Source organism: Plenodomus lingam, assembly GCF_022343315.1.
Source record: "Plenodomus lingam strain CAN1 chromosome Unknown contig_19, whole genome shotgun sequence".
Lineage (NCBI taxonomy): Eukaryota > Fungi > Ascomycota > Dothideomycetes > Pleosporales > Leptosphaeriaceae > Plenodomus > Plenodomus lingam.
In genome coordinates, this window is record NW_027093936.1 from 1 (window position 1) to 68,170 (window position 68,170).

Genomic DNA, 68,170 nt, shown 5'->3' on the forward strand with positions numbered 1-68,170 from the left:
CCCGGGCCTAACCTAACCTAACTTCTTAACTAACTCGCCCTAGCCTAACCCTAACCCTAACCCTAACCCTAACCCTAACCCTAACCCTAACCCTAACCCTAACCCTAACCCTAACCCTAACCCTAACCCTAACCCTTAGCAAATATTAGGATTATTAGTAAGGATAGCTTCTAACTAAGTATAAGTCTTATAGCTGCAATAGCAGGACTTATATAAGCGCCTTAGATATAGTTAGAACTTGCTATAAAGGAAATAAAAATTAAGGGGAACTTACTACTACCCTCCTAATAGTTATACTTACTAAAGAGATAAAGCTAGTTAATATACTAATTATAGGGAAGCAGCTTTACAAAGCTACTATTATATTCCTTATTATCTAAGTTACTAGAAATAATAAAGCTACTAAGCAACTAGGTTTAGGGAGATATGTGCTAAATAAAAAGTTAGTGCAGGAAATATAGGGAGAATATTAGAAGTACGCACCTTATCTTAGTAGGCCTAGCGTGGGGTCTAACTGCCTTATAGTAGATTACTACTACTAGCACTAGTAGCTATAGATAAAGATATAATAGGGACTAGATAGGCAGGATTAATAGAAAAAGATTAGAGAAAAGGCTAATTAGTAGGGAAAATCTATTATATAACAAAGTAAGTTTAGGAAATTTATAGTAGGGTAGGATAGCTATATTAGAACTTTTATAGTAGGGTGCTAAAATAAGCGTATAGACGCTACACGCGTATACTACTTAATATATAGGCCTATTATAAATTAGGAAGGAATATAAAGATATAATAATAAAACTAAAAAATATAGTAATAAAGCCTAATATAGATTATAGAGGATAAAGACATAACCCTAGACCCCTAGAAAGACAATTTCACAATAGTTTATAGGGGAAGGTTAGGGGTATATAAAGGACTTAGGCTTATGCCTAAGCCTAGGTCTAACACAAGATAGACTAAGTCTAATACTACTACTAAGCGAACACACTAGACACCTATAAAAAGGCGTAGAGGGCTTATCTCTCCTTTAAGATACTAAATACTATTATTAACGCTTATTGCATTCTCCCTTAAGGCTAGTCTATAACACTTTATATACTCTACTAATAGGTCTATTATAAACTACTTAATTCACTCTACTAATAGGTCTATAGTAAACCACACTATATTTATACTACAAAAAAGTAAACTACTACTTTAAACCTATTTACAGGTATATATAAGGTTAGTTTACACCTATATAGTAAACCCCTAGCGTACCATTCTATAGTAAACAATTTTTTACCGTATTGCTACCTAAAACAAGTTTCAACCTATTCTTACTTAGGCTAGACCTTGTTTTTAACTAGACATGCCGTGCCACAGCACAATAAGAACTAGAATAAGGACTACACTTGTTATAGAAACGGGTTTTGGGTTCGGAGGAAGTAGGTTTTTACGGGTGTCTAGTTTTGATTTTCCTCGCATGGTCGTTTCCTGCAAGGCGCTTCGATAGTCGTGCACAGTCCTCTTTAGACTTGTTTCCTGCTAGAAAATAACATTCTTATAATATATAGGTAGCTTAATATCCTTACATTTGTGGCGCTTAGTATAGTGTTAGGGCGGCAATTGCGCGAACACAGCCATTACGCGCGCAGCCTTAGTAATGCGTGTGGACTGTTGTCATTGTGCTAGAGAAATGCCCTTCTACCAGCTCGTGGTTCCTATTGCGGAGGTACAGCCAGAAGGGAAGAGAGTGAAGACGAAGACGAAGACGAAGAAGAAGAAGGAGAAGAAGACTAAAGCTGTATTTGTTGCTTGTCTACGAAGAGCGCTATAAAGGCAACATATATTATCTTGTATACACGTGTACGCTAAGTTACGGCACATTTATCATGTGATTATTAAAGCCTAACATTAGCTCTTCCAACATAATTTCCCTCCATCAGAGTTAGTTTGGGGAGCGTCTTTGCAGGTAAAACAGGTGCTAGCTGGTGCACCAGCTTTCGTGCATAGGCTGTGAAAGGTATCTCCATCAATCCCTACCTCTTTATTAGGGAGTTGTAGCTAAGCTTATCTTAGACTATTATAGCTATACTACATTAGAAGACAACACTTACATAGGGGCCGCCGTGTTCAGGGCCTGGCTTATGAGCTATCCAGTATCCTCCATTTGGCTGAGCTATTCAATAGTATTAACGCAAGTTAAGGATACAAAGTGTTAATTAGGGAGGAAGCGCACCTAATTGGAGCTTATTATTGCACTGAAGTGCAAGTCCAACAGTTGCACCAAGGTGGATGCCTCCCGCTCTCTTTTTCTCACAGGCACAATACTGGTGCTTGTCGGCTGCAGTAAGGGGCCTTGCAACTGTAGTTAGCAAAGGCTATAACTACAACAGTTCCCTTAGGCCATAAATACGTACCAGAGGAGGCTAAGAGACGATAGCACGATGGCGGGGAGATACATGGTGATACTCCAGGTGAAAGGTTAGGCAAACAGAGTTGTATCGTAAGTGGTACTTTGGATGAAGCTTAAATTCTCTTAAGATATATATATTTAGGATTAATACCAAGGACGCGCGTGACATATCAAACACATATTAAACACTTAAAAGGCAATTAATATTGTTTCATGCCTTATTTAGCGTTATTTAAAACTCTAGGCATAATAACATGCTAATATAATTATGCAAGGTAATTATATGAATAGGACCGATGCGGGATAGAGACACACATGGTCACATACCTATGACTTCCTACATTAGATCTAAAGACAAGCTAATAGATTAGTATTTTAAGAATTAAGTAGATAGACCCAAAGCATTCGTTAAATAGAACCTATCGTAATATTCTGTCGCATGCAGCAGATAAGGCAAAAGTGGACACACCTACCCTACTAGACCCCTTTGTGGGATATATACAGTTAGGTATTAGTTTAATATTAATATTTTAATAACTATACAGGAACGTAGCGTCATAAATTATGTAGTACGTATTAGGTTTGATTACTATTATAGGAGCATATATATATATAGTATATAAATAATACCTATATATTAAGTCTAATTATAAGCTAAAAAATCTATTATATTATAAGAATTAAATAAATACTTACGCGATGTTAGTCATAAATAGCTTGGTTTCATCTAGTACTAATAGGGAAAGTGCTGATTCTTCTTACTATAATAGAGTAATTATCCTCGCGCTTACTAGTGTAACAAGGTAGGCGCCCTGCCTATGAAATGAATACTACGTCATCTCCCCTGTCTGTACCAATTCGGCCATGGTCTAAAAGGTACGCACAAGAATACTTAAGCTAAGTAATCCTTACATAGTATAATATATATATCTTAGCTAAGCTTAGCCTAAGATAATAGTGCTAGACCCTAGCGCCAACCCATGAACCTTGTTCAAGTCTAGCCTAGGCATCTAGTAAGCGCTAGCTATTTTAGCCTAGCCTTGTTACAACTAGTCTATATTAACTACCTAGCAAATTACTACCTAGCGCTATATGTTTTATGTAAAAATATATATAAGTATAAATATATAATCTAGAATATCTAGAGTAAGATTATAGTAGTGTAAGAGGTAGAGTAGGATTAAGTTTAGTAAAGAGTATAGGTTATTAAATATATAATACATCTATTTATATCTAATATACTTATATATAATATGTAGTATAAAGGGTGTAATAGTTAAATAGATTATAATCTATTATTATAGTTTGTTATACAACTTAATATACTATAAAATAAAGATCTATTAACTAAAATTAGCCTTAGAGGAGAGATCTACCTTATACGCTGTGTAAACTAATATAAAACAAGCAAAGGTAACTTAGGTATTAAGACGCGATTATAGGTATATAAGGCGTTAGCCTAGAAGGCTACAAGAAGATTTGTAACACATATTTTAGGTTCATCTACTCTACTTTCAATCATGCATTCAATATCTATCCTCTTTTTATTCGTTACAATAGCATTTTGCTTACCTGCCTCTAACGAGTTATCATTATTGGGCCCACGAGGTTTACTTGACGCATGTTTTGGAGTTAGCACGTCACGCGTTGTGGACCTTTATATTACCTTTCCACAGGCCACCATCCAACAAATGCAAGATTATGAATTCGCGCCTGAGGCTGGTCAGAATATACCTTCCCAAGTGCTAGTTCCATTTAACGCATTCCGACCTGATAGTCAACATACAATTCAATCGCGCGGCTGGAGAAGTCCAGTAGTAAATGGCCGTTTTTCAGTAACCGTCGAAATTCTGTATCAGGCCGCTGGCGTCAACTTGGCTGTTACTTTAGCAGCCGCAGCTATCAATCCTAACAGAGATGATGATCTTAGAGGGACATATACCACTGGATCTACCATCCCACAGGGAGAAGGATCAGCATTGGTTCGATTAGAAAACCTTCCTGACGGCCAATATGAATACAGTTTAGGAGGAAGTTGGGTTATAGGTAAGGATTGTCTAGAAATAACATATCTTACCCCTAAGCTAACTACTAGTAAGTCCCACTTGGTGGCTAAAATAGTGTAGTGGAGCGTTTGTTACGGTTAAGGTAGAGTGTGCTTAATGCAAGGTATAAAGGAGTGTTTATTTGTATTTCTATAAAGGACTTTTAGAGCCTTCCTATATACTCTTTTGTATACCTAGAGTGTAGTATATTAGGCTATGATAGGGCTATATTAGGCTATTACGTGAAGTTTTAGTAGGGTTATAGTATAAGGATCTTAGTAGCTATAATATAAAGTAGCTAGTGTTAGGATAAAATAGTTAGTTCTTAGGAACACTATAGCTTATAGGTAAGTTACTTATCCTACTATAATAGTACTAAACCTATACCCTATAATAGCTGTCGCATAGACTAAAATAGGGCACAAGTAATTACTAATACCCTACCTTATAACATAATATATATAGTAGGATATTAATTAGATAGTAATATTATACTAATAGCCTATATATTATACTATATTTCTAGTAGAAAATAACCCTAAATAGGATTATAGAGGAAATTAGAAATATTTACACTACTATAGGTTCTGTAGGGGATGCTATAGTTACTATAGAGGGTTCTAAGAATACTATTTCTATTTTAGAACAATCTAGACTAGTATAGTTACTATAGCGGGGTATAAAGTTCTTATAGGGACGTATGCTTTATTATAGGGAGTAGATGCTATAATTATAGATACCTTAGTCACGTGTAATCCTTATATAGGCTTAGCCCCTTACTAGTGCTTGCCTATAGATAGCTCCTATCCTCCTAGATTAGGACAATATAATCACATTACACATCGCATTTAGGCCCTTATCGTTAGACACTGCACGGTATTTGAAATACGGCACAATATACGATTGTCGCACTACGGCAGATGAATTACGATCCGCTTACCTATTACTACAACTTTTCATGTTGAACCTTCAATTATACAAAGTCGACAACGCAACGTCATTAGCGGTACGCCCTGACCGGTACCAGTACCTGCCGCCCCATCCTTGACCTCTGCGTCTAAACAACCGATATGCCACAAATGCCTACACCCAAACAACACCAACTTGCCAGACTCCCCTTGTCCTGACCCGGAAACCCCAAGCTCTGCCTCACTAGGCCTCTTCCCTTTGCCCTTCGTTCCAATTCCACCCTCGCTCTCTTCCTTTACCATCCTCCTTCTCTCCCTCTCGCCCTCGCGTTTCTCCCAGCTTTCCCATATGCCTGTCCCAGCCCCGGGCCCCCAGGCTCTCATCCGACAGCCTTCGCAGACCTGGCCGCGCGGCCTCCAGCCACAAATCCTAAGCTCATTGATCTCAGCAACGTGTTCGAAGGACTCTTTATCTAAGAAGCGATTTGTCAGACTGAGAATCGTCTCCTCAAAGGTGTACGCCGCGAAGATTTCCGTGAGGACCGAACGCAGATGCGATAGCGAGGGCGAGTATGTTTGTGTCGCGCGGGCCAGGAAGCAGCGCAGGATGCGGAGAAAGGAGGGGTTAGACTGGGCATGAATTTGCCTGTGGCGAAGTGCTGGTAGAATAGGTGTGGCGTGCGGATGGGCAGAAGTAGTAGCTTTTTGCTTTGTAGGAGTAGTCGTAGATGCAAGGAGGGCGGAGAACACCTGTTGGACCGAAGTGCGAAGTGTGGAAACTATGCGTGCAGTGTCGATTGTGGGGGAACTGGTCGGTTTGATAGACGTGATTGCATCATTGAATGATCCGACAGCACAAAAAGTTTCGCGGATGAGGCGTACTGCAGTATCGATGAGCTCGAGCCATAATACCTCATCTAGGACGAGATCTGACTCGCAAATCCCGCCGTAGGCAGATCTTCGGTGGTCAATCTGAGACTCCGGATCTCGCTCTATTGCACAGGTCTGTCCTTGACATAGCCAGATGCCAACCTTGACATACTTTTGTATATCATCAATCAAGTCGAGGATTGCCTCCTCAGAGTTGGAAACATCGGGCGTGTCTGTTGCCGCAGTGATTAGCCCGATCAAAGCAGTCTCCAGAGTCAAAACGTGCTTGACGAGGCGGTCCATGGCATTTTGTACTAGGCCATCGCGAGCCATGAGTGTCACTGCCGCATCAATAGCTCCGCTCTTCTCTAGAGCTGGAAGCACTGGCTCGAGTCTTAGATCACCTGACTTCAGTGAACTGACGAAACCTGCGACGTGCGAGCTATTGTAAGTACACATGAGCTGGACATAACGCTCCATGAAATGAGATGGTAGCGTCTCGTCCACAGAAGCAACATCGACATGGCGTGACTGCTCGGGTTCAATCAGTGCTTCCAAGTAGCGGTACTGCACATCTGCGTCGCCCTCGAGAGCCATCAAAACATCATTTAAGAGCTCGGGTGAGGATTGTTTAAGCATAGCTGCGGTTCGCGCGGCATCTATCCCTGCGAATTCAGTCGCGCGGTGAGTGATAATGGCTGTGACCTCGTTAATCTGCTTCTTCGTCAGGGCTTTTTCTGGCCGCAAGAGCTCGGTAACACAATCGAACACAGCGCTCCGGTCCTCAGTGTCATCCAGGTATGTTTCGAGCAGCTTGGCATATTGCTGCGCACCTCGGTAGACTGACTTGAGCACCCGATGAAACCTGGCATGCTCAAATAGTGGAACAAGGCTTTGGGGATTGGGCGGATGATAGATGGAAAGCAAATACTCTACAGAGAGTTGACAGTCTTCCTTAATAGCCTCCGTTGGATAATGGCAGAGCCCCACGAGCACCTTGTGTAACGAGGTCCCTGGAAGCATGATATGTTGTGGGTACTTGGGCAAATTGCGCGCAACAAACATGTAGAAGTAAATGATGTCTTCAGGATCGAAGTTTCCGGGCGTCATGATGCCAAAGAGGATGCTGATGATATACTGGCGCGTTGGTGTGAACGTTGAGCCATACTGGACGCCGTTGCCATCATCACCGCTTGCAAGATCCTGTTCGCCGTTGAGAAAGCCATCTTCGAATGCTTCATTCAACATGCTCATAAAACTCGATGCATCAAAGTCCAGAACAAGTTGTAGGTATGGAAAGGGCGGTTCAGTCTCTCCATAATTTCGTGTCAAGATAACTGTGCCTGAGCCGGGTGGCCATCGAACATTCTTCCCTGAGAATAAGAAGCGGTACATATCCTTCTTAGCACTAAAGGCATGCTCATCTTCCATTAAGACGCCGGCAGGATATATTCGTCCGGTAAAAGTATATGCGAGGTACGCGAATATCTTTCTTGCTGATGACAAATAAATGTTATCACGTTCTTTCACGTCGTGATCCACGAGCTTGATGAGTTCGAGTATGTTGGTCAGGGGCGTAATGTAGTCGCCAATAGCACGAGTCCATACATAAATCAGTGCATCATAAAGAACGTACTGCTGGCATAATGTAGTGACCTGGTGTATATCCATCGTATCCGTACTTAGTTGACAGATCATCTCCTCAAGCTGAATAGCGCGGTTTGCTGATGCATAGAAGGTGATAAGCTCCTTGAGTACGTTTGGTGGTACGGCGATGATCTCTCCTGCCAGGATGTAGGGCTCCAGAGTCTCAAGGAAGGCTTTCTCTGCAGATGCTTCCTGAAAGGCGTCAAAGACATCTTCGAAAAGAAATTCCAGCTCTTGCATGGCGATCAATGCTGCAAAGACTACTTCGGCTAGCTCTTTGAACCGCTGCTCCCGAGCTTCGTGATCACAATCATCATTACGTGCGAAGGTGTACTTCATTGATGCAGTAATCATTTCGATAAGCTTTTCCTGGACAAGGGCATGTCGTGCATTATCGTCCTCAGGTAGTCCGACCGTCAGTTTGTCCGTGTCGCCGATATAGTATGATGTCGCAAGACTAATGGCCGAAATGAAATCACCGTCTTCCATGAATGCTAGTAATCGGTCGGCCCAGTTTGACAAGGTACCAATTGACAGATCGTTGAAGCCTAATAGGAAGAGTCGTCCCTTATAGGCTCGAAAGCTCATGTAGAAGGCATCGGCCACAACGCCATGCAACGAGCCATCGTTCTGGTCGAGTTGTTCTATGGCAGAATTCAGTTGCCGTGAGAAAAGATCTGAGTGATATATGTGCTTTTGCAATAGATCGAATGAATCCGTCACGCGTAGTTTAGTGTCTTCAAGGATTACTAGCCGTTGGCTGATAGTGAGTACTCCTAAGACTGAGCGGCTGAGCCATTGAATGCCCACAATAGCTTCGTCCGCTTTCCATCGATTGCGTGCTTGGAAATGGAGTTCAGGTGGCTTTTCCTTTTCCGAGGCGGGCGCGAGAGTAGCCTCGACATCAAGTATCGTCAGGACGTTGGACCATGAGTACGCGAGTTTTGTCTTTGAAACAGACTTTCTAGTATCATTGAAAGGGGTCTTGAGTTTGACAGCTGGAAACCATGCTAGGCATCCGCTCAGAGTACCATGGGGTGTAACGTCTTTTGGGCGGGGCGCTTTATGTTGAGTTTGAGCGATCGGGGTTGTTGACACGATGACCAGGAGATACGGGGTCAACATGGCTGTGAGACCCATGTCATCTGTCGGCTGCTCTATATTGCCTAAAGGCAATGGGGCAAATGCAAGTACCGAACTCGATTTGCGCGGTTTTTCCATCGACTTTGCCGAAAGCGGGTATCTTCCAAGAATCCGAGAAGTCTTCACGGTTCGCGCAATTGCCCCCAGTCCACGTGTCGCCAGATGGGAGAAGGCCATACCCGCATCGTCTGCTGATACTAGAGCCGTATGCCTAGTTCCCAAGAACCCAATGTGGAGAATTGCAGCACCTGATACATGGCTATCTGACTTCTTGTCGTCAAGCCTCGCTCGGTCTAGGGGCGGTATGTGAATGAAAGGATTCGCTGGTTTCGCCAACTCCCACGTGAAAATATGACCTGTGGCATGTCCGCCAGCAACAGTAGAATGGTCGGCAGAAGTTGAAAGTGCGGTGATAGGGCCGCATTCAACGGCTATGTGAATTTTATCATGTGAGCCGAACGTCTCGTTTCAGCGTGGATGGGAACTCACCCTTGGTGCCCGGCCCAATAATAGACTTGAGTGTTTGCTGATAATCAAAGACCAAGATAAAGCCCTTTGACGTCCCTATCACCAATGAAACCGTGACATTGAGACAGGTGGGTCGGCCAAAGTTGCGCCTGCCCACTTCCGAGAAGAGCTGTGTCGTGATCCTTTTCAGCTTTGTCCATCGCACAACTTCCCAGGGAGCTTGCGTTGTGTCTATGTCCAGTCCGCCTCCATCCGTAAGCTGTCGAAACACGGGGTTGCTAGATACAGAGGACTGGCGTGAGCTTGGGGACAAGAAGGATGGCGATTGGACGCGCGGTGAAGCTCGTGGCGAAGGCGAGAGGCGTGATGAGAAGCGGCGTTCGAATGGCTGGAGAGAATTCGGTCGGTGCGCTCGCAGTGAAGCATGTGATGCGGGTATACTGCTGCCGGGCGACGACAATCTCGAACCCTACAGGAATCAGGCGGTGTCAAGAGAAATTGTAATAATGCTTTCATGACCTACCTGAATGGATGGTGTGTCGTCCGGAATGGAAGCAGATTGTGGACTCTCTGGTCGCTCGACTCTAGGTCTTGATGATGCCTCTGACACCGACTCATGCTCATCTGGTACCGGTAGAGGTATGCTCTTAGTTCTGGCAAAGGTTAAGCCGTCAACGCTGCTGCCTATGACTTGACGCTCGAATTGAGAGTTGTCGTTTCCATTCGGGTTCAGGGTCGCTTCGTCTCGGCCATCATCATCCAGCTGGGTTGATTCGTGGTCTGCGCCATGTCCAATGTCTGTCTCGTCTTCCTGGTCATTGCGAGCGCTGGAGTGGCTCTCCCCTGAATCTGAGCTCATGAGGCTCTTGATCTACCCAGCATCCCTTCATACAATTAGGATCTGAGTATCGTGCGATGGCTATTGATTGTGATGTGCGTCTAGATCATGCCTAGGTCCAACGACAACATGGACCTACGTCGAGATAGGCGGCCGCGGGGGTGCTCGGGTGCGCGTGGCAGGAGATGCTGATGCCAGACGTTCGAGTTGGGTGAGATGGAAGTTTAGATGACAGCGCGCAGATGGACGAGGGCATCGGCTTCAGCTTCAGCTTCAGGGACTATGGCTTATATGCTACCGGTACTTGTCGAGTTGCTCCGCGCCGACGGCAGTTCACAGCTAAGGAAGGTTGACCAGGCGGGAATAGAGTACAGCCAGACGGTCCAAGCTTGGAACGTCATGGATCTGGGCACCACTTAGTGTCTGTCACTACAACGACAACTACACCAGACACTGTCACTGTCCCTCCACACTCCCACAAATGCCAGTCGGACCACGACTTCCTCCTCATCTCACGAAACGAGGTCGCGACGACGATGACGACGTCGAGCGCGCATCCAGTCCGGAATCAGGCGACAAGCGGCGCCGCGTCCAAGGCCCAGTATCGCCACCTTCCGCTCCCCCATCGTGTGGCACTCTAGGCCCTTCACTGCCCCCAAGCCTCGAGTCGCATGCCAGCGATTCCAACAATAGCCATAGCAATGTTGGCCCTGCGCATCCACAGCCCTCGGAACCTGCGCGCATAGTCGGCCCAGCACCACCACCCGCCCCACTCGATCAACGGCCAGCACATGTCGCCGAAAACGACGATTCTGACAGCAGCGAGGATGAATTTGGCCCTGCTCCACCACCTCCAGATGGCGCCTACATTAGCCGTGGCAATCGCAGCTCGCCGGCAGCTCAATCTGCATTCGACACGGACCCTCGATTCAGCGAAGCACCCAAGCGCGCACAACGCGACGAATGGATGACCCTCCCTCCCACGCAAGACGATCTCGCCGCACGCATGGACCCCACAAAGATGCGCGCTCGAAAATTCAATTCGACCAAGGGCGCAGCAGGTAGCGGTGCCATGAGCAGTGCCTGGACCGAGACTCCCGAGCAAAAGCTCAAACGGCTACAAAACGAAGCCTTGGGTATCGCTGCACCTTCCAATGCGCCTGTAGGAAATGTGAAGTCGAAGCACAGTGAAGAGGAGGAGCGGAGGGCGCGCAAGATGAAGGAAAAGATCGATGCGGCGAGAGGCAAGAGTCTGGTTGAACAGCATCAGGAGAAAGGCGAAGGCAAGGAGAAGGAAGATGATCCGAGCAAACGCGCATTCGACTACGAGAAGGATATGGCGGTCAGTGGGACGGTGAGCCACAAACAGCGGAGGGAAATGTTGAATAAAAGCAAAGGTTTTAGCGATCGGTTCAGTAGTGGGAGCTTCTTATGAACAACGCAACTTGGATTCATACTCGATCACACGTTCACGTCTCATGAGCATTTATTGTCAGTTCAGCTACCGAGGTTCGCGCAAGTACAAAGCCTTGACTGGAGAGATTTGGGATTACTACCCATAGTTGAGTATAGTATACTAATACTGGTAACAGCTGCAACGATGCATCTTATCATTCACAATAAATCTCCCGGTTCTTCAATGCTTTCACTGCCTCGAAGTGCGTCATCCTGAAATGGATCACACCGTCCTGGCGATTAGCTACCCACAAGAATGACAAATGCGAGGCTGTGTGGGGAAGGATTCTCCTGGTCCGAATTTGAGGTATAGCAATCTTGAAAAGGGTGTAGCCTTGTGTCATGGGAACCTAGAGATCCCTCAAGCTGAATTTGCTGTCGTTCGAAGCCAAGGTCGTAATGAGGTACTCTGTGCTCTTCTGAGGATCATGAAGGCGTAATTTCGCAGCATACATGGTTGGTTTGTGAGAACTCGAAATTGGTCCACAAGCTGACGTGAGCGATCTGCTGCACCAGGTGTCTACATAGTATGTATGACTCTGCATCGGAGTGTCCTTGGGTGTTTGACCACCTGTACCCAGCTAAGGTTCAAGGTTACTCTGAGTTCCAAGGTTAGGGGCCGGCGGGAAAGACTCCGGTAACGCCAAGCCCCTACCCACCTCAGCACAAGAGCTCATTCGGGGCGGGAATCCTAACCTGTCACAGACACAAACAGGAGAGTTTGACGAAACTAACGAACAGTAAGTAGAAGCCTGTACCTACTTTTTCCATCATGTTTTAGACAACAAGATACTTTTCAAAACTTGTAGCCCTCACATTGCAACCCGCCACCGCGGTCTGTGTATCTACCACTGTCCTTACCTATCACCCTGACCGAAGATTGGCCTTGTGCCAGTAGGGCGTAAAACAACTCCCATGATCAGCAGGCAAATCCAAAGGCAGGGCCGTCTGTGGGCCGGTGTAGAAAGACACGGATACACAATGCGCTTCAATCCGATGAGACGGAATGCTGCATTCATGGCATGTTGTGGCGATGGTCATCCCCCCCTCCCCCAAAAGAAAAATAAGGCCAGTCAATGGATTCGCAGTCTGGAACATCTTATGCAGAAAGGAATGTTGATAAGATTAGTGCCATCCTACAAGATCAAGCAAATCGATCCAGGCGGCTAGGAAGACCAATGATCCCTGGTCAAACGGATATGTGGTCCGTTCCACGACTCCACGAAAGACAGGGTTGGTGAGGTTATCATTCAAGAGTCTAAGCTCGAGGGGAGATCTCCGTGTCGCAATCTGAATGACAGCCGACGGCCTCATCGTTACTGGTCCCTGCAAATACCCGAAATTCACCAAGCTGCACCAAGCAACATTTGGCGCCTAGTTTCTGGAAATCCGTAGATATTGACAAGACTCAGCAGCCTTGGGCACCGCTTGGTCATTTCCACAGGTTCAATTCGCAATCTTGGTGGTACTGTTCGTGGTGCATCCTGCCACTTTGTCAACTACAATATCATGCCTGGCAATTTCTCGTATCGATCTTGCAAATTCTTCTCCTCTGATTGCTTCTACCCCACATGATGCTGGTCAATCCGGCACGGTTGACATCCTGCTCGCGAGCGTCTCTGCTGACATACCTCGGACTCACGGCTGCCCTTTTCTTCTTTTTAAAACAGACCAACTCATCCTTCTTTGTCCATCTCAGATATGACAAGGACGCGGCGGCTTCGAAAGCTTTTACTTCAAAACTTATACCCTTCTGGCAGGATCTCGCCAAGTCTCTGGAAGATGCGAGACCATCATCTCCACCAGTTGGAGAGCCAGCCGTTCCCATGTCCGCGCACGATCGCGAATGGGAGCCCCTAAAGAAGAAAGAAAGACCAGAAAGGCTGAACCTGACGCTGGAAACCAAAACCGAACTCATGCAAGCCCATCGTCGAATGAGACTTGCTGTCAAACAACTGGCTCCAAACCTGCCAGTTGGCCAAGAAACAGGCATCGTTACAACTGGCGGCATTGAGCAATTCCCTGTCCTACTCGTATCTCTCCGCATGCTGCGTCGGACGGGATGCAACCTTCCAGTGCAGGTCTTTGTGGGCGACCAGGAAGAACACAATCAAGTGCGCTCTACTTGTGAGGGAGTCCTTCGGACCCTCAATGCGCGATGCTTCATCGTCTCGGACGTTTATTCCAAGGCTGCTGCAGCCACTCCAAGTCACTACCAGTTCAAGGTCCTTGCCATGCTCTTTTCTTCCTTCAGGCACATGCTTTTTCTCGATGCGGACTCGATGCCTGCGCAAGATCCAACACCGCTTTTCAACGTATGTACTACGATGATCTTTATCATCATCATCATCGTCGTCGTCGTCATGGGCACACCTGCTAATGCAATCTAGTCCTCGCCATACACTACACATGGCCTCGTCACATGGCCTGATTTTCACGCCAATACAGCATCGGCCAGTTTCTATCACATAGCTGGCCTTCCCGTGCCGCCCATCACCCGTGGATCAGAATCAGGCCAAATGCTACTGAACAAGCATGTCCATCGTGAAAGTCTGCTCATGATGGTCTACTACAACTACTACGGACCCGAGTATTACTATACCCTGCAGGCTCAGGGCGGGCCAGGCCAAGGCGACAAAGAGACCTTCGTCGCCGCTGCCCTAGCCGCCAATGCCCCATTCTACGCCGTCAAGACGCCCATTCGCGCCCTGGGCTTCCACCGAGACGGGCAATTCATCTTTGCCGGCGCGGCGCAAGCAGATCCCATCGAGGACGCGCAGTACGACCCGCCAGCACCGAATCCCATGCTACCAAACTACCAGTGGACAAAGACGGACAAATATCGTTCTGGAGAGATTGGAGCAAGAAAGGCCAGGGCCTTCTTCGTCCACACCGTGTCCGACCATTCCAAGATCAACCCCACAAAGGTTCTTCGGATTGGGGGAAAGGCTTGGGAGGCCAATGGCAAGCAGCATCGCATCTGGGGTGAGGAAAAGTCGTTGCTGGATGTTTTTGGGTATGATGTGGAGAAGAGGATGTGGGAATGTGTAGGGATGGAGGCATGTAGAATAGACCAGGAGTTATGCGGGGATGTGAAGAGCTATTACGAAACCGTATTCGGAATGAAAATGCACATGTAGAAAGTCTGAGCATGTACGACACATATTTTCAATCGTAGTTCTTTTTTTCAACATGTCGTCTGCTACCTACTCTCGCAGCGGGCAATGCATGTGCACAATCTGCAAGGCTGCTCGCTAGCCAACACAGTAGCAAGCAAGTAGCATCACGATTCCGATCAGAGCGAACAAGGAGACTCTAGTGTCCACAGAGGTAGATCAAGTTCCTCCATCTCGTTGTCACATTATATAGACTATATAGACAGGCATAGGAGTTACAGTACCAGCTCGGAAACCAGCGATTAGTATGAGATTTCACCGTCCATGAACGGAAATGTATGCATGACACACTTGCACCTCAAACAACCACAGTTCCAGTCGTGCGTATTCCCACGTTTCCGCATCGCATCGCACACGTCATGTCCGCATCGACCAGATTACACCGCCATGAGAACAGGAGGAAGTAATTGGCAAAAGATATACTTACAAGCTGTTCAGCCAAGCAAGTTGGAAACCAGAAATGCGTGAACCGTGCAGCACGACAAGGCAGACACCACGCAGACGATGGGAGGGAAATTCAAGGTCAAGGTCGGAATCATTATCAAAGAGTTCATTATCTACGCTTGGCTAGACCAGAAAACCAGGCCTAGAAGCAGTGTTCACAGTGCTGAAAAGAGAGAAAAAAAAGACAGAGCGCCTGGATGCAACACAAATCGCTGAGGAATGCTTGAATGTGTCCTTTTGAGTCCGTCAAAACGCCCCGTGAGTAACCGTGTCGTTTTGAAGTTGGAGAAAACGAAAAGGGAGGAGGGACGTTATAGACTAGCTTCTGTGCTGCCGTCGTCCAGGTCATCATGGGGTGTCAAATCCTTTGTCCCACCTTCCTCGTCAGAGCTCTCCCCGTCTACACTGCTATCCGTCTCGTCGTCATCTTCCTCTTCGTCATCGTCATCGTCCTCCTCCTTCTCAACAGGCATACCAGGCACAGGTTTCCACTGCACATAATCGCTCTCAACCCACCTCTTACTCTTCGGCAGCACATAGGGGTCAAACGGAAAATACGCATCCATAAGAAAGGTCTGTTCGCCGCGCTTGCCCGTCAGCGCCGTCTCGCGCCCTCCAATACCATCGAGGTAGCCGCTCGCCATACTCCGCGCCAGACGAACGCGCTTGTTTGTTTCGATGAGCGGGTAGATGTACATGAAACGCAGGTGGTGCGCCATGCGCGCAAACTGCGATACAATTGTCGGCGCACAGATCTTGAGCGGGTTGAGGCGGCAAAAAATATTTCGGCGAAGGACTTCTTGCACGGATGAGTGCCATGTGAAGTCGCCCTCGTGGTAGATGATGTCCTCGTCAGTGGGCGGCGTGTCATCTGGGGTGATGATGAGGTCGCGCCAGCGGAAGCAAAATGTGTAGATGAGTGCCTGTGAAATGGCGTAATAGGTACTGTAGCGGCGGAGATCGGGGCCTTTGCATAAGGGTTCGTGGGTTATGCGCAGTGCTTCGAGGTGGTAGCAAAGAAGGTCGAACACGTCTCGTACTACTTCCCGGGAAACGTGGGCGCCGCGCGCGATAAACGACGCAAGGTAGGCCGCTGCGCTCGCGCGCATGAGTTGTGGACGGCCTTGGTCAAAGGCAAGATGCGAACAACAACCTGCAAACCGGTTGATGAGATCTGAGGAAGTTTGAGAGAAATGGAAGAGGACGAATTGTGTATGGCGGGAGCGATAGGTGGGGAGGATGATGTTTGCGAATTGAGAGAGAAGGGATTCGAAGATTTCGTCAATTGCCAAAAGATTGCCCTTTTCGAATATGGAGTCGTAGTATGCAAATTGGACATCCATGATATTGTCCAGTTTGCGCATGAGCTCTTTGATCTGCTTGACGCGCGCTTCTTCTGGATCGAGACTCTCTTCGCTGGAGACGGAGCCATTGTCGCTAAGATCATCATCGTCGTCTTCGGCGTCGTTGATGGCATCGCCTACGAGACGCTCATCGACGTCATCATCCAAGTCTTCCATGTCTACTTGCATCTGAACGTCGATCTTGACCAGCTTCTCCGTGACAAGTGAGAGAATCTCGCCCTTGATCTCTGGCGCATACTCGCTGACTTTGAGTATGTTGCGGATGAACTCGACGTGCGTTTTTGCGTCATCGTCGGAGAATGGGAATGTGTGTGTGATGACGGGGGCGAGGAAGGTGCTGGCCATGGGGCTGTGTCGTAGGATGGACTTGAGCGTCTCGTGCACTCGAGTCTGGAGGCGGACTCGCTGAACAGGAGGGTCGTCTTGCTGCCGGGCATTTACTGGGGGAGGGTTGAGGAACATGCTGACAAGCATCTGGAGAATAGTGGACATGTAACCAGTCTGGACTGACAGCAGCGAGCGGAGGAAGTGGCGGTACGAGCGTACAAAGTGCTCATTGCGTGCAATCCAGCTGCAATCGATGACAGCGTGTACGAGACCCTTGCAGCTGTGGTCGAGAAGGGGCGCATGGTTGCTGAGGGCGATGAGGTACTTTTGCAACAGGCCGGTAAGAGGGGCATCCTTGGAGGTGGGTGCTTCCCTGAACAGGCCCTTGAGCCCATCGTAGGCCGCCTTTTCCCCCGCACCGTGTTTCTCCATCGCCCTCCGTACTTCCTCGCCCACCAGTTCCAGGCTCTTGTCCTTGTCGTCGCTCAGGATGCGCACATCCACATCAGGATCAAACGTCACCCGGCGGCGTTTCAGCTGGCTCGATGGGGCGTTGTTTTCTGCGTCGGACGAGCTGTCGGCGTGTCTACGCTTGAGGCTGCCACCAACGCTCGGGACGACGGTGCCAAGCGCTGCCCTTTCCGTTGAGGCAAGAGAGACCATGTTGAAGTTGAAGTGCAAGAGGTGGTTGGAAGAGTCGGTGGCTACATTTGAGCAGGCGCAACGGTGACGCGGGAATTCGACGTTGGTTGGCGGTGTTTGTGGGCGGGAAGAGAAAAAGTGAAGGCGAGGGCGGGGATGGCCGCACGCGACGGTCTCGTAGGTGGGTGAGACTTTTCAATGGGTCCCAGATTATGTCAGCAAGCTTTTTTATTCTTCACTGCGAACCATGGTGCAAGACTTCAAGTTGGATGATTGCACTCGCCCACATGTCGCAACTAGGTAGATAATAGCTGGGCTTCCTCTTTACTGCTCACATCTCACCACATTGCGCAATTGTGACATCTTGCATCGGCTTGCCCTCGGGGTTTGACACTGTCCTCGTGTTCTCAATCTTGGTGACCACATCCATGCCCTCGATGACTTTGCCAAACACGACATGCTTTCCATTCAGATGGGGTGTTCCATTCTTGGCGGTGATGATGAAGAACTGACAGCCGTTGGTGTTCTGGTCCAAGCATTAGCCATGATACGCGGATGCAACATGCCAGATTGGGACGGGGACAGATGAACGAGACCTGAGACGGAGATTTGACAAACGTACCGGCCCAGAATTTGCCATGGAGAGCAGTCCTGGTTTGTCGTGTGGCAGGGTGAAATTTTCGTCGGCAAACTTCTCTGTGCCCCAGATGGTGCGTGAGCCAGTGCCATTATTGTTGATGAAGTCGCCGCCTTGGATCATGAAGCCTTTGATCTAGGTAGTCGTGTCAGTGATGACATGGCTTGGATGCTGTCTAGGTAGATAGGGAGCTTCGCCTACCACACGATGAAACTTGCTCCCCTTGTAGCCTTGCGGCTGGCCTCGACTGTTTTTCGTCTCGCCAGTGCAGAATTGACGGAAATTCTCTGCGGTCTTGGGCACGACGTTTTGGAAAAGTTCAAACTTGATTCGACCCAATTTCTCGCCTGCGGGAAACCGGTCAGTCTGAGCATATCCCAGAGTCAATCTTGTTGTTGGTTTTGTTGGTTTGTTTGTTTGTTGTACTGGCTGCTGTAGGGTGTGATGCGCAGTCGCAGTCACATGGGGAACTGGGGTGGGGAGAGAATAGGTAATCTCTGTCCAAGGTAGTCTACGCACCTCCTAGAGTGATGTCAAAGAAGACAATTGGATTTTCCTCGGCAGGCTCAGCCATGGTTGGGTTGACGATTGCGGGCAGGGCAGGGCAGGGCAGGGCAGGGCAGATGCAGATGCAGATGCAGATAGGTATGGGCGGATCGTGGAGCCGTTAGCTTGAGTTGATGGGTATGTGCTAGGGCTAGAGTACTGTAGTCAGTACGGATGGGTGTGTAGATGATTGCTGTTGTCGGTAAGTAATTGGTAAGCCAGTGTGTAGAGTAGATGTACCGACTACCTATCTTGGCGAGTGTTCAGTGTAGATTGAGCGGCAAAGCGGGAACGAGTTCGGGTGGCAGTTGGAGTGAGTCGCTTGACTTGCTTTGAGTTTGCCGCGACTTTACCAGGTACAGCAAGACGAAGCAAGGTGATTGGGAGTAGAGTACGACATGCAAGTACTAGAGTAAGTGTAAGCTGCTTGGTGGAGACATTGACTTGACTCAGCTCCGGCCTGCTTTGGGCTAACTGCAAACAGCTAGGTAGTTTCTGGGGTAGAGTAGAGTAAGAATGCAGATGCAACAGCGATCAGAGAGAATGGGTTTTGGTGGTATACCGATAGTACTCTGGACAGGTAGAGTAGACAGTCAGTAAGGACCGGTAACTGGAGTAGCGAGTGTCACAATCAGGTACGGTACCGATGGTAGGATGATCTTACCAACATCTCTCTCTGCTATCGTCATATCCCGCACCATGTTGCCCATTGTTTTCGCGATTCGAACGAAGCCCGTGATGAGTTTCATGGTTGGATCCCCCACGCAAACCTACCTTGCAAACAATGTAATCTGAAACAGTCGATAAGCGGATACTGTGTAGTAGGCATCCATCTAGAGTATTGTATGCGACGGCCCGCAGAGACTCTGCCAGGTTTGAGGCTGATGCGCCGTGTGATCCATCCCCCCCCCCTTCAAGGCCGACAACACCCACCCACACCACGATGCACACACGCGCATGCAAAGTACAATGATTGCAGGCTCAATGGATCTGCACAATGGCGATTCGACTGGTTCCACTTTGATCGCTTGAGTCGGGCCCCTCCCCTCTTCCTTCCCCCATGCTTGCAGGGCCCTCGAACCTTGGAAGTTGCTAGCCTTCCTTTGTCACCCACAGTCTCTCTCTCTCTCTCTCTCTCCCTCTCTCCCTCTCTCCCTCTCTCCCTCTCTCCCTCTCTCCCTCTCTCCCTCTCTCTTTCATCCCCTTCTCACCATTCACCTCGATTGTACCATACTCCTCCTCACTGCAGCAGCGACTGCCATTAATACACGCTGCACACTGCACCCAGGACCGCGAGGCGTAGCCCTCGGCGACTGACAGACTGACAGACTGACAGACTGACAGCAAACACCAACAATACTACTCCACCTACTCTACCATACTGTGCCTGTAACCAATACATCCATAACTTATCCCATCCACCTGGAGTATATAATCTACCGTACAGCCCGCATGGGTTGATCGCAGCCCATTGGTGATCCCCGCCGCTACGGACAAGAGCTATTCGTTGGATTTCATCGCCATTCCGGCAGTCGCACATCGCCCTCTTGCTTGGCTAGCCCGGCCAGCCGACACTCGACGTTCGCTCGCTCGCCCGCCCGCCTCGCCACGCCTCCAACAAGTGGTGCCGTCACCATCGACAAGTCTTCCACCCGCTACTCTACGCCGACGCCCCCCATTGTGTCCGCCACAACCGCCTCGAATTCATCGCTGCAATCGCTGCAAAACTCGTCGCGCGTGCGCCTGCTATTGTCTTGCTCGACTACATCACCTTTGCTTTCTGACCACCGTCTTGTCTCACGCCGACAGACACACAAACAGACTGCCCGTCCTCTCTGCTAGACACATGGAACAGTAGATGGTAGCCTCCGCTTTCAACCATGTCTACCGCCTCGACTGCCGATCCCGCGCCTACCCAGCCGCCTCAGGGCAACCAGGGCAATGGCAATTCTGGTGGACCTACCAGCTCGCCCCTGCTGTTCTTCGTCGCACTAGGTTTTGGTGTCGTCTTCACAAACCTGTGGTATGTCGGCAATCATTAGTAAGCCCCGTGGTGATGGTTGTGCTGACAAACAAACCCTTCAGGATCATCGTCGGTGTCAAATACTGCTTCCGCTATAATCGTCGCCGCGCCGCTGCCGCAAATGGCCAAATCGAGCCCATCGACCTCACGGCCATGCCTCGTCCGCATCGAAGGCGACGGGAAAAGAAGCTCATGACCATGGAGGAAGTCAACGAGCGCTTCCCCCTGATCAAGTACAAGATGTGGAAGTCCAGTCGTGAGACACAAGGGCTGCCATCGAGTGGAGGCATAGCAACCGCACCGCAGAGCAGAGCCGGAAGCCTCAAGGATGTCGAGGGTATCATTTCAGCAAAGGAGGAAGGCTCTAGCCCACGGCCTGACACGGCGCTCTCCATGGCTCGCGAGGATCATGCTGCCACGACCACGCCTGCGCCCAAGACATCACCACGGGCAAGCGTAGATAGGAAAGAAGGCGTAGACAACGCTCCAGTCAAGCAGAGGGATGGAGAGAAGTCGCCTACGAAGACAGAGGTCTCCGAGACTACGCATACCCCCACCCCCAACGCCAACGTCCGCGAACGAGAAGACGACTCGGACGACGATGACGACCCCATTGCCACAGCTGCTGCTCCAGAAATGCTCGCTGATCCTGGTGACACCTGCGCCATCTGTATCGACACGCTAGAAGACGATGACGACGTCCGTGGACTAGCTTGTGGCCATGCCTTCCACGCTAGCTGTGTCGACCCTTGGCTCACCAGCCGACGAGCCTGCTGCCCGCTTTGTAAAGCAGACTACTACATCCCCAAGCCCCGCCCAGAAGGCGAAACCGAGCCTGCCAGCGGTCGTCGCTCCGTCGCGGTCCTCGCCTCACCGCAGGCCGTCTGGACGACCACACGAGGCAACCCTTTTTCACGCTCCCGCGTCGTCATCATGAATAACCAGGCTAGCCCAGCAAGTCAGACGACGGAGCGTACCGACCGCTTTGGGCGATTGAGAGGGCCCATTCGTCCGGGGCGCGCCGGTTTAGATAACGGGACGACAACGACTCAGCTGGCGGAACAAGTTAGTGGGACATCGACCTGGCGACCAAGATTCCACATTGCTCGTCCCCAAGGTCCTACACTCTCCAACTGGTTCGGACGGAACCCCAACGCTACCAATGAGTCGAGTGCATCGCCACCCTCACAAGTCACGCCCGGTCAGCTCGAAGCTGGTAACCGGTAGTCACGTTGCATCGTCAATGGACCGCACATGGGACGCAAAGCGCTCTTATGACACTGACGACACTCCGCAACTACCACCACCACTATCCTCTCACTCGTCCCTCGTTTATCGCGTAGGCTACCAGGATTTTCAGTCTTCTCTCCACCTCCACCGCACTCTTGGCGCAATGCATGGGATTCCTGTTGTTGCGAATGTTCAAGTCTTGAAATCTGCCCCTTTCTTGTCTGTCTACTTACCCCGCGTGGTGTGGGGACCTTGTACAGTTTTGCTTTGCATCATACCCTTCCTCCCTCCCCTCTCTTCCCTTCCCCCTCCCTCCTCGGGACTCCACATTGAGCGGGTGAGCGAGAGTGGGTGTATATGATTGCTTGGATGAGAGGGGCAGGGATGGTTTGCGTTTACATACTCTATCACATTTGGGATGCATGCTTGGCCATGTATCCAGTCGAATGGTATAGTATAGTATAGTATAGTATAGTACAGATTTATACATGGGGATGGCAAGGAATCGGATGGTGTTAGGTGGATATAGGACGGGCTCGGATTGGAGTTGTTGCTTAGAGATACCATGCCATGTTATTTACACTTTTACATTTATTGTACTCGACTTTGCTTGACTGTGTTGTATTACATACCATGCCATCTAAAACCCAGTGTAGACCATCTCTAAAGTCATACCACACCACTTATATTGGTAATAATGCTAATACATGTACCCTCTAATCCCCCTTTAGAAACAAAAGAAAACAAAAAAACAAAAAAACAAAAAAGGGCGTGGCTTGAGGATGGTGTGATGACTGAATTCGAATTTGGATTGAATTTGAAGGGAATCGACATGTCTTAAAAAAAAGGTAAAGTAAGGATGCACACGACAGGACACGCCATGGTATGCCCCGTGGCACAGTGTAGCATAGCACAGCACAGCAGAATTTCCAGACATTCTATTTACCAAGTAAGATTAGCCTAGTTCAACCAAGCATTTACCAAGTTCAACCAAGTAATTAGCTAGTATTGACAGAAGTGTTAGTACTTCCCTAGGAATATTCAGGGTTGAAGGGTTTTTAGGAGACAGCCAAGCTATGAAATGTATTTATATTCTTTGTCCTATCATGTCGTGGATGATGGATAATCCTACCCTGTGCCTATTTTCACCATATTCCTCCAAAATTCAGACTCTACCCTGTGCAACGACACAAGATAAGCTACCGCCTGTAGATGACTAAAAACCAATCATCAATCCCCTAGACGTTGTAGAGCTCCTTTTCTAACCCCTATTTCGCTTTTGACACCCTTTTCAACATGAAAGCTTATCACTGATTAACACAGTGGACGTTGCTATTTGCAACATATCCACTGGAATAGGCACCTGGGATGACTGGAGGTGGATTATCAAACCGATGACCCGTTATTCTCGGGTTGTGTTGACAGTAAAGAGCGTGTGTTGGTGCGATAGTAGCAAAGGTAATCAGGTAGAGAATCCATCGTAGCTTCATGTATAGATGCATGATTTGAAGAAGCTTGTTAAATAGCTAATAAGTTTGTTAGATGGGTGCGATAATACACGGCAGATAGCACCTTGATTTACAAGTTCAGCAATGCAGTTAGCTTCGTAGTACTCCTATTTACTTCTGTAAAAATGGAGGTGTTAAAGTTAGGTAATTAACTACTACTGGGTAAATAACGTACGTAGTACAGTTTTGTAGTATATAACAAGACTTACGTATCTTAGTATAGACTTAGAGCAGTATAATATAGCCTAACCCTTTATAATATATTGATATAGGTAGTCATAGCACAAGTTCTATGAATTACAATTGAATGATTATCATCATTGACACATTAATGCCTCAACTCAATATTCAGACGGATCCCGTATTGCACCTCGACGACTCCAGAGAGCAGAGTAGCCAGTCTTTAGCGCGCTCGCATTCTAACTGTAGACATGTCGCTCAATCCCTCGGAATCGCCTGGCTCACTAAAACTACCTCCTCTCCCGGCTTCACTGCCAGTACCACCTGCAGTACCACCACCAGCACCAGGACCAGCATTAGTCCGAGAACTCAGCTCATCATCCACCTCCTCCAACTTCATCGCCCTCAAGAGATCTCGACCCGCCCGCGTCCCATCCCGCAGCTCCAACGCACTCTTGAGCAGCATATCCGCCATCATCTTGTCCAAGCCCGGTGCGCCAATCCCCGCACCCGCACCTTCTGCTAAGCCAGCGATGCCCATTCCCGCCACACCACCTGCTAGCAATTTTTCGACGTCTGGGCCCCTGGGAATGGGAAACTCGACGACTGGCTTTCCACCAGGACCGACGGAGACGGTGCTCTTGCGAACCGAGGTCTGAGGCAGCCGGAGAGGGGGTGGGTCTTCGTAGGCAGAGTCAGAAGAGTATGGATTGTAGCCGCCTTGTCCGTCCGCGTCGTCGACGTCGGTGTCGGAATCCAGGCCAGAACCGCCAAATGTGCTGGTGGAGACTGTACTGCGGGCGCTCCGAAGAGGGGCGTAGCTGTTCCATCTGCGCTGTGGATGCAAAGTGTTTCGTTCGAATACGTCCCAGAGTTCATCAACGTCTTCTTCCTCAAGCGAGGCATCGGTGGACACACTCATGGGGGGAGACTGGTCATCGGACGAGAGGCCAAAGGCTGTGGTGTGCGACCAGCCGTCCCAGATCATTTGTTGGGAGCGCTGGGCGCTGCGATGTGAGGGGCCAGTGCTAATGCTGGTGCTACTGCTACCCGGCATGTCTTTCTGCCCTGTGAGTTTCATCGTAGTGCTGCTTGAAGTCCGGTCGCGGTCACGGTCGCGGACTTGGCTCGCTGAACTTACGCCACGAGCATGAAGAGACCGGCCGTCGTTGGCCACGGGGGCGCCTTGATCATCATATTGTTGGGGAGTGAGAAGGCCTGGGACGGCGTGGTTGGGTTCGGACTGGCTCTTCATATGGAAGCTTGCGCGGTGGTTGTTCTCAGACAATTGCACTTGGTCTTCCAGGTTGAACGGGTTCTCGTTCATGCGCTCTGTGCCAGCGGTGTGGATCGCATCTGAACCAGACGTGGAAGGGCGGTAGGTTTCGACCATCGCCATATCTAAATCAATAATGGAGCCGCGTAGGGGTGAAGATGGTGCAGAGATGATCTCTGGATAATCGTCAATAGGATCAAGTAGGGGTGCAGTCTGTGCATGGCGTAGAGTTGGACGAAATCCGGGGCCCAGTGTAGGTGAGATGGACGGGTCAGGGTCCTCTTTTGAGTGGCCGCCACGCTTAGTCCTCTCGGGACTGCTCATGGGGAACGCGAAGTCTTGCGTCTTGCGATTGTCGCTCTGCTTTGGAAATGTCCACTCCTTTGTCTCACGGCGTCGAGACATCCGATTCGACTGTCGTCTCGGCATCTCATTGTTCGCCTCGGCCATTGCTGCATCAAAGGTCCATTCCACTGTGCGTCGATTTGGCTTCTGTGGTTGAGCAGGAAAGGTCCATTCCATAGTCTTACGGTTCGCATCTGCTGCCGGATCTGCGGCGGGAAAAGACCATTCCATCGTCTTACGATTGTCACTCACAGAGGGAAATGACCACTCCATCGTCTTGCGGTTATCCTCTTTAGGCGGAAATGACCAATCTTTCGTTGCGCGACGAGCAGTAAGCTCATCATCAGTGTTAAAAGTGTCAAGCTTCTCCTGTTGTTCTTCCTCTTCCATCTCTCGAATAAGGCTCTTCATCCGGTTTGCTCTTATTGTCGGTACTTCACCCAAGTCGATGCTGGGTACATCGTCTACCGAAGGCAGGGAGAAGTCGAGATCAATGACCGTCTCGCGGTTGGGAGCGCCCGGGTTGAACTCGCGAAGCGCCAAGTCCGATGGTGGTCGCCCATTGGAAGATTCTGGTGTGTCAATTGCGCTATAGCGGTACGGCGTTGTGCTGGTATCGAACAACTTGTTTAGTCGCTGCTGTCCTCGCACAATCGCTTCTTCTTTGAACCTTGCTTGCAGTTGCTCGAAACGACCCATGTCCGCAGCAGGTGGAATATTCATGCCGTTAAATGTCTGCCCTGATCCTCCTGCAAAGGGATCATTGAATTGCGGCGCATGTTCGTGCTCGAATTCGTCAGTAGTGCTGAAAGACCAGTCATCATCTTCATCATCTTCTGGTTCCGGCGCGAGCGGATCGGGCGCCTGTGCTCCGTACGGGTTGAACAAGGACTGGCGCGCACCACCTTGGTGTTCCCAGATGTAATACTCTTCGACAAGCTTAACAAGTGATACTGTCGGATACATCTTTGTAGAGTCGATAAGATAAGGATGCCCCAGAATTTGATCAGGGGTAGGCCGATCTTGCGGTTCAGGTTGAAGAATAAAGGCGAGAAAGTCCTTCAGCTCCTTTGAAAAGCGGTCACCTTCGAGCTGTGGTGCGCCTGCAGTTGGAAGATCCCATTGTACCGTCTTGTGATGGGGAGGAAAGCCGGTCGCCATTTCATAAATGGTGCACCCGTACGCCCAGATGTCGACCTCGTTGCCGTAGCTAATCTCTTTTGGTTGCTGTCGGCTTTTCGGATCCGCATCCTTGACCCATTCCCGCTGCAGCTCTGGTGCCATCCAGTACGGTGTACCGACGATAGTGGATCGCTTCGACTTCTCTGGCTCAAGCGTGTTCGAGACACCAAAATCACACAACTGCACACGACCATCTTCTAGGATCAGGACATTGTTGGCTGCACAATCAGATTAGCATGTATCATGATCCGACAATGGGGCCAACTTACATTTCAGATCTCGATGCAAAACACCCGCTTCATGAATGTATTTCAGGCCTGTAGCCAATTCACGCGCGATCGGAATAATAAACTTCTCTGGTAGTCCAGGGCCAGGATCCTTTAGCATAGAAGTCGGCTTCATCAGCGTGTTGACACTACCGCCACTGGCATACTCGCTAACGATCCACAGCTCATTGTGCACTGGTCGAGCTTCTTCGATGATATTGACATATGGCCGTGCTTTGCTGTCGCGCAACTGCTGCAAGATGTCAATCTCCTTTAATGTATCTTGAAGGTTCTTAGTCGTCATCTCCTCGTAATCGACCTTGTCAATCTCAATAATTTTGATGGCGACAAGACTTCCTGTGACGCGACTCTTGCTTTTCTGATGTTAGATCCATGTGCTGTCTTGATTTAAGGTATACACACCCTTTGAAAACCCGGCCGTATGCGCCTTTGCCAATGAGCTCGAAAAAGTCATATGGCGGCGGCTCTTCCCCGCCGCGCTTGGCACGCTCTGCGACCAAAGCCTCCATCTCCTTCGCCTGTTGGATTGCGCGAGCTTTCGTGCCGCCCGTAGGCAGCTGCAAGCGTGTCGGCTCCATTCTATGTCCTTTTTGCTGGACTTTCTCAATGTGTCGGGGTGGTGCAGCGCGATCGCGTTCATAAGGCGACTCGGCTATACGCCCTAAGAAGCTCTCGAACGCACTGCCAGTGGTACCAGCAGTGGGGGAAGCTACTGGCGCGCTGGTGGGATGGCGCTGACGTTGTGACGGCTCAGGTGGAGAAGAATTGTTGGTGGGGTCAGAGGCAGAGTGCGTGTGCTTGACACATGGACGCGTGGCTCGATTGGAGGGACTCGATTTCACGAACGGGAAAAGCGGCGGCGGTGAGGATGAAGTGAGCCCAAGGTCCCACGTCTTTGAGGGACACAGTGGGCTGTTTGTGTCAAGGTTTGGGCTCGAGATGTCTCGTTTATCAATCGAGGAGGCTCTTGAACTGTGCTGCGACTGTTCTTTTTTGCCTTTGATGTTGTCAGTGAGCTTGCTCCACGAGAAGGAGCGACTCGAGCTGGTGGCAGGCGTCGTCTGGCCGTCTGGCCCAGATGGTGTCGAACGGGCGATCGAAGTCAAATCGTCGGTCTCGCTATGCGAGTGCTTCAATTGGACTATGGCGCCCTTGTCCAGCATCGTTGCGAGGGTTTTACATTTCGCAGCGACGTGGCATGGTGTTGGAGACGGACAGGAGAGGACGCGCCACTCACAGGATTGTTATCATATCAACAAGGCGAGGTGAATGCGGTTCATTGTGGGCACGTCGTCTGCGGTGAGCTCGACATGTAGAAACGGAATCTGATCAGCAGATGGCCCCTCCTAGTAACGGCGTAAGCAGGCAGGTAGGCTGGCAGGCCGGCACTTCTTCAGCCAAGTTTGTATAAACAGAAATCCCCGATCACGAACAGCAAGTCAGTATTAAAGAACTATACAGTGTGTACAAAGGTGTAGAGTACCAAGGCAGGAGTGGAAGAGAAGGAAGCGAAGCGAAGCGATGTTGTTGGATGAAAGGCGATTTTGAGATTGTCGAGGTTCAGATGATGAGACATTTGCCCGACCAGCGACCAGGGTCTGGCCTGTTTGGGCCCCACTCGCAGATGCGCGCTAGCGGCAACCTTAATTGTGGGAAGGGGAAGGTGCAGCCAGCCTGCAGGTGCGTCCCCGCGAACGTTGAGCCGTTCCTGCCTGCCCTGACATCATCGACGCCACACATGCAACCGCACAGCTCAGCGTTGCCAACTTTTTCTGTATGACATGATAGTGTATGACAAGGGGAAGGGCTGTACTCTACAGTACGGGCGGCTGGCAATACAAGACAAGATGAAAAGAAACCTCGTCCATCCGTTCTCCTTTCATCCATCACAAGATCAAAACAGTCCTCGAACTGGACTGAGTAGTCCATCTTTCACATCCAACTTACCGACCCCGTAACTACCACTACCTACCGGCAAAGAAACATCATAAAACACAAATTCCCCTCTAGCCACAGGCATCATGGTCTCCCAGCCCATCGGCACTAAGAAATCGGTGCCTCTTACAACCACCACCACCAACACCACCACTACCAAGAAATCCAGCGTCCCTCCCATCAAAAAGTCCCCTCCCGCCTCGCAACCCACGAAAAAGAACCCCACAGCCGTCCAACCCGCCAAAAAACCAACCTCCACCCCCATTGGTGCCAAAAAGCCCCTTCCACCACCCTACAAACCCACACCTGCCTCCAAACCACTCAAAACTCCCAACTCCAAGCCCGTCGCCCACAAGAAACCTACCCTACCAAGGACATTCGCATCCCAGCAATCCGCCCAACCCCAAAGTTGGCTTACAAAAGGTCTGGGTGCCGCATCTTCGGGCATCAGCAACACCGCCAGCGCCGCGGCCTCTGGAATCGGAAGTGCAGCAAGCGCGGTGGTTATGGCGGCTGGAAATGGTGTGGCGGGTGCCGGCAAGGGCGCAGCTGTCTCGTAAGTCCTTTCTTGCTGTTTTTCCATGCTCGTAAGCCGGTGACGATAGCTATCGCTGTGTCTCTCTTCCCCTCGCATAGGTACATAACACTAACGCACCACAATCGCAGAATCGCAAATACATCGCGCACCTGGGGGGACACAGTTCGCGAGTACGGAAACTCGCTCAAGGACATATCGGGTGCACAGGGCACTCGGGCGCCGACGAAGGGGAATCCGCTGGGATTGAGTACGAGCGGGGCGGGGGCCATGAGTGGCTTGTCTAGTGTTGGAGGAGGAATTGGTGGTAATGGCACGGCGAAGAAGGCAAGTGCGAGTAATCCTTTGGGATTGTAGGGCCAATTGGGTATTTGGAAACTTTTGCCTGAGAGATGTGGGAAACTAGGCATGCATCGTACACGAGACTCGAGGGTGATAATTTCAGATTGTTGATAGACTGGGTTGATTCAGTCGATAATATACAGGCATTGTAACACTCTATGTGCCGGATCCTACAATACAAGTTCAACTATCTGCTGAAAGATTGATCGTCGCTTAAATGAACATCCCTTTTAAGCAACCTCCCAAGCTGTCATATCCCCCGTGGGCAAGTCTGGCAACCCAACTGCCATTTTCGTGGCCTCGATCATCTCTTCCACAACCTCAGGAGCATAGATCCTCTTCAACAGCACCCTCACCAACTCACTGAGCGCATTCAATCTCACATCCGCAATTTCCGTATCATTCAGGCCCTTCAGACCCTTGGTGCCCAAGTCCAATCGCATTGCGCGTTGCTGCACAAGGACGTGGTAGATCTTGAGAATGCGTTTGATTCTGCGTGTATACGAACGGCTCAGGCTTCCCTGGGAGCTGATACTTTCGGGCTCGTGAGACATATCGATCCATGCCAGCTGTCGATGTACAATGTTGGTTGCATCATAGCTGGGCATGAGACCAAAATACTGTCGCATGGCATGGAGTGCGACGAGTGACCCTACAAGGTCCTGTTTGTAACTAAAACAGTGCAAAATCAGGTTTAGAGCAGCACCCTTATCTGACCCTGCAAGACCTTGCAAGAATTCGGGAGCGTCGGGGCGCCTGCGCGTCGCACGCCACCAGTGAACCATTTCCTTCAATAATTCAACCGGAGAAGGCAGATCGGAGTCATCTCTAGTAGCCTGGTCACCAAGCGCGAGACGTAATGTTTTCCAAAGGTGGCGGAAGGTGGCGCCATCGGGGAAGACTCCATTTTCCCCTTCAGGCGGTCGTGTCAGGAACTTATAAATGCCCCAAGCGTCAGCGAAGAAGCCCTGACGGCACTTGTTGTCAATAAGCACGTTCATCATATTGGCATTAGGAAAGATTGAGGCCTCTTGTAGTTGCCGAACGAGGTAATCGACGTGCTCCCATTGCGACACCAGAGCGTGGTGGTGTATTATCAATGCAAAGGTTGTCACGTCCGCAACTGGTGTCTTACGCACAACGTCTTTAGTGGCATCTGGTGTTTGGCGCGCTTTCTTCTTGTGCGCTTTCCGGGTCTCTTCAATCATCTGCCATCCGATATTTTCAGCCTTGAGAATATCACTCCTTTCCCCGGTACGGAAGAGTGTTTTGAGTAGCATGTTGAAGTGAAAAGTCCTTGGTTGAGTACCATGATCATACATCATGTCCAGAATCTGGCCAGCTGCTTCGGGCGCTTTGTAAACTACCGCCGCTTTTATCCAGTCTCCAAATATGTGGTCGTGATAAACGCGTGGTAAGGTTGAGAGGGCGGCCAGTGCGATGCTTGTCGTCTTCGAGATATCAGTACCTAACCGATAAAGCATGTGCAGTTTTGTCAAAACCTCTTTGGCCATTTCTACATTGCTAGTACCGGATAGTTGAATGTCATTGTACATGTCTTGAAAGACAAGCTGGGCATACGGCAGGTGGCGCGCTTCCAAAAATCCGACAAAGCACGAGGTATAATCATCCATATTCATATTTTTCCCTCGTCGTTCTTTTAGTCTGGAGTAGAGGATTTTGGCAACCTTATGGTCATGCCCTGCTTTTGAACTGGCGTGAGCACGAAACACGTGCATTATGATCGATGAGTCCCATCCGGGGTAGGCGTTCAAGAGTTGGTCCATTAGTTGTAACGATCGGCCGAGATCGCCAGTGAGGGAAAATAGCTTGGCTCCTACTTCGAGGTGTTCCGCTGGGAAAATCTGCCGTGCGCTGTCCAAAAAAGTTTGGTGATCTGCCTCCCATTCGCGTATGGCCAGTTTTTCTTCCCTTCTAGCCACAAACATGTCCATCAATTGCTGCGACCTCACAGCGTACGACAATCTTATCTTGAATAGGCGCATGTCATTTTCGAGTTCATCGAGACGGGCTCTATGTTGAATTGACTCCTCGCCTACAGCTGCTTCTATGCCGCTCTTGAGTACAGTCCAAGTAAGGCTCCACCAGTGTGTTCTCATGCGCCTCAGTCGTTCAGGATCCGTTTTTCTGGCGTTCTGATATGCAAGCCATAGTACTCTGTAGAAAGATCTTGGTGAGGGTCCTGAAGAGGCTGCCTTGAGTACAAGGGATAGTGGCGGAATGCAATGCTGATCTAACGGTACACGTCGTACTCCAGGGCCAACCCCACGGCTATACGCTTCAACAGCGCTTTTTGAAGGACCAAGGCTATTGCTAGCTTTATTGGTCACATTTGAAATGCGTACATCCTGAGGGCTTGAGGATTCCGGGACATGTGCAGGGTTCCATACTTTGATGTACTTGGGAATGGGTTCAGCACCCGTTCGTAAGGTGCGCAATTGCGTAGATCGTGGAGAGTGGAGTTGCCATTGTAACTTTGGCAACCTGAGCATCAGCAGATGCGTAAAACTGACAGTATACGAGGGCCGTAGACGAGCATTGTAAGGTGAGCGGCTGGATGTTTGGAGAGTTATGTCCAACAGGCAAATCCTTCTACCGACGCTAGCGTTATCGATTAGCAGAAAGCGTCACGTGCAATCGCCTCCTCTTGAAATGTTGGAAGACATGCAGAAGGCCATTGAGTCCATCTAGATAGACAAGGCCGGCTTCTCGCAAGGTTCAATCTTGCATCCACATTGCACGGTGCTGGATAAAATATCACGAGTCCGCCGTGTGTCCCCCAAAGCAGCCTACAAATGCTTTTTCGCACTGATAGTAACAACCATCCTTGGGCCTGACCTCACCTGATCTGGCGAGATACCGTATTGCATATGAAGATGCACCGTCAGCCGCGCAATCTAGATAATTTGTCATATAGTATGAATCTAACCGCAGCCTACCAGAACTTGCTCATCACACATCGGCTCCTGTACGCCGCAGCGCACCGAGCTAATGCCACCTCCAAAATCAACTGGGATCTAGAAACAAGCTTTCCCCGCAATGCATGCATCTGCCGCACTATAACCTTATGTGTACCTTCGCACTGGCACGCCCAGTTCAAGAATGGGACTCAAATTTAGCATACACCCAAGACTTGCCAGACTTTTACAATGCATCCACTATCCACTATGTGGTCAGATTTTACCTGCTTGTGTTTTCGCAACCGTGAACGAGATACCTGTATGGCAATGCTTTCTTTGCAAAAGGCCTGCGGAGAATTCCCATATTCAATTACTTATCTCTTATAGAATTAAGATACAATCGTTTCATTCATACCGCTATACCCCTGTATTCTCATATAATATGCGCAAGACAATCAAATCTCAGCGCCGAATCTTGGTTGTCTTCTCCGCACAATGGGCCAGCTTGCCTTCAATCACTTTAGATCTGGCAATTTCTAACCGTGGCAATGACGAGGATTCAATTATTACCTAGCCGACAGGTGTTCGCTTAAATCTTCCTGTGCTATTACACACATGCTTGCTTTGAAGCTACAAAGTAAATAACTTGGTCGGTCTCCCCATCAATGTAGCCGATAACAATCACGCATCTTTCACAATGCTCTTCAATATTTTCCTGATGTCCGTTTCGGCGATTCTATGTTTATGTCAAGGTGCATTATTTTCTCGCGGGCAAAAATTTCAGATAATTCTTTTAGGAATTCCGGATGTAGCAAAGATGCCTCTTCCACCGACCGACACGCCCATTTGGGACATCGACCTGTTCGACAGTCCGGCTTCGACAATACAGTCTCTCAAAAGAGCAGGAAAGATAGTTATATGTTACTTCAGCGCCGGAACCGGAGAGGACTGGAGAATCGATTACAAGGATTTTGCTGCCGCTGATTTGGGAAAGGTGTTACCGTTGTGGCCAAACGAGAAATGGGTACGGACAGGTAGTCCACAAATTAGGAAAATCATGGCGAAGCGAATCAGACTGGCTGCAGAAAAGGGCTGTGACGCGATAGATCCAGATAACATAGGTGGGAACGAGAATCTGTGCATCTGATCTAATCTACTGACCACGTTCCACAGATGGCTATGTAAATTGTCAAAAAGCAATGCTCTGTCACAGCTGACGTTTCCCAGCAAAACGACAACGGACTCAATCTTAAGAACACAGATGCAATCGCTTACATGCAATGGATGCATGACGAAGCTGCAAAATACAATATGCAGATCGGACTCAAAAACAGCCTCGATATCCTCAATAACGTCTCGTCGATCATAGACTTCGCAGTCAACGAGCAATGCGCACAATTAGGCGAATGTTCTGCATATAAAGCCTTCCTTATATCCGGAAAGCCAGTATTCCAAATCGAATATCCCCAGCCGCTGAATGGGCAGGCCGTCAATGGTGTATCATGCAAAGGTCCAGGTATCGATGGCTTGAGTACAATCTTGAAGGACTTAACATTAAACGGCATCGCATACTACTGCGACGGAAGCTTTGTAGATACCCCAACACTTGGTGGTACATCGCCTCCAAGACCGTCTCCCCCACCAAGCCCGAGCCCTACGCGACCAACCTCAACTCCTCCACGATCGAGCTCCGCGCCACCAAAGCCCTCTACCCCTACATCGCGACCTTCGACGACGCGAGAACCAATACCAACGCCGAGTACCCCTGGTGGCGGAGGGGGATGCAGAGCGAAGCATTGGGATCAGTGTGGTGGAAAGGACTGGAAAGGTTGTACTATATGTGAGGTATGTGTTCGAGTAGCTATCTTGTGTGATCTTCTCGAATCTAATATCGAAATTTCAGCCTCCTTTTACATGTAGTGGCGTTTCGCCCCCATACTATTATCAGTGTTTGTAAGTATAAATTACGGGAAGCGTTTCAGCTTGAAGTCCAGTGACTGCTACAAGTCTTTTGGGTTTTGGGGATAAAATCCCAACATTCAGCCTCTGCCGTACTGTGATACGGTCTAATGCAGTTTTATGCGTGTGGGTGGTGTCACGGGACGACAAGATGGGTTGCTGAGCACGTGTGAGTGAAGGAGGAAGTGATTTGCCGGCTTCTTAGTATAAAACTGGAGCCGTATTTCTGGAGGATGTAATTGTGGCTTTTCTACTCGACATGTGTAGACTAGGAGAGGTGTGCGCTTTTCACTTTCTTCCTCAGGCCCTGCCTTGCTGGCACAGACTTAATGAAAAGAGAAAATCTCATGAAGATAAAAGACCAGGTGAAGGGCGGGGTTGCTATGTCCTACAGACTCGCTGTAGGCGACTTTAAGCCCAGCAGGTCAGTGTGAAAAGAACACAACCGATTCTGCCCCGCTCCGTGAGACGCAGGCGTAGCATACCAGATGGCATGCTCGTTTCCACGTGTCCAGACTTGAGCATGAGCCGGCTCACCCCAAGTCCCCATTCGCCAATTAAAGCAGGCGCTTAACGGTGCCAGGACGATTCAGTCAGTGTAAAGTCCACGACGACACTTGGTCGGTGAGTGACTGTGGCCAGGATGCTGATCGCACAGGCTCACCAGCATCATCACGGCGTACTCGATATGCACGCCGCTTCCTGCCCAACCTAGACGTGGGTCGCACGGAGGATGACTTGCCCGTCCGCTGACACACACGTGTATCCGCATCGAGCCGGCTCGATGGAATTACCACCAGGGCGAGTGCAGAAGCAGACCAGCTGCTGTCCCCTCATTCCTTGGGCTAGGTGTTGTCTTTTCCGAAAGTCGAGTAATTGAATGTGAATGAGAAGGAATGAAACTTGGAGGGTACGCAGATTTATATGGTAGCCTAAGTGACCTTGCGTGTGGAGCCCCAACTTTAGTGTCAGGTCCTGGGCAAGGGTCACGTGGGGAAACGACGGTGATGGGGAAATTATGCATGATAAGGCGGTCTACGAAGCCAAAATCCTTAGTAGTCTCCTTCACCTGCCAGCGCAAACGCGGCAAAGAGCAAGTCTCATTGTGTTGTTATTCCCACATCCACTACGGTACAAAATTGTTTACAGTAGAATAGTAAACTAGGGGTTTACTATATAGGTGTAAACTGCCCTTATATATACCTATAAATAGGTTTAAAGTAGTAGTTTACTTTTATAGTAGGGGTTTAAATTAAGTAAAAAAAGTAGTTTTATTTCTAATATATACTATAATACGTAACTAAGACTAAGATAGGTAGAAAAGACTAACTTTATAATATGTATTGTGGAAATTTAGATCACTAAGGTTAGGAATGATTTAGGAGATAGATTATTAGATTGTATCTACTACGATCGTACTTATATATATAGAGCTTTAGCTACCCTTACTAGAAGGTAAATAATTAGTAAACCTTCCTTACTAGAGCTCCTGCTTTTTATTAGGCACTTAGTAGTAAGCTAGCAGTTAATTAGATAGTAGGTCTTATAGGGGTATTAATTAGGATTAATTAGATTAAGATACTCTATAATCTAGTTAATATCCCTCCTATAACACACCCCCTAGGTATAGGTAGATCTTTTATTATTATAGTTATACTTATAGTTAGTAGGTAGTGTAGCTAATTAGAGCGTTATATATCTAAAGGGTTAAATTAGCTTACCCTTTAGATACTAACTAGCGTGCCTTCCTTATTTAGCCTATACTTACACGCGTAGATATTATCTAGACTAAGCTCTATAACTCTATCTACTTAACTATAATCTTTACTATAGCTTAAATTATAAGATTATATAACCCTAAAGATCTAAACTATACTTATATCCCTACTAACCTATATTTTAGTTAAAGTTAAAACCTACTACTTATACTTACTCTACCTATACTACCCTTATTACCTCCTATATAGCTAAAGCTATAGTTACTAAAGCTACTACTACTAAAGAAGAGCGCGCTACTACTAAGCGTAAGGCTATTATAGAGTATATAGTAGCTAAGTATATAGCTACTACTACTATAGTTAAGATTATAAAGCTAAGGAAGGGTGCTCCTACTCTAGCTCCTACTACTCTAGCTCTAACTCTAGCTCCTACTCCTCCCTAGACCCTACCCTATATCCTTACTCCTACTCCTACTCCCTCTCTAGCTCCTAAGGAGACTCTAAGATCCTCCTACTATAGAGAGCCTAGTATTTATTATACTAAAACTTGTCTAAATTATTTACACTCTACACTCTTTAATAAGTCTAATAGTAAGTACTATAACTCTTCTAGTAGGGGGACTTAGTACTAGTAGTACTTCTCTAGGTATAGCTATATCCTAATATATATAATCTATATAAGAATTTTTCCTTTATAATACTTAGTAAGATCTATACTAATAAACTAATAGCCCTAAGCTTACCTAATATTCTACGCTATTCTTCCTAGTAAGGAAGTAGGTAGGTAAGAGCTAAGACCTTCTTAAGGATAAGAAGTAGAGGGTCTTAGTGCTCCTTAAGGAGAGTAAGGCTAAGTAGTAGGAGCTAGTAAAAGCTACTACTACTACTACTAAGCTTACGCGCAAAGCTAATACTATAGCTAAGGGCACCTAAAGCTCCTTATTAGAAGATAAGGACTCTAGCTCCTCTAAGGTTCCCCCTATAGATCCTAGGTTAGGATAACCTAGGTAGCTCCCTATAGACTCTAAGGCACGCTTTACGCGCGTGATAGAGCTCCTTAGGGAAGCTACCTAGTTAATAATAGAGAGGTAGGCTATAGTTAGTTATTCTTATATTATATATTAATAGATCTTATATACTACCTTACTTTAATTAATACTATATAATCTATACTCTGCTATTATATAACTTTAGGTGCTCCCTAAACCTTATAAATTGTTATGTAGTTAGGTTTTTAGTAAGCCTATTAGCTAGTATATTGCTAGTAGGTAGGTAGGTAATATAGAAAGATCCCTTTATATACTCTTACCTAAGCTATATGTTTTAAATATCTATATAGTATAGCTTAGTAGTAATCCTTTTATTATTACCTACTACTAACCTAATAGTTTATTAATTATTATAATTAATTATCTAGGTAGTATTTAAAGTAAGGTGTATTTTAGTTAAAAAGCGTTTTAACGCTATTGCTTCTTTACTTACTTACTTAAGCGCAAGGAGCTCTACCTTAGTAGTTAAAGTAGTAATAGTTGCTTATTAAGCTGCCTTCTAAATAATAGGTCCTCTAAAGAGCGTAATTAGGTATCTATATAATAATTGCTAAGTATTAATATTATTAGTAAATAACGCATTACTGCATATTATAAGCTTATTAGGATCCCTATTCCTATATTAGATTAATTAGTATTAAGTTTAGTATAGATAGACAATCACTTAATTAACCGCATTAAAGTGTTGTTTAGATAGGTTAGTAAGGTATTAGGAGAGCTAGGAGGCTGCATAGGCAATATTAGGGCGCACTATAATTAAGGTGTAAAGGATTAATCTAACGCGTTCCTAATAGTCCTTAATCTCCTTTTTAGTGGCTTCTCTAGTGCTCTTTTTAATATCTTTACTTAATAGTAGTGTAGTAGGGAATTTTCCTATCTCTGCTAGATTAAATTTCTTTATAATCTTGTTAATATATTTGTTATAAACAAGCGTTATTATCTATCTCTTTCTATCCTAGATTACTCTTACCCCTAGAAACCAGCTTACAGGTCCTTTTTCTTCTATAGTATATCTTTGCTTTAGAGCTTAGATAACTTTATAAGCTTAACTTGCGTAGTTTTAGTAATAGAGCAATAGGATATTGTCCACATAGAATATTAACAAGATACTGCGATCTCTGTTAAAGAATAGGCATAGCTCCTCTTTAGAAGCAATAAGCTTATTTTCTTAGAGTGTAGTTAAGAGCTTATTATACTATAATAATAGTAAGTCTTTTAATCTATATAGAGCTTGTTTAAGCTTAACACACTTCCTAGGTATTTAATATCCTTTAGGTAGCTTATAGATAGCTATAGGGTGTTAATCCCTTAAGGCGTTAAGGAAAGCTCTAACAACGTTATATTAATATATCTTAAGGTTAAACTTAGCTCTAATAGCTATTATAGTCCTAAAGGTTTAAGATGCTAGGGTAGCTGCGTAGGTTAAATAAATTAAGTTAGTAAGCTATAGATCTCCTCTTACTACTATCCTGGCTTTGCACTTAATTAGGTAACTATCCTAATTAAGCTTGTATATAAACACCTATTTAAGTAGGAGTAGACGCTCTCCCTTAGTTAGCCTATTAATCTCCTCCTAGGTACTAGCTTTTAGTAGAATATTAATTTCTTTATATACTACGTCTCTAAATTACTATCCTATTTAGTAGTTATAGAGATACTTCTATTATTTTAGCTCTTTTTGTAGAGCGTCCTAGTGCGTATTTCTTTTAGGGTTTTTAGGAGATTTACTCCCTATTACTACTGCAATTATAGCGTAGATTATAGTATTTAGTTTAGGATATACTAAAAGATTATATAAGGGATTTCTAATTAGATCTATATCTAATAGATCTATTACTATATATATCCCTGCACTTATAGAGCCTCCTAGTAGTTTATTAGGGTCCTGTCCCTAAGCTTGCTTACTAACACGCGTTAGTGGCAGTCCTTTAACTTGCAGTTTTCTACTTCTTCTAGGAGCTCTAGGTGCCGCTTGTAAGGGATCTGCAGGAGATACAGAATCTAGTCCTAAAGCGAGTAGGTAGGAGCTCTGCTTACCACCCCTATAAGAGCTAGATAGGGTGCCCTTACCTATCTCCGTGCTCTTATAGAGTGACCTACTAATAGCACTCTCCCCTCTAGGTCTTTCCTAGGAGCTACCTATCGTGGCGTTAAAGTAAGTTAGATTACTACTATCTTAGGTAGTATAACCCTAATCTATAACCTATATAGATCCTTTGTCTCCTATACTAGAGTTTAGTTCTAGTATTAGTTTAGGAGTTTAGAGCCCTATTAGCTTAGGGGACTTTATATAGATCCTTTGTGCTAAGCTAGCTGTGCTTAGTACCTACGCTAGAGGTGTCTGCTTAGGGGGTTGTGAATTACTAGGCTAGCTAGCCTAATTATCTACCTCCTCTAGCTCTACCCTACCCCCTAGCTCCTACGCTAGGTTTAGTCCTCCTTACTTACTAGACTCCTTATATTGCTCTACTATAATACAAAGCTAATTAAAGATATTAAGCTCTTTATATACTTCTCTTATATTATAGATCTTATCTTTACTAATAATATTAACTATCTTTTAAGCCTCTAACTATTAAAGCTACTCTAGATCTTTCTCTTTATAGAAAAGATCCTTATTAAAGGTAACGTTCTGCGTTATAATAATCTAATTAAGCAAGGGGATCTATATCCTATATATATTAGATACTCTATATCCTACTAGATATCTAATATAACCCTAAGGGTTCACCTTAAAAACCCTCTTGTAACGCCTAGCTGCTTAATCTCTATTAAGGGGGTAAGCTTAACAGCTATAGGCGTATATTCCACTCTAATCAGGGCAGAGATTAGTAGTTACCTCCCTTATCTGCTCTAGTTGCTACTACCTAAAGTATCTAGTAAACTAATAATCTAGCACTTTATTAGGTAATATTATATTATAAGTATAGGACAGGCTTATATTATAGAGCTAAGTTACTACTTTAATAATTTTAGGCTAGAGCTTTATTAGTAGGTTAGCACTAATCCTTATTTTAATTAATTTTATTATAATCTCCTACCCTACTCTTTCTGCTCCTCTATTAGGTTTATAGGTATATATAGGTAAGCTCTTAATTTTAATACTATTATTAGCTGCCTAGATCTAAAAACAAGATTTGCTACACTAAGGGAGCGTTATAATATTATTATCTTGCATAATCTTAACTATACTAAGCTTATATTAGTTAAGTATTAAGCTCTTAAAATTTTTAAACACCTATATAATCTTATTAAGGTTTTTAGCTTGTAGTAGATAAGTATAAAGCTTTCCTAAGTAGTTACACTTTAATACTAAGATCTATTACTTATAAGCTATACCTATTAGCATATTAAATAGATCCTATAATACCTAGTAGTATAGACGTAGTAATCTTTCTCTTAGTTGTCTTAATATAACCTATTAGGCATGTGTAATAGCGCAGTGCTTGTATTTGCTCCTAGGATTTCCTTTAATCTTAATATTTATTACTAACTTAACTAGAGCTTTAAGCGCCTTAGGTCCTAAATAGCCTAATTATTAGTGCTAAAGCTCCTTACTATTGTGTCTTAGGTAAGTTATCTAGGATTATTAGGGTTATTTAGGCACTATGCTTTAGATTATTTAATAAGGGGTAGAGGGCTTATATTCTAGGAAAGTTAAGTTAAACTTGCGCAGTAACTTAGCTAATATAACGCTCTTTCCTAATAATCTAAACTATAAGGTAGCATCTAGCCTAAGGAACTAAACTCCTGCTTTAAGTAATTAAGCTTCTAATATAATATTTATATAAAAACCTTCTACTAATACTACGTTAGTAAGCACTAAATCTTTTATTTTTAGACCTCTTAGGCTATTAAGAGCATTAGGGATTACTCTAGTCCCTCTACCTAAGATTAGAAAAGCTTAAGTTCCTGCTTTAACTATCTTATATTTAACTAATCTAAACAAGCTTTCTTCTAGGTAGCTTATATTATTAACTAGGTGCACTGCACCCCTATTGTTAAAGATAGTGCTCTTTAATAGTGCGTAAGCTTTAAAGTCTATAGTTAAATAGATCCTGTTTATTTTCTCTACTATTAATATAGGGTTAATTAGTGCCGCCTAGATACTACCTAGATAGGTAATTATGCTTGCCTTACTACTATAATCTTAATTAATAGGATAGGACTTAATTAGAGCTTTTCTTAACTCTTTAAATTTTAGATTCCTATTAATCTTTTTCTTAATCTCTAATTATTAAGTAGTAGTAAGCTTGTTACCTATATTAGTCTAAGCTTTAATAATATTTTTATATTTAGGAGGTTTCTATAGGTAGGATCTACTATATAGGCATAAAGACTCCTTCTTAGGTTAATTAGAAGGAGGAGCTCCTATTATTGCAAACACTCTAGGACCTTTAGAGCTTAATCTTATATTGTTCTCTTAGAGAAGTAATAAATAGATCTTAGTAACCTATAGGAGGTTATAAGTTAGCTCTCCTATTACTAACTTTTTAATTCCTTTAAAACATAGTTTAACCCTAATCTAGTAAGATCCTAGTAGATAGAGCTTTAAGATAATCCTGTACTATAAGCTGTCCTTTAATATTAGGAACGTTGTATACCTTTACTTGCGTATACAGGATTGTCTACTCCTTCTGCTAGTAATTAGCGTCTTAGCTACTTATCTTTGCCTTAGTAAGATAAGCTTTGTACTATAATCTTGCTAGTGTTATAGCGCTTAAATTAGTTAGTGCTAGGTTGTTGCAGAGCACTTAGATAAGTGCTTAGAGGGTTACTCTTCCTTAATTAACAAGCTCTATATAGGCTAGGGTAAGGATCCCTTAATCTACTATATTATTAACCTATATAAAAAGGTTTTAGATTACTAATAACTTTAATACCTAATCTAATAAGCAGGCTTAGTACTAAGCTATTTAGAGTTTATACTACTTGCTTGTTATATTAGATAGCGCGATATCTATTAGTATATTAGGCTTAATAGGTTTATTCTTAAAGTAGTTTTTAGTATCTAGAGCCTTAGGGTCTACCTCTACCTAGATCCCCTTAGTTAGGGCATAGTATCTAAATTAAATATACTAGGTGGGCTAGTTAGTTAATCTAGTAAGTAGGATATCCCCCTTTAGGATTTAGTTACTTATAGTAGAAGAGTAATAAGTAAGCTTCTACTTAAGAAATAGTATAAAGAAAGAGTAAAGCTTACTAGCTTAGTGTCTAAGTTAAATAATACGCTTAAATAGATAGGACAATCTTTAATAAGGTAAAGCGCGAACTAGGCTTATAACTATAGAAATTTAGATTACTAAGGTTAGGAATAATTTAGGAGATAGATTATTAGATTATATCTACTATAATTGTACTTATATATATAGAGCTTCAGCTACCCTTACTAGAAGGTGAATAATTAGTAAACCTTCCTTACTAGAGCTCCTGCCTTTTGTTAGGCACTTGGTAGTGAGCTGGCAGTTGATTAGACAGTGGGTCTTATAGGGGTATTAATTAGGATTAATTGGATCAAGATGCTCCGTGATCTGGTTGATATCCCTCCTGCAACATATATAATATAATAATATATTATAATATTCATACTAATAGGAGGTAGTAATAGAGGTAGTAGAGGTAGTAGTAGTAGAGGTAGTATAAAAGGTAGTAAAGAAGATTAAAGAAAGGAGGAGTAAAAATACTTAAATAGTTAGTAGGAAGCTAGGTATTACTATATAATACTAGTAAATTAATAGAAGTAGAAATAAAATCTCGTGACATCATAATCAGGCACGGCTTGCGCGGCATCAACGAGAGGATAATCGTTTCCAATCGAGGAAGTTCTTTCGATACCTACCAGACCTATAAGTACGGCGAGGACGCATCAGCTCGAGCCTTACGGAATGGAATGGATGTTGTGCAAAGTCTCTGCCACTGAGCGTGCTTGACGCCATTTTCTCAACACGTCGAAGGCTTTGGCAAAGCACCGTGTTCGTCAAGTTACTGTATTAGACTCTAAAAAGGTCGTAGTTAGTCGCGGGACAAATCTACAGTTACGATTAGCCACAAAGTTCTCATCCGACTACCCTCAAGCATAGCTTCTCTTATTCTTAATGGATTGGCATTACATACAAGGCGGGAATTTTGTGGACTTGTTCCGCATTGGTTGGATCCTAGAGCGTGCGTTTAGAAGTACGTCTGTTTACTGAACCAATGTGAATCCTGCTAATATACCGATTGGATAAAAAGCACAAGAAGCTTCACCTAAGCGATCCGGCAATCGTAGCTGAGATCAAACGCATACACGTGCCAGGCAGTTTGAACTTGCCAAATATAAAGATCTTCCTGAAGACATATAGGGTTTTCAAGAAAGAGGCAGTTAAAAAAGGTGGATACGGGATACCCTAATAGCAAAGCCAAACAAATTTCAGACAAAAGTTTATGCTAAATAAAGGAGTCTAAAAGAGGTCCTTATAGTGGCTGAAAAATGGCACGAAGAAGGTATTTAACGTTAGGAGCGCAGCGGAGTGTTCCATTCTTATATGCTGGCGTAATAGCGACGATGCTGTTTTCACTAGCCTGCATCCTACGCTGTTGCTGTCCGCATTTATTTAATAGGCTATATGCGTCAAACAGAATTCTGTTACATTAGCTGCAGTTTGGGATTCTGTTGTTGCATTTGATACAAAGCAGAGAATACCGTTAAGTTATTACTAGTTAGAAGATGGCTCTCAAATACGGTCGGGTGTTCGCCTCTGTTGTTAAATTTTCAGAAAGCTTGTCTTCCTAAGGTGTGGACAAAGAGCAAGTGAGTTTAGAAATGGACGATTCTACATATTTCTCTACCCATCTTACCTAAGATACGCCTTCGAACGTTATCTTGTTCAAAACCATCATGTGGTTCCCATGCTTATATTTGAGTCTTCTTCCTCTCCGCTATAGAAACATCAGCATCAAACTTCTTCATTCCTAACAAATCGCTACACAGCATTGTAGGCGATCGAAACGCGAGAGTCGTGCTCCACAGGAGCCAAGTAGAAAACTCAGTTTCTTTCTAGGTTTGCGTATTTGATCCAGCAGGTCGAGGGCTGAATGCTCCGACACACACTCTCTCTCTCCGCTATTGCGTTCCCCTTGCCACACCCTCCTACAAACTCGTTGTGCTCCTACACTATACTCTCTGCGTCCTGAAAAGCTCTGTTAGGAGAAACCTAGTCGAAAAGCTAAAGCCATCGTCAGGTGACTTTGATCCTTTAGGAAATAGCTCGCAGTCACGGCGGCAACCACAGGCTGTGATAAAACGGAAATCTTTTTAGGGAATCATCCACACTCCTGGTTTGTCCTTTCAAGCTAAAAGAAGACCATGAACTCCTGCTAAATACTTTTTGGTACTGAACCAAGTCCTGCGTATGATGAGGACGGAGGAAGACAAGGGAGCGTAGATAGGGTGAGCTTTATATTATCTTGTCTCGGTCGTAAGGTAAATATTCTGGCACTCCTACTTCTACCCTCGGCTGACTAATCGCTTTCAAACGTGTGTGGACCTCGCCAACCAAGCCCAGCAGAACACATGGCTTTGGTAATTCGTATTTCGCTAAGAGACTTGCATTTGAACAGCGCAGGATCCTGAAAACGACGCAAATAAGGGACGGCAGATATCCACAGAAGACCAATATCGGTGGTGTAATAAGCAAGGGAAGAATTGATGGGAAGGGAGTGTCTTGTAGATCACTCCCGTACATCACCACGTGTTGAAACAAAACCTAGCACAGCGCAGGGCATAGATATGACTGTCTGAGTATTTTGGACAATGGCAGGGCCACTGTTGTTGACAGCATTGGTAAATTCGGTGGCATTATTTCAAACACGCGATACCCTTAGTGCACGTGGTGATGAGGAAGGCGAGAGGAAAAGCCAAACGCAGAACATTGCACTTGTCTTGCTCGGTTTTGATGGATGCTCACACCTATCAGCCTTAGAAACATCAACATTAACAAAGATGACGTTTTCACAAGCGGCAAATTTGCATGGTAAGTGACAGGAAAGGAGTGAATATACATAAGGATGGGAGGAATTGGTCCTCGCACCTTCACGTCCACCTTGATGTATTTACTTTTGTGATCACAAAGCAATACTTGTGATTTGGTAGTATCAAAAGTAAAATCCTTCCACATACGACCATAGGACACTGAAAATAGAGCTTCCCGTTCGCTCAGCTGAACTTAAGCAGTGTACCGGCGGATTAGTAGTCAGGTGGGTGACCACTGGCGAATCCCCGCTGTTGTATGTTTTTGTCGTTGTTTTTGTGTAGACCTTTCGGGCCGAATGCTACAATAGCCATCACTGTCAATGTCAACAAGTTCCTTCTTTTCTTACCTCTAATTGAATTCCTCTCCTGTTATTTCCTTTATCGGTAGATAACACCATGGCCAATTATCTGATACCTAGGATGATGCAGATAATGACATGTTGGAGATTTAAACCCACACGAACAAACCTAGAAACTTACAACAACGCGAACACAGGCATTAACGTGATCCACCACTGAGCGCCCACCCCTACTAAGCGCCCACTAACACTAAAATCACTAAATTTTTAACACTAAATTTCTTAATAACTATAGCACCTATTAATAACACGCTTGTAGTAATTAAATCCTTAACTTTTAAAGAAGATTTTATATACTTAGAAATAGTAGAAAAGTATAGTTACTTATAGTTAACCTTATCTAGATACTACTAGAAAATTTAGTAGGTATATACTACTACTTTACTAAATAATTAAATACTTAATACTATATAAGAAAATAAGCTTATAAAGTATATTAAAGAGCTTTATAAGTAAGGATTACCCTTTATATAGACTATTACTTAAAATTTTATAACTAAAATATTAGAGAATCTAGTAAGTAAAAATTAGGTATAGCGCTTTATTAACTACTATAATATTAATCTTATCTTCTATTAGGCTACTAGGCTTAATTATAACTACTTTAAAGCTAATTCTAGCTTTAAGTATAGCTTATATTTTAAGCTTTTATACTAAAAAATAGAGTAATATAATATTAAGAGTTAGTATATCTATAATATAAATAAGAAGGGTTTTCTTATTAAAGTACTATTAAAAACTAAATATATATTTAATAATAGCGCTTATAAGTAAAGAAAGATTAGAGCTATACTTTAGGATAGTAATAAGGAGTAGATTACTACTATAGCTTGTATATACGCTAATACTACTACTCTTACTCTTACTCTTATTTATTAGTCCTAATCTAAAGTTTTATAGAATACCTAGTTATAAGATTTTTAACCTATTATAATACTAAGCTTTTTTTATAGGATTATTAAGTAGGTAAATAAGCTATACCCTAGAGGTATCCTAGCTTAAGGAGGTGTTTAATTATAAGATAAAAGCTAAAGCTTATACTTTATACTAGCTCCTTATCCTTAATAGCTATAGATTTTATATAATAATAGAGTTTATTAAGTACTATAATAAATATAAGATCCTACTTATAATATATTCTCCTTATAGCACTTATACCCTTTAGCTACTTAATATTATAGTATTTACTTCCTTTATAGCTTTATATAAAGCTTAACTATCTAGTTTTCTAGATAGCTTCTAAGGGCTTATAAGTATTACTAAAAGGGATTTCTACTAGTTATTTAATATTATATAGAGTAATACCTTTAAGGAAAAGCTAATATTAATAGCTTTTAAAGTAATAGGTATCTTATTACTTAAACCTAATATTATTCTTTTAAGGTTTAAAGTACCTATAAATAATAGTAACTAGCCTTCCTTAAGTAATAGTATAACCTTAATATTAAGTATAAGTAATTAGAAAAAAATAAAGTAGTTACTCTATAATATTATAATTAATATCTATAATAAATAGTTAAAGAAGCTTAGCTAGATAATCTATACTATATTAGTAAGAAATACTCTACTTAACTATAAAAATAAATACCTAAGGGCTACCCTAGCTAATAAGAAGAAGTGTAGGAAGTATAGTAAACCTTTATTATTACCCCCTAATAATAATTATAGTAGTAGTACTTAATTTATTTTACTATTAAAGGTAAAGTAAGTATTTAAGCTTTAGAAGTAAAAGAACCTTAAAGAATAGAAGCTATAATACTAAAAAAGTAAGGTAATTAAGCTTTATAAGTAATAGAAGCTTATTAAAGCTTAACTTATAAAAGAGTATTACTTAAATTAAGTAATTACTAAAAAGAAGTAGAAGAAGAAAGCTACTTAAAAAGCTACTATATATAATAAGTAGAAAACTACTAAATAACTAGAAAAGTAACTCTAAAATAATATTAAAATATCCTAAATAGGTAAGAGGTAAATCCTTAAGCCTCCTACTATTATACTAGCTAAGGTAGTTAATAAGGAGCTAGTAGAAGAGGATATAGTAGTAAAGGTAACTTTATAGTATAGGCGCCTAATTAGACCCCCTAAAAAGCTACTTATATAATCTAAAATATTTAATCTACTCTAATAGATTTAATAATTATAACTCTAAAAAATCTTATAATAATAGCTATTATAGGTGGCGCAATATCCTTATTTAGTAGGTGGTGGATTTTGGTGTTAGTGGGCGCTTGGTGGGGGTGGGCGCTCGGTGGTGGATCACGTTACAGGGCGCAGGTGGCACAATAAGCGCCGAAGCGATTCATGTAGCGCACGGGCTATGCACAACCGATAGCCGCCACCAGCCCATGTCTGCAGCAGCGCAGTAGATTATTGCTTGATACTTGCATCAAGCCAAGCAATCGGCGCTTCACCACTCACCTCTAGGGTATCCATTGGCGCGGGATGAAGCCGATGTGCAGCATGTCTAAAATAACAACTAACTTTATACTGTCACTGTATACCGTTACAAGGAAACAGTTCGCGGTAGTGTGTGAATAGGCTGCATTTACTATAATACATGTGCGGGGAACGTAACAGATCCATTGTCGGTTACTCGTCGCACAAACCTGCAATTAAACTACCTACACTCTACACAATAGCATAAAATTTATTCGAAATGCGTTAAACACCTCCTCGAAACATTATACGGACCTTCAAAGATCGAAGTAACGGCTATACCTAGCTGTGTGAACATGGAACGTGTTCTAACACTAAGCTACCTGACAAAGAGAAGTACCAAACAAGTGTGCCCGAGAATTCTGTGGAATATGACCTGGCTTCACCTGCCATTCCTTTGGTGATCCAGAGGTCTGTAGTGTCTGTATTGTGCTCTGCCCAATGCAGCACGCTACTAGCGGCAACGACGTATTTGATCAACTTCGTAAAGTTCCTCCGCCACTGTCCGACAACTGCAGTTGTTTCATTTGTATATGTTATCAACGCTCCGAGGATCTGATCATTGTGTTGCTCTCGGCAGACTAACATCAGCCATGGTCGAGCCGCGTGAAGCGCTGCCAACGGATAAACCGATACACTTTTGTTTTGGGTGGCCCGTAAAGCAGTTGAACGGGAACAAGTGGTTCACGTTAGATAATATGACGAACACCTTTCACTGCATGAGGGAGTCTTGATGTAAATCGCTCATGTAAGGAGAAATAACATCTAATCGTAACCTAAAATTCCTGCTCTTACCAGCCTGATTTAAATCAATCTCCTGACCGTCCTCTACTTTAGCTATTGTCTATATAGCGGCTTAGTTATCTGTGTACATTGCTATCTCCTTCTATGCTATTCCTATGTACAAATTCTTGAGTGATTTGCATTGCTAAACTAGTCAAGAAGCGATAAGCTTCTTTTTATCCTCTATTTTTTTGAAAGCGATCGTGATGGTTGATGTAGTCTAAACGGCAGCGTCTCCTGTCCGCGATCTTATGTGGTGGATTAGAGTGCTTTAATTTTGCTGCTAGTAGCTGCTTTAACGCTGAGGTCTTTGATATTTAGCAGATAACACAGTTTTCACGTTTTTTATGTTATTATTCCCGCTTTTTCCGATTGTACGCTGCATATAGGCCTTGAAGGTTGTAGGGGTTCATCGCCCAATGGACCTGTATAGTGAGCAGATCTCTAATCTTCACGTTGCGTCTGCATTATAATAATAATTCCATAAGTTATACGAAACATCATGCACCTATATCCCTCATCCCCGCATTATTAATCTCATCTTCCATGTCTAAGCCCATCTCAGACTCGCTAGAGTCTATTTCTTCCCATGGAACCATCATAGTATTAGTGATCCCTACCGCACTTGCGGGATCTTCTGCTGGCTGTTCAGTTGACTGCATCAGGCGTGTATAGAGTGCTCCCCGCCTATACTCCTCAATGCAAGACTGAGAGCCTACTAATAGCATAGTTTTTGGACCCCAGAATCCCGTCTGCAGATACGACGAAACATCTGGTAGGAACTTCCCTTCTATTGTTGCTCTCCTCGCGTCGGTGCCAATAAATCTCCCTACTACTTCATTGATAGCCAACAGTTCCCTAATTCTTATTTTTGCATTAAGGTCGAGAGCAATACTTATACCACACAAGTTACCCTGCTGATCTACTGAATCAATTACAAAACACACAGGGTTGTTTACTGGGAGGCGACCTTTCCAGATCTCTTGAGCACCGCCTCCGCTCAACGCCGTTTGAATCTTGTCCTCATAGGTTGGCTCTTTTAAGACTAACGCTGATGATACCGCCTCTTCCTTCTCTTTGATAGCTTTGAGATCTTCGTCTTTCTTTTTAATAATTTTGAAAGGATTCTCGTGCCCTTTAATAGCTTTGCGACGTCCCTTAGTTTGGGCCACATTACTGGCTTGAGATCCCGTACTTCTTTCTCGAAGTTTCAGCACCTCCAGTTCCCGGCTGGAGTTAGCTCCCTCAAGCTGGAGCATTCTCTGCTCGCATTTGCACAAGCTGCTCTTTAAGAGCAACGTTTTGGACCTGTAGGTCCGAGGCCTTATTGCGGATTTCTACTGCTTGTTGATTTATTCTAAGGTTCTCTGCTCGAACCTGATTGACTTCCCCTTCAAGGACAGATCTTCGTCTCTGGAGATCAGTTATCTGCTGCGATATTGCGGCGTTTTTCTGCTGCTCTGCATATAAAGCGTCTCTCTCTGATAATAGATTGCTCTTCTCGTACTCAGTCACCTCGATTTGGCGCTCCAGCTCCCGAACTTGCTCTTCTTTCTCAAGTAGCATCTTCTGGTAGTGTTCTTGTGATGCTACGGTTTGAGACATTTCGTCGTCTGAGTCTGTGTATGCTCCTGCCTCCGGTCCACAATCAATCGTAGTATCAAGTTCCATCAGTTCAGCTCCAAGATTCAGAAAAGCGCTAGCTTTGTGGGTGCCGAGCATTTCGTGCTATGCATCATGAACATTAGAAATAGTGCCAACGTGGATACACTAACCTGGAGTTGAAAATTTCCAAACAGGGTCGAGAACAAGTAACGACGACTAAGTCTCAGCGAGGCTTCCTCAGGATTATCGCTCCCGTACACATGAGGAAGGAACAACAGCTTTTTATCGTATTCTAAATCACTTTCAAATGTGCGACCACTCCTTCGCTCCTTCGTGATATGAAGAGCCTCCGGTAAAGTTTCAGGCCCCCGAATGTTTACCTCCGGATAACTTGCATGCACCACCCTGCGGACTTGGCTATCTTTGGGAGACGCACAAATTGGATTCGCCTTGTAAAGATACTCACGGGCCAGCTGAGTGTAGGGGTCTGTGGCGGCTAGTTCTTGTGCACGCTTAGTCTTGAAGCCTCTCGACACCGCAAACTTAGCTAGATGATGCCATAATACTGAATTTGGGCCCTTCACTAGAGGTTTTGTGCCATTTATTTCTTTCCTAGGGGTGAATGCGGTCAGACCATCAAAGTGGCGGCCACAGAATGCCCAGAGTTCAATATATGACACCTTTGCTGCCTCTGCCTTACTAAGAGGGATAGTAATTTCCGCCTCAGTGGTATCAGATATTTGTACCATGGGAGTAGCAGGTGGGTAGTAGTTTGCCATTAAGCTAGAGTGTATAGTCCGCTTCTGCTTGCCACCGATGAGATCCTTTAGTATCTCGCACATCGGCTCGAGGTACTTAAGGACCTCGAAAAAGGTCCAGAGAGATGGGATGAGTCCGATAGTTGCACATAGATTACTTGCCAATGCACGACGCTGTTGATTGTCAATAACTGACGGAAAAAGGATTTGACGATCCATCAGGTCTAGTAATAGGTCTCTGTCAATCTTTGAATGATTCGGGGCAAGCAGTTCAAGATGACTGACAGTAACAGCATCTACAATCGAGGGCGACATCGTGGTGCTCTCATATTTTAGTATCGTTGTCCAAGTAAGCGCTACGTGGTTCAAATAGCGAATCATTTCCTTTTATCAAGTTAACAAAAGCCATTTAGCATCCACTGAGCCAGTCATACCTCATCACACTTGAGTGTCAACAGTCGATGCAGCGCACCAAGTTGTATTTTGGCCCACAAACCTGGGAAGTCGATGAGAGCATCGAATGCTGAAGCTAATTTGTGCCTTTTCAAAAGCTGTCGAAGATCTTTGGGCTTAGATTTGTCCAAACGCGCCCACCAGCGATTCTCCGCTTCCGCATCTTTTTCCCGATGGTAGTATCGTATCTTGCGGAATATATCGCCATCTCGTGGTTTCTGCTCGTTGGCATACGACTCGATGATGTGACAGAGGACAGGTTGTGGAGTATCTGGAAGGTCAAGTCAGCCCTGACGAAGATTCGTGCATGCCTGATTACCATTGGAAAAGAGCCGGACTGTCCACCATTTATCATTGGGATCCAGGAAGCGATCCGCCGCGCGAATACGATGGAGACCTGTAAGGCAGCTGACCTTTTCCAAATGTAAGGCTGGCGCATCAGTGGCGGAAATGATTCTGCGCAAAGCCGCTGCTGTGAGATTGGATCGACTGAGCGCAGTGGCAAGATCGTCCTCTCGAACTACTGCGTTGAGAATATTTTCGTCGTGCAACCTCAAACATCCACTGCGCTCAAAGATTTTCTCCAATCGTTGAACATTATCTAATGACTCATTTCTGTGCTTCTCAAGGACAAGTGGGTGCTCGAAGTGGAGACTGTCCAGGGAAACTCGAGCAAGACCACGGTGGGAGGTTGCCTGTTGGCTTGCAAGACTGTTTGCTGACGAGAAGGACATCACAAGCTGCGAAACTTTGCGACTCTCCTGCTCTTTGATGGTAATCTTTGATGATAAGCTTGGCTTTGGCACTTCGTAGCACCTATTCTGGGCTCAGCTTTAGTCCTTGCTAGCTATCCTCCTGGAGCCCATGGTGAGTATGGTAGATAGGATGTTCGGGCCTTCCGCTAACAACGGTACGAGACTTTAGCCCTAGCTATCTCTTCCGAGAGTTATACTCCACTGCATGTCTCGCCGCTATATCCTCATATACAGCAAGTCCAGAAGTGCAGAAGAAGTTCTTATCATCGACGTTAGATGAATTCGAGAGCGCGTTCGCGAGACATGTCAAAGACGATGTGCCAGCAAGCAGGGTACACCAGCAAACGATAGCGTCACATCATACACATCTTGCGAATATCAAGAGTCATCGATCTTGCTTTAGCTGCTTTTTGCGGATGCCCGAGAAAGTTCTTGTATGCGGCCACGCCCTCTGTGATACATGTATCAGGATCTTTGGTATTCGCTCTCGCTCAGACGGCAATCAGTACACGCTACCAGAATGCATATTATGCGGCGTCAACTACCGCAGCTCAACCTTTCGCTTTGTTCCGCCGACTGCTGGTATCAGAATACTCAGCGTTGATGGAGGTGGAGTGAGAGGTGTGATCCCCCTTAGGTACCTGCAACATCTCGATGGACTACTTGCGCCCTTTGGTGGAAAAGTTAATGATTTTTTCGATTTTGTCTGCGGAACATCAGCCGGTAAGTCGCTTTGCTTGTGCAAATACTTGGGCTGACATATTATAGGTGGTCTTGTCGTGATTGGCATGTTTCTCATGCAGTGGAGCGTCGCCGAGTCTCTTAAACGCTTTGAAGACGTTTCACGTATAACTTTTAGCAAAAAAACGGCTCTAATCGCGCGGGCAATTCAGCTAATTGTAGCTTACATCGAAGATGGACAGTACAGCTTGGAAGCTATTCAGGATGCCTTTTGCAAGACTTTTGACTCCTCCTTGCAGATATTCAACCCACTAAAAAATGATACGAAAGTTGCGGTGACGACTACCGCGGTGAACAACTCGCTACCATGGCTATTCACTAATTACAATGGTGGTCAACGTTCCGATGGCTTAGGTACGAAGCGCCTACTCGTCCAGGGCAATTGCTTATAAATACTAGGTTACGACGTCGTTCGGGCAGAACAGGCACTGAATGATATAAGTGTTAGCGATGCGTAAGCAATACAGTTATGCAAGATCACATCTATATCACTAATTCTAATAGCGCCTGCTTCACATCCGCTGCTCCTTGGTAAGTAGCGTACTGTGACACAAAAACACCTATTGACCATCACGTAAAGGTTTTTCAAACCACAGACAGTTGGCAGTCTCGTATATCAGGATGGTGGCTTACGTCACAATTGTCCAGCTGACATCACTCAATGGGAAATGCGCTTCCTCTGGCCCAACAAGCCTGAGCCAGACTTCTTCTTATCTTTGGAATTGGTACCTCAATGATGGCTTCTACGGCCGCGTCCTCAAACAAGTCACGATTCCTAGCGCGGATCTTCAAGAGCTTCATGCGAAACCTCGATGCTGAGGATGCATGGAAACGCTTCTTGAACTCGGTGACCCCGGAATCGCGAAGCCGCTACCATCGTCTTAACATACAGTTTCACGGACATGAGCCTAGTCTTGACGATGTTTCAAGTATTCCCGGCCTGAAAGAGTGTGTCGTCCAGACTATTGAAGACGACCAAGCCACGGTGACCGGTGTGATTGATGCTATAATTGCATCGATGTTCTACTTTGAGCTAGACGTAGTGCCTGTTCTTCGTAAAGACGGCTTCCATTGCTCTGGTTTCATACATTGTCGCAATAATCTTCCACTACAAGGGCGTACTTATCTCTACCAGCGTCTTAAGGAGACTTCATCCTGGTTTCTAATAAACGGCAATCCAATACCTTGTGTGCAGTCTATCCCGGTACATCAGCCACCGCCTTTCCGACGTCGAGTAACCTTCCGCGCTGAAACGATGCAGGAGAGCATTAGCTTTTCTATACGAGGTATCACAGCGACTACTTTGCCGCTTAGTGGTTTTCCTACAACACTCCAGAGATTGATAGACACGCAACAGCTTAATAGTCTATTTGGGACTGTCGATCATGCTGTTCAAGAGAAAGCACTTCCGCCTGTTCCACTGAAACGAGCAACTGAGCCAGGTGTCATGTTAGAGCAGCGAGAGTTGAAGAGGATGCGCGATAATTTCTTCTAAAGCAAAGTTTTTGACGCGCAGCGCATATTCGATATACTATAAGAATATCTAGCAGATGTTGGTAATTAAACATACAAGATACTCTTTGAAGAAGAGTATAACTAAGAAAACTTGCTCTGTAAGGCTCAGGTGATGAGATGCTAGTACATCGTCCTTCCATGAAACTTCCACAGACTCGGTCCCAGCCCTACCAAGCAACTCAAGCTCGCCGCGTGAATCCTTGTTAACTGAATCGATGATTGAGCTAAGAGGTCGCCGAAGATGAGCAACTAAAGCCAAGATCTCCTGGATTGGCAAAGTTTGGTTGGTGTAGCGAACGCGATACTCCAGACCTGTTAAGCTCAACTGTATGCCTAAGCAGGTGACTATACTCCGCAGATCTTTGTTGTGATAGTCTTGCAACCAGTTTAAGCTAATAATGTGTCTTCCTTTCGCCAAATTGTTCTCTCGAGTAGGCACCTGGGAGGTGCGACAGACTATGCGAGCTGGAGATCCTAAGATGACTGTGGCCCTGGTTGGTACTGCCTCATCCGCTTCTCGATTGCAAGATGTATCTCTGAAGTGGAGTTGAGGGCTTGTGGCTTTGTGGCGTAGTAGTTGAGTAGTTTGATCGGCATGCGCACCAGTGAAGGCAGATGAGATTTCCATGACGTCCCAGTCAACCTCGAAGAAGATGTCATGTTCACTGCTTCTGTTAGCCATCAGGCACAGTAACTGACTTCAGGGTTAGTCTGCTCACAGATCACTACCAGGTACACGGTTTCCCTGCGCCATGTTTTTCATGCTTTAGTATTGGGTAATGTGATTGGAGGATTAGTGAATGGGGGTGTGAACAGCATTTGGAGAGGAAACGACTACTTATACCTGTCACTGGTCTGACCGCATGGGAGACCTTATTATTGGAAACACGCTGTCATTGTGGCAGTACAGCGAGCCACATAGCGATTAACAAATCAGAGTTTAGATGCAGGGTGGTTGGCATTCGTGCAAGTTCCATTGTAGCTACCTAAGGGGCATCAAACTCATTGCCTTGGATGCCACGTTTGCGGGGCCATCGAGCTATGAACTCACGAACTTGTTGACGCCGTGGACAACCCCATGACAGTAGCAGAACTAATACGAGTAAAACAGAAGTAACCACAATTCCAACAATTAATGGGGCTTCCATGCCGGTATTATGAGCAGATGAACCTCGCGCAAGGGCCGGTTTTGGGGCGGCGTTCAATTGCGCTTTACCGCCAATTCTTAACCTCTATCATCCTGTCAGCAACGAAGTATGAGCACTTAGCAACTTACCATGGAGGCGAAGAACTCTTAGAACTACCTCTCTCAACTCAATAACAGCTCTTTGATAGTCAGAGGTTGGGGCTTTGTAAACTGTGTGGAGTGCAGAGCCTTTGGTAGGAAGTATAGTCTCACGGGCTGGAGGATTTTTACTATATATGTGAGTATAAATAAAAACATGTCTCAGTTCTCGTACCAGTATTTTAGTTTTTCTAGAGAACCCGTTCGCGGTGGTGCAGAATTTCGATGTCTTGGTGAGTACCGAACAAAGAAGATGCAACACATGGTAAACACCCTCGTGGCATATTGCAGCAACTGTGAGGTGCCTGCGTAGATATCCTTTTGTTCTACGAGCTAGATACACGTTCACGTAGACCTCTTACCGATTACGAATTATAGTAAGTCCTGCAAACCGAACCCCACAAACTTATACCTGTTCACGGTTATCCGTTGTTTACACGGATGGACTTAAATTCAGTGTTATCCAGAGCTAATCAGGTACTATAGCATGGCTCCACGAATATGTCTGCAGGACATTCTCTGTCCTCATTTTTACGAGATCCGAAAATCCATACTTCGTCACATTTCCGCATATGACGCAGCTAAGCTTGAACGATTGGGTGCTCTATCGTTAGGGATGAATGAGAGAGCTCGATACCTAAATCCCATTCGTGACTTACTATGGGACACGGATAAGATCCAGAATCTACTAGGACAAGGCATGAGAATAACCTTGATTGGCACCGACGTGCCTGCTCTGGACCAAAGACTAAGCGATACACAACGCTACCTGCGCCGCAACAAGCATCACCGCAGACTACAAATATACCTCCTAGGGACTTTTCCAATGCAAGGAACCTCAAAAGAAACCTTATACGAAATGATGAACTTCGGCATCACCGGAGCAAGCTGCCGCAGTCGCAGTATCATTGATCGAATACAGCTCCAGAAACTTCAACAAAGCTTACTTCAAGACCCCGAGCCAGGAAAGGAATTCATTATGTCATTTGGGGTCCCTAGTTTGCTCAATTCTCGAGCCAATGCTAAAGGCTACTGGTATCAAGAGAAAGACATTCCAGACCGTACCATCGATCTCAGAGTCTATGTCCCATGTTTTGATGACAGGATGTGGGACGAGATAAGACTACCTCCCATAGATGCCTTGCATATTGCTGGTGGGCTGAGCCAGGCACTAAGAACCATCACACAAGTCTTCGTACACGAGCAACATATGAATAAGGCAGACTTAACACAAGAAGGTTTTAGGCCGTTGCTAGCCCCTAGAAAACGACCGTTAGCACTTAGAATAAGTGTGTTTGTAGTTAGTCTAATTTAAACATTTCAAGATTGCGCATACATTATTATATTTTCGCATATACCTCTTAAAAGCCTCTTTTATAAGCTAAGAAAGATAACGTTTGTACGCCCCCAACTTTTGCCCTCTCCTTTACTAGGATCCGTTGGCACGAAGAATAATGCGATACGCTCATACCACAACGACCTGGGCTGAGTCAGCCTCGAAAGGCGCGCTGCCGATACAGGTCGCGCACCAGTACATAGCCCGGTCGACGACCATCACAATCCATGTGGACGACCCACAGCGACGAAAGCGAGGCAACTTGACCCGCAGAACGAAGATTTTCATCTATAACATTCTCCTGTTGCTTGACGTACAAGCTCTGTTCGCTATGCGTTATTAAATACATACGCGTGCCGATCTGTTACCTGACTGTAGCTAGCAACACGTGTGAGTACAACGGAAATGCGTTCTCTGCCTCGCTAAGATGGCAATAGAGCATTACGCTCCTTTTAGAAGGGCCAGAAAGACCTCTTCTGCATCGTCAAAGTCTCCTCTCCAGCAGCTTAAGATGATTTGCCCGTACGGCATCGAGTCCACCCCAGGAAAGTCGCCTCGAGAATAACGTGCAGTCACTTCTTCATCTGGCAAAACATCGTACGGCTCACGGCCTGACATGATATAGTAGATGACCGATCCCAATGCGAAAAGGTCCGACTTTATGGTCGGAGCAGCCATTGCATCTCTCGGAAGGAAGAAACGAACGCTTTCCATACCACCTCCATCCAAATTGCCATACACGGATCCCGAGAAATCGCAAAGCCGAAGATCCAGCGCGTCGTCGACTAGAAAGTTGTTTGGATGTACATCGCAGTGTATGACCCGTCGGGAATGAATGAAAGATATGGCTTCTGCTGCTTGTGTCGACCATTTCATTCGAAGGTGAACGGGGATGCTGTCTAGCTGAACAGTAGACATGTAAGACCGGACATCGCCTTTTGCTGCGCGTTCAAAGCGGAGTCCGTACTCTTGTTTTCCCAAATATCTAGTAATCCTGTCGTGGGCTCCAATATCTGACAGGATACGGTGTTCGATGTCGAGAGCTTTCTTTGAGAAGGAATCGTTTCGGTCCACCGGGAATTTAAGAACGGACTTGTCAGGGAGTAAGCCTAAGTAGGCTGTGTTGCCACCCGATATGATTTTGGATACACCCGGAGGTGTCCAAGATTCATGGCATCTGAGCAGCTTGGACGGGTCTAAGGGGTCAACGTGAAACTCCCCGTCTAAAGGTACGGGCGTTCCGTCCGAGAAAAAGGCAAAAGGTGTTTTCGCGACACTCATGGTAACAACGACTACAGTCCTTGATGATGAAAGTAAGTGTATTAATCTTTCGGGACACGGCTGGTATTTAAGTATTTGCAGAGGGCTGCGCTTTCATTATGCATTCTTGTTGCGTTAGCGTCTGTGCGAATGATCACGTGAGAGCACGGCACGGCAGGGAGCGGCGATGTATCAAGCTGTTGGTCGGAACCTTGTATGGTAACGCAAACGAGTGTCACTTTCTTTCAGTCAAATCCCACCCTTTTCGATACCAAGTTTCTTCTACCAGCCAGGCACGCACCCATCTCGGTCAAGGTTCCTGCTCAAGTGTGCTGATCGTAGATTAGCCGAGGCCAGCTGTGATTCGGTCTAACTTAGGCTGTCATCAAGCCAGAGAGCACTACGGTAAAAAATTGTTTACTATAGAATAGTACGCTAGGGGTTTACTATATAGGTGTAAACTAACCTTATATATACCTATAAATAGGTTTAAAGTAGTAGTTTACTTTTATTAAAGTAGTAGTTTACTTTTATAGTAGGGGTTTAAATTAAGTATAAAAAGTAGTTTTATTTCTATTATACCCTATAATACCTAACTAAGACTAAAAGGGGTAGAAAAGATTAGCTTTACGCTATACGCACATATAATATAATAATAAGTCATGATATTTTTACTAATAGGAGGTGGTGATAATAGAGGTGGTGGTGGTGGAGGTGGTGGTGATAGAGGTGGTAGTGGTGATAGAGGTGGTGATAGAGGTGGTGAAGAAGATTAAAGAAAGGAGGGGTAAAATACTTAAATAGTAGGAAACTAGGTATTACTACGTAATACTAGTAGATTAATAGAAGTAGAAATAAAAGTAGTTTACTTTTATAGAATATATAGTATAATAAACCCTATTTAGGTTTACTTCTTCTACCTAAACTACTTCTTAGTCTACTTTAGATAAATATGGCTACTGTAAACCGGTTTTGTACCGTAGTGTATAACCTAACGGCGAGCCCTTTAACTTCGCCTCTCCACCCACATCTACTAAGCTAAGCAAGTCCTCTATTAGCGATCTTAACAACACAATCACAACTCTAAAGCCTAATATTATAATTAGGATATCTTAAGAGGCCTTTAGTCGTAATCACGCACACCTACTAGATTACTAGCAAGCTACTAGGCTAGTCGTTAGCGATCCACACGCTACGCAAGGCAACATACGCTTCCTATTCTTAATTATTAAAGCTAAGGGGCTAGTAACAAATAGAAATCTTATAGTAGCACAGAATTAGGCTGCAGGAGGAGGAGCTTACGCGATTAGACTACTAGCATCTCTAGCAGCGCAGGATCCTATAGGCAAAGCACCACACATTGTCTTTAGCTGCACAACAGAGGGCGCTATACACGAACTCTAGGTCTATTTTTAAGTACCAGACAAGGAGGATAAGCTAAGGCAGCACATAACATGCTTAGGAACCTAGAGGACTATATTAGATCGCTATGCTAACAAATTCGTTGCAGCACTTGCACTTATATTCTCCTAGGCTGTGGATGTATTTTTTCCACAAATTAAGCAGGTCCTTGATCGGGCCCTATGTGCAACGGCAATCGCTAGCCAAATACTAAGTTCCTATCTCTAGTGTCTCAATGTGATCGCTTCGCACATATGTTACAAGACGGCAAACACCCATCCAAATGCCTCGAGTTGCTTTTCGTGATCAACAAAGAATCCAGGGTCAGCTCCAGACTATGCCGCGGGAGTTCCGTGTGTGTATTGGAAATGGTGCCTAGCAACTAGCGTTTCGAGCCTGGCAACTCGAGAAGTCTTGGGGTGGACGCTAACCTAATTCACCGGCCACTGGCCAGCAAGGATAGTCTAGTCTTCTCCACACTCGCTGCGACAGGGCCAATGCCATGAAAGGCGTGGCCGCTTCAAGCATCAAAATCGTCGTATCGCTTGGGCCGCCCAGCACCTCCACCCATCTGAGCTGATTTGCTGTATACCATGCACGCACAAGGCACAATGACGCCCATCTGAATAGACTGGGCCGATGGCATAGGGTGTCGCCATTTATCAATGCTCGTTCCATCACGACAATCTCGGTAGTAGAGTGGAATGCTTAGTATATAACTGTCGTTCATCTCACGTCCTTCATCTTCGCCACTGTGCGCTGCGTTGTCTTCGTTTCACCGGTGGCCTACATCATATTCACTTCATTGTTACCGACCATTCAGCATGAATCCAGCCCAGAAAGCTACTGTGATTGTATGTGTTGTAGCAAACTTTGTCCTAGCTTGTGTACAGGTGGTATATCCTTGCAGTTGCTACAGTTCAAGATCAGATATGCTGCTACGCTGGCTGCCCCGGTGGTCTGTTATGCAAGCCTTAGCCTTTTTCATTGTGGCTGTCACTACGACTCACATATGGCTCATTCGATCATCACATTTCGCACTGCAGTCTTTGCTGGCGGCTTGTTACTTGACTAGCTCTTCTGGTCAGGTAAATCACGCTTCCGTCTCAAAATTCTACAATACTAACAACCTCCCAGAATCTCTTGCTCTACAGAATCTTTGGAAAGACTCATCAAGCTAGCCTCATTTCAATTAGCTTCGCAATGAACACCTTCATCGGCACCGTGGCCATTGTTGTCATGCATCTTCCCAATGGAGATATAAGAGGGAAGAGCCTGATGTCAATGAGTCACTTTGTCGGCTACGCTTTTTTTGGGCTCGTTGTCAATTTATATCCAACCAAGAGGTGGAGGTATAAAGTATTCATGGCTTGCCGTGCAGCTGCGGCGATTTCCTCATGCACAATCAGCATCGTTTTTCTGTACGATGATAGCACAAACTTTCTTTTGGTATGTATGATTGCCCTTCATGCTTGATTACATGCTCAATCAGCCTAGAAGCTCTGCTTGGTAGAATCTTGTGCGTATACGATGTTCATCGCACCAAAACCTACCACTATCTGGTTAGGAAAATTGGGTCTGAACGTCGATCTCTGTACGAAGGTGCATGCGGGCACGGTCAACCCAGAGCGCCTCGAAAGTGGTGATCTTAACACCCACCAGACAAGCGCTTCTCAGACTTCAACCACTTCTGTGACAAATTTGGTGGCACTCTAGACAGGCCTTATTGTATTATACAACGTTCCTTCATAGCCTGGTAGAAGGCTGGTCTCCTCAAAGATTCTTGTTAATATTCTTCTTCACGATTTCATAATCATTGGATATGTGCGGGCTCAGTTCTATGTCAAATTCCAACTGCCTACGCGACCTCTAATATCTACGGCCAATCTCCATGAAACCTTGTTCTCAGCTCGTTCAAGGCTTGTTATCCATTGTGTCAGACACATTGCTAGTCAGGATATTGTAGGTGGCGTTTACAGCCCTTTCCACCCCGTCACTTTTGTTTGCACACAGGTCGTCCCCCTTCATCCATTGATCAATCTTCCTTGCGTTTGCGTTGCTCAACACACCAACGTGCATGTCCATGTTTGATCTTGGATTGTAACCAATGACAAGGACATTATTAGCTTTCTTTCCGAAGACGACCACATTATCCTGAACAAATGTTAATGAAAGTTCAGGATACAGGTACATAGACAAACCTCTTTTTTCGAAAGCTTTTCGTAGATGAAATCAGCATTGAACTCCTGCTTTGCTTTCCTAAGCAAAAGTTCCCAACTCCAACCGATCTCGTCGATGAGGACCTTATCGACTAACGCGCCTCCCAATCGTTCTAACGCATAATCACGTTGCCACTCCTCGAAGTTTGTGACGGATCGGGGATGACTCGCCATAATGGATAGAGAGAATGAAGGATAAAATTGGTTTCTACCATTTGAAAGCTAAGTGACAACTGAAATTTATACAGTGGGATCGGCAATAGCCCTACAATGGGGTGAGATGCGCCTTGTCTAGTGGATGCAAGAATTCGGACTAAACTACAGGGCTATGACAAGGAGCCCCCAAAAATGCTCAACAGCTTGTGCAATCTCGAACGTAATTTGTGATACCAAGAAATTACGCCTGCAGAATGTCATGTTACAATACCCTGGTGTGCATCAGGATGCCACAGCTTGCCAGACACTAACCTAATTCACCGGCCACTGGCCGGCAGAAGTGGTTTAGTCTCTTGCAAGGCTACATATTCTGACGCTAGCCTAATTCACCGGCCACTGGCCGGCAGAAGTGGTTTAGTCTCTTGCATGGCTACCAGTATTCTGACGCTAACCTAATTCACCGGCCACTGGCCGGCAGAAGTGGCCTAGTATCTTTCACAGGTGGCTCCTTAGAGTGGTCAGTCTTGTTGTCCTTCGTAAGGCTAGTAGTAGTAACCTTCCGTACATCTTCAAGCTCCCTTATCCTGTCACCTTCTTAGACGTCCCTCTGAACCAACCCACCATCTATACGCACGATTGTATCTCACATGGCGCAAGATCGCTCTCATGAATTCTATTTCAGAAACGACCATCGTTTTCCACCTCCTCACGACTTAACTATCCCTTCATCACAATTTCACATCGACCAGCCCCAGGCAGACTTCGAAATTCATCCACCACCTGCATACACTTATCCGTATCAGACCAGCCACGTCGTCCATCCACGACCATTAGGAGTTCCAGCTGGTCAAATATCGCACAAAAAACGTACCACAATAGCATGCACTGAGTGCCGAGCACGAAAGCGCAAGTGTGATGGAGAAGAACCGTGCCATCATTGCGAGCTCACTCAGACTCCTTGTCTATACAAAGAGGCACCCCCTCCGCCGTACGTGGCATGTTCATGATGAACAATATACGCTGACGTTTATGACGTTTAGGAGAACACCTTCGATAGCAATGCTAGTCAAAAGTCTATCTACTGCAAATGAAACATTGCAAGCAATGAAGCAGGATCTCGGATCTTTGAAAGATGACACCGTAGCGTTGAACCAGAGCATCAATGCTTCGTCACCACCCGCCCGCACGCTCAGTCAAACTTCACACGCGGTCTCATCATCGGAAGATCCTGCGTCGAGCGGATGGCCAACTAGACACATCACCCCTGCCCACATGCTCTTCGACGAATGGCCGTCTATTAAAGATTTGTCCAGTGGTATGGATCCCATGGGTCTCGAGCGAAACCGCAGGTTGCTTCACATTTGGGAGGCTGGTAAGGGCTACAATCATAACACACTTGGACCTACAAGTGATCCACGACGAGACAACAATAGCGGACTAGGCCTAGACCATAAGCCTGACTTGCAATCTAGTACCGTCTGGAAACTGTACAACTCATACATCGAAACCATTCACAAGTTGCATCCTTTCATGGACGAAAACAATCTTAGCACAATGATCAGGGCTTTCAGCAAAAAGAATAGCCCCGATCTCAAGGAGATTGCGACTCGCGCAATAATGGCGGATGCACTAGCCATGGGGGAGGGCTTGAAGAGCAAGTGGTATGGCGGCTTGGATTATGAAAACCCGTTGTCTGATGGTGGGATGGAACGCTCATTGAGCAATGCGATTGTCCTGCTCGTACTGGCGCTTGGCAAAGTCTGCACCCACAGCGAGCCATTACCTGCGCCTCAGGAGGATGGGGCGCAACACCCAAACGCTTCGAACGATAAGCTTCCCGGAATCGACTATTACGCCAACGCAGTACGGATCCTCGGAAGCGAGCAAGGAGGCAACTCACTGGGCCATGCGCAGGCCATGATACTGGCCGCGCTCTATCTGGATCAGTTCACTCGCGTCCTGGAAAGCTGGAGCTGGATTAACAGTGCTTGTCGTGTGTGCTATGTGATAATCAAGGGTAATCCGAAGTTTACTCAGAGTCTGGGCTTGAAGCATAGTACCACTCTGCCCCTCAAGGAACGAAGCAAACTCAACTCGATCAAGTGGGTCTACTGGACATGCGTGCACCTCGAGTCTAATATTATAGCTCAAATGGTTTCACTCACACCTAGCAAGATCACTGATCTGCGGAGCGTAGTTGCATATCCTGATGATGTAGACGATACCGTCTTCTTCTTCGGGTGTACTAGTAGGTAGGGTTAGGTTAGTTAGGGTTAGGGATAGGGTAAGGGTCCTAGAGATATATTTATAGAAAACCTTATTCCCTAGTATAATACATGCTAAGTATACGCCCAGCGCTGATATAGGTTTAGCAGGCTTGTGACCCGGACGTTTAGCTTATTGTGACCCGGACGAATATCATTTGCCATTGCTGCAGCACGGGAACTTGCAATCACGCACACCAGCGATTCGCTAGACGAAGCGCCCCAGTCTCAAAATAGCGTCGTGCCAAGCATAGAGTGTCCGTGCTGTGCTATGACTTGCCGACCACAAATAGGTGTGCTGTCGCTGAAATCGTGTCGCAAACCCGTCTTACCTTTGCCATGCCTGAACCCACCGTCTACCAGTTGAAGGTCAAGCTTGCCGTAGCTGAGCAGGAGCTGAAGATACTTCAACAACATCATGCGGAATGCGATATCAAGCACAATTCTTTGAAACCCATCTTCCACAGTGCACCTCGTACGCAGAAACGACCATGGACGGAGCCAGATTACAATGATATTGATATTACGTTCAAGAAGCAGGCACCAAAGCGCGTCAATATACATCGACTTTGCACGAATGCGACTTTAGCAATGAAGGAGCTGAAATGCAGAGCCACCGACTTGGTTTCTATGAAGAAGACTGGCTATTACAGCATTGAACTATTCCGCTACCTATCTTGCGTCACAGCTGGCCATGCGCTTGGCCGTTTCAATGGGGATGAAGCCAATCAGCTGGTGCAGCTTGTTCTCGTCAGCGCTACCTCATATGATTACTTACTACGGATCCGCAATAGTGTGGAATGGCTCCACAGCAAGGTTATAGGAAAATTGGTGAAGTCCGGATGGAAACTTGAGATGGCCACAGCCGTAGTGGCAGAATGTAAGTCCCGCACTGTCTAGCTTGATCATGGCTAACAGTGGTACCTAGACGCGCCAACGACAGCTAGCGGGCTTCGACACCTAAAGGATAACGGTGATCAGGATAACGAGTACATGTCGAAATTCGAAGCTATAAAAGCATCACTGGACATCGGTTCCTTCCCCTTTTGGTCTGTCCCTAGCCAAATTGCAAAGTGGAACCCTGAAATCAGGTGCGTTAATTACCTATTAACTTGTGTAGGTAGTGCTGACGCAAAACAGTCTCGACCATGTTTGCACAGCCCTGCGCTATCTCACAACGAAGCAAGGAAGGCTATTCTCATTGCTCCATGTGTGCACGCTGGTAGGACACCCGGTTCCTAAATCGTTGCTCATAGCTGGGGGCCAGTTTAGAAATCGTTGGTCTCCTGATGGAAACATCGAACACTTTAATATCCTTGAGCTAGGTCTTCATCCAGCTATCTATAATATATTAAGCGATCAGAATGCTCTGGACGCCACACTCGTCCACTATGAGTCTCTTGGCTTGGTCGAGATACGCAATTCCAGCGTACCGGGGGAGACACTGATCGTGTCTCGGGTGAAAGCCGCGAACGAGGCTTACGACACTGATCAAGCTGTGATACTTTCCTGCTTCTTCTTCACAGGATGCTGCGAATACGTGAGCAAGTAAGTTGTTCCAGGTTAAATTTACGAACCCTGTTTAACAATGGAGTGGCAGTGTGCGACAACATTCATTGCGAGCGTTACCATTATTCCGTCAGCTTGTCAACAATCACAAGCAGGACAATAAGCCATTTCTAGTAAGCACGATGATGCGCGCTCTTCTACAAGCCTCCAAATTTTCAGATAACGAATGGAAGTCTCAGTCTATCGCAATCGCTAGTAAACTTGTACCAGAAGGCATCAATATCAATGATCGAGCATACCTCGCATACAGACGCAGTTTTGTGTTGCGTGCCAAGGGCGACCTGAACGAGGCCAAAAGTGTTATCGAAGAATACTGGAAATCGGTCAATCCAGGCGTTCCAGTGGACCCGCTTCTCCATTCTATCCATGGTTTGCTGATAAACTCCCGATCCTGGATCCACATAGCAGAAACCGAGTTCGAAGAAGCCATCACGGTTTGCACACGTTGGGAGGCCACTAATTCTAGCCTCTACCAGATGCGAGTGGAGCGGAAGCTAGCTACCGTTACAGGGATTGCAAGCAAACACATCGGCAGATACGATATCGCCATCGAAAGTTTGAGACTTGGGCTCATCGACGACACATCTCGTACTCGTTCGTACGTACTTGCGAACTTGTGTGATGCTTATTGCGAAAATAAAGCGCCTCAGCTTGCGTACGATATGCTTTGGGAGGAGGTAGAAGGGCTGAGAGCTCTCACGACAGCAAATGAGCTAGAAGCCCTGGAAGATACCTACCACAGGTCGTTGCTACTCTCTTTCTCCGAGGTTTGCTGTTATCTCGAGAGATATCAGGAATCAGACGACATCCTCTGGCAGCTCAGACGCTATTTTGAGCGCGGTGGTGCGTGCATTGCAAGGAACGACCAGCAGAGGCATGTCCGCACCCTGATCTTGCTCGCGCAGAGCTACCATCGAAGAGCTCACGATACAACGGGATGGTCTTACACATTAGATCTATGGCACACGTTAGTCCGCTGGGTGAGTCGATACGAAGTCTTAAGTACTTCAGGATGGGATTACGCAGCGATTTGCCTTTCTCTTCATTGCGCACATCAGAAAATCCCAGGAAACGAGACAGATATAGAATGGTTACAGAAGGCTAGTGTTATATTGTTGTCTCCCAAAGTTGATCATTTCTGGATGCGGAGTATGCCTAGCTTCTGGCTAGACTATATTCTGCAACAAAATAGTAGCATAAGCTCTCAATTGCGTGCAAGTATCATTAGTCACGCGAGTTTGGGAAGCTGAGGCGTAAATGTATATTGCTGCACTTCAAACATCTTGGTCAACTACTCCTTATTGTAAAAGATAGCGCACCACACCAGCTACATATATATGGCCTCCAACAAGCACTATTGCTGAGGTATATTCTCCCTGTATAAACCTTACAGCTTCCTGTATAGTACTGAATACGGTGGCTTCTTGACCCGCCAGCTCTTGCCAAGTCTGCGCATGATACTTTGCGACCTCAGAGGCGCGAAATACGTCGATGCGGGAATCGGCTAGGTCTACGACGAAAATTATAAGCAAGCCTAGGTGTAAGCAGGTGTATATATTCGCTCACCTGGTTTCTTGTCCTCAATTCCTGAGCGATGTGTGCAAAAGATAACTCGTTGAAAATTATGTCCTTCAGCACAAACTATATCGTGAAGTCTCTTCAAAATCAGTTCCTTCTCCCGCCAGGATTCATGGCCAAAGAGTAGCACATGAGGCGTATTAGCGTGTCTGTGAAGATGTAAGCGCTTGAAGTCTAATACTGTGGTGCATCTTACTCTAGTTGATCAAGAACAGCTTTGAACCAATGTGAAGCTTCAATCATGCTCAGTTCGTTGTGCGCAGCACTCAGAAGCCATGTACGCTG

At 45.6% G+C, this 68,170-nt stretch overlaps 20 protein-coding genes across 20 annotated transcripts in view; 10 read left to right on the top strand and 10 right to left on the bottom strand.

Annotated features, from left to right (window-relative positions):
• Nucleotides 1-4,092: 4,092 nt before the first annotated feature.
• IAQ61_004021 (uncharacterized protein) lies at nt 4,093-4,527 on the top strand (the record flags this gene model as incomplete). The annotated part of the gene is made up of 1 exon (XM_066096170.1): nt 4,093-4,527. One exon carries the CDS (start codon nt 4,093-4,095, stop codon nt 4,525-4,527), a length of 435 nt encoding a protein of 144 aa, XP_065953488.1.
• An 875-nt stretch (nt 4,528-5,402) lies between these two features.
• IAQ61_004022 (uncharacterized protein) lies at nt 5,403-10,341 on the bottom strand (the record flags this gene model as incomplete). Its single annotated transcript, XM_003838624.1, has 3 exons — nt 5,403-9,445; nt 9,504-9,951; nt 10,006-10,341. 3 exons carry the CDS (start codon nt 10,339-10,341, stop codon nt 5,403-5,405), a joined length of 4,827 nt encoding a protein of 1,608 aa, XP_003838672.1.
• Nucleotides 10,342-10,801: 460 nt separating this feature from the next.
• Nucleotides 10,802-11,755, top strand: IAQ61_004023 (uncharacterized protein; the record flags this gene model as incomplete). Its single annotated transcript, XM_003838625.1, has 1 exon — nt 10,802-11,755. One exon carries the CDS (start codon nt 10,802-10,804, stop codon nt 11,753-11,755), a length of 954 nt encoding a protein of 317 aa, XP_003838673.1.
• A 1,594-nt stretch (nt 11,756-13,349) lies between these two features.
• IAQ61_004024 (uncharacterized protein) lies at nt 13,350-14,915 on the top strand (the record flags this gene model as incomplete). The annotated part of the gene is made up of 2 exons (XM_003838626.2): nt 13,350-14,090; nt 14,166-14,915. The coding sequence occupies 2 exons, from the start codon at nt 13,350-13,352 to the stop codon at nt 14,913-14,915; spliced, it is 1,491 nt and encodes a 496-aa protein (XP_003838674.2).
• A 791-nt stretch (nt 14,916-15,706) lies between these two features.
• Nucleotides 15,707-17,749, bottom strand: IAQ61_004025 (uncharacterized protein; the record flags this gene model as incomplete). The annotated part of the gene is made up of 1 exon (XM_003838627.2): nt 15,707-17,749. The coding sequence occupies one exon, from the start codon at nt 17,747-17,749 to the stop codon at nt 15,707-15,709; it is 2,043 nt and encodes a 680-aa protein (XP_003838675.2).
• Nucleotides 17,750-18,059: 310 nt separating this feature from the next.
• Nucleotides 18,060-19,465, bottom strand: CYP3_2 (Peptidyl-prolyl cis-trans isomerase H; the record flags this gene model as incomplete). The annotated part of the gene is made up of 5 exons (XM_066096171.1): nt 19,152-19,465; nt 18,885-19,104; nt 18,567-18,790; nt 18,351-18,500; nt 18,060-18,254 (listed from the first exon to the last, which is right to left on the bottom strand). The coding sequence occupies exons 2-5, from the start codon at nt 18,937-18,939 to the stop codon at nt 18,060-18,062; spliced, it is 624 nt and encodes a 207-aa protein (XP_065953489.1). The 5' UTR covers nt 18,940-19,104; nt 19,152-19,465.
• Nucleotides 19,466-19,863: 398 nt separating this feature from the next.
• Nucleotides 19,864-22,753, top strand: IAQ61_004027 (uncharacterized protein). The gene is made up of 2 exons (XM_003838629.2): nt 19,864-20,934; nt 20,997-22,753. The coding sequence occupies exons 1-2, from the start codon at nt 20,792-20,794 to the stop codon at nt 22,159-22,161; spliced, it is 1,308 nt and encodes a 435-aa protein (XP_003838677.1). The 5' UTR covers nt 19,864-20,791; the 3' UTR covers nt 22,162-22,753.
• Nucleotides 22,754-24,075: 1,322 nt separating this feature from the next.
• IAQ61_004028 (uncharacterized protein) lies at nt 24,076-28,193 on the bottom strand (the record flags this gene model as incomplete). The annotated part of the gene is made up of 5 exons (XM_066096172.1): nt 24,076-26,873; nt 26,925-27,295; nt 27,345-27,854; nt 27,916-27,939; nt 28,180-28,193. The coding sequence occupies 5 exons, from the start codon at nt 28,191-28,193 to the stop codon at nt 24,076-24,078; spliced, it is 3,717 nt and encodes a 1,238-aa protein (XP_065953490.1).
• Nucleotides 28,194-28,741: 548 nt separating this feature from the next.
• Nucleotides 28,742-29,843, top strand: IAQ61_004029 (uncharacterized protein). The gene is made up of 2 exons (XM_003838632.2): nt 28,742-29,433; nt 29,544-29,843. Exons 1-2 carry the CDS (start codon nt 28,964-28,966, stop codon nt 29,767-29,769), a joined length of 696 nt encoding a protein of 231 aa, XP_003838680.1. The 5' UTR covers nt 28,742-28,963; the 3' UTR covers nt 29,770-29,843.
• A 141-nt stretch (nt 29,844-29,984) lies between these two features.
• IAQ61_004030 (uncharacterized protein) lies at nt 29,985-32,267 on the bottom strand (the record flags this gene model as incomplete). The annotated part of the gene is made up of 1 exon (XM_003838633.1): nt 29,985-32,267. One exon carries the CDS (start codon nt 32,265-32,267, stop codon nt 29,985-29,987), a length of 2,283 nt encoding a protein of 760 aa, XP_003838681.1.
• Nucleotides 32,268-33,313: 1,046 nt separating this feature from the next.
• IAQ61_004031 (uncharacterized protein) lies at nt 33,314-34,964 on the top strand (the record flags this gene model as incomplete). The annotated part of the gene is made up of 3 exons (XM_066096173.1): nt 33,314-33,796; nt 33,889-34,520; nt 34,902-34,964. The coding sequence occupies exons 1-3, from the start codon at nt 33,373-33,375 to the stop codon at nt 34,962-34,964; spliced, it is 1,119 nt and encodes a 372-aa protein (XP_065953491.1). The 5' UTR covers nt 33,314-33,372.
• A 14,526-nt stretch (nt 34,965-49,490) lies between these two features.
• Nucleotides 49,491-52,540, bottom strand: IAQ61_004032 (uncharacterized protein; the record flags this gene model as incomplete). The annotated part of the gene is given in 5 exon segments (XM_066096174.1): nt 49,491-50,252; nt 50,269-50,718; nt 50,766-51,737; nt 51,788-52,077; nt 52,126-52,540. The coding sequence occupies 5 exon segments, from the start codon at nt 52,538-52,540 to the stop codon at nt 49,491-49,493; spliced, it is 2,889 nt and encodes a 962-aa protein (XP_065953492.1).
• A 437-nt stretch (nt 52,541-52,977) lies between these two features.
• IAQ61_004033 (uncharacterized protein) lies at nt 52,978-54,039 on the top strand (the record flags this gene model as incomplete). The annotated part of the gene is made up of 5 exons (XM_003838638.2): nt 52,978-53,284; nt 53,330-53,656; nt 53,702-53,756; nt 53,807-53,833; nt 53,883-54,039. The coding sequence occupies 5 exons, from the start codon at nt 52,978-52,980 to the stop codon at nt 54,037-54,039; spliced, it is 873 nt and encodes a 290-aa protein (XP_003838686.2).
• IAQ61_004034 (uncharacterized protein) lies at nt 54,039-54,797 on the top strand (the record flags this gene model as incomplete). The annotated part of the gene is made up of 1 exon (XM_066096175.1): nt 54,039-54,797. One exon carries the CDS (start codon nt 54,039-54,041, stop codon nt 54,795-54,797), a length of 759 nt encoding a protein of 252 aa, XP_065953493.1.
• Nucleotides 54,798-54,845: 48 nt separating this feature from the next.
• On the bottom strand, nt 54,846-55,499 carry IAQ61_004035 (uncharacterized protein; the record flags this gene model as incomplete). The annotated part of the gene is made up of 1 exon (XM_003838639.2): nt 54,846-55,499. One exon carries the CDS (start codon nt 55,497-55,499, stop codon nt 54,846-54,848), a length of 654 nt encoding a protein of 217 aa, XP_003838687.2.
• Nucleotides 55,500-56,589: 1,090 nt separating this feature from the next.
• IAQ61_004036 (uncharacterized protein) lies at nt 56,590-57,417 on the top strand (the record flags this gene model as incomplete). The annotated part of the gene is made up of 1 exon (XM_003838640.1): nt 56,590-57,417. The coding sequence occupies one exon, from the start codon at nt 56,590-56,592 to the stop codon at nt 57,415-57,417; it is 828 nt and encodes a 275-aa protein (XP_003838688.1).
• A 462-nt stretch (nt 57,418-57,879) lies between these two features.
• IAQ61_004037 (uncharacterized protein) lies at nt 57,880-58,719 on the bottom strand (the record flags this gene model as incomplete). Its single annotated transcript, XM_003838641.1, has 1 exon — nt 57,880-58,719. One exon carries the CDS (start codon nt 58,717-58,719, stop codon nt 57,880-57,882), a length of 840 nt encoding a protein of 279 aa, XP_003838689.1.
• Nucleotides 58,720-62,013: 3,294 nt separating this feature from the next.
• IAQ61_004038 (uncharacterized protein) lies at nt 62,014-62,492 on the bottom strand (the record flags this gene model as incomplete). Its single annotated transcript, XM_003838643.1, has 2 exons — nt 62,014-62,253; nt 62,301-62,492. 2 exons carry the CDS (start codon nt 62,490-62,492, stop codon nt 62,014-62,016), a joined length of 432 nt encoding a protein of 143 aa, XP_003838691.1.
• Nucleotides 62,493-63,133: 641 nt separating this feature from the next.
• On the top strand, nt 63,134-67,557 carry IAQ61_004039 (uncharacterized protein; the record flags this gene model as incomplete). The annotated part of the gene is made up of 6 exons (XM_066096176.1): nt 63,134-63,462; nt 63,515-64,726; nt 65,032-65,618; nt 65,667-65,829; nt 65,879-66,286; nt 66,339-67,557. Coding segments are annotated over 6 exons (3,918 nt in total), but the record flags the coding sequence as incomplete, so codon positions are not given.
• The window catches only part of IAQ61_004040 (uncharacterized protein), a gene marked incomplete at both ends in the record, with an annotated part of 1,679 nt that continues 1,044 nt past the window's right edge, over nt 67,536-68,170 (bottom strand). Inside the window, 4 exons of the mRNA XM_066096177.1 lie at nt 67,536-67,598; nt 67,699-67,817; nt 67,874-68,034; nt 68,082-68,170. The exon at nt 68,082-68,170 is cut by the window's right edge and continues 825 nt beyond it. Of these exons, the coding sequence (XP_065953495.1) occupies nt 67,536-67,598; nt 67,699-67,817; nt 67,874-68,034; nt 68,082-68,170 (432 nt within the window). The remainder of the gene's footprint in view (nt 67,599-67,698; nt 67,818-67,873; nt 68,035-68,081) is intronic.

Coding starts and splice junctions, on each gene's coding strand:
- IAQ61_004027 (XM_003838629.2), top strand. CDS start 20,792: ATGTCTACCGCCTCGACTGCCGATCCCGCGCCTACCCAGCCGCCTCAG. Junction 20,935..20,996: donor GTCGTCTTCACAAACCTGTG/GTATGTCGGCAA, acceptor CAAACCCTTCAG/GATCATCGTCGGTGTCAAAT.
- IAQ61_004029 (XM_003838632.2), top strand. CDS start 28,964: ATGGTCTCCCAGCCCATCGGCACTAAGAAATCGGTGCCTCTTACAACC. Junction 29,434..29,543: donor GGCAAGGGCGCAGCTGTCTC/GTAAGTCCTTTC, acceptor CCACAATCGCAG/AATCGCAAATACATCGCGCA.